Source organism: Lepeophtheirus salmonis, chromosome 5 (assembly GCF_016086655.4).
Source record: "Lepeophtheirus salmonis chromosome 5, UVic_Lsal_1.4, whole genome shotgun sequence".
Classification (NCBI taxonomy): domain Eukaryota; kingdom Metazoa; phylum Arthropoda; class Copepoda; order Siphonostomatoida; family Caligidae; genus Lepeophtheirus; species Lepeophtheirus salmonis.
Genome location: NC_052135.2, coordinates 70,669,206 through 70,741,294, shown reverse-complemented (window position 1 = coordinate 70,741,294; position 72,089 = coordinate 70,669,206). Strand labels below are relative to the sequence as shown.

At 32.3% G+C, this 72,089-nt stretch overlaps 2 protein-coding genes across 3 annotated transcripts; both read right to left on the bottom strand.

The window, feature by feature from the left end:
- Nucleotides 1–615: 615 nt before the first annotated feature.
- Nucleotides 616–2,123, bottom strand: LOC121118556 (alpha-2A adrenergic receptor). Its single transcript, XM_040713136.2, is given in 2 exon segments — nt 616–808; nt 810–2,123. Coding segments are annotated over 2 exon segments (1,092 nt in total). The 5' UTR covers nt 1,854–2,123; the 3' UTR covers nt 616–760.
- A 14,882-nt stretch (nt 2,124–17,005) lies between these two features.
- Nucleotides 17,006–62,880, bottom strand: LOC121118268 (ethanolamine kinase 2). 2 transcript variants are annotated; one of them, XM_040712829.2, is made up of 4 exons: nt 62,723–62,880; nt 22,338–22,591; nt 21,644–22,279; nt 17,006–18,139 (listed from the first exon to the last, which is right to left on the bottom strand). In XM_040712829.2, the coding sequence occupies exons 2-4, from the start codon at nt 22,560–22,562 to the stop codon at nt 17,942–17,944; spliced, it is 1,059 nt and encodes a 352-aa protein (XP_040568763.1). In that variant the 5' UTR covers nt 22,563–22,591; nt 62,723–62,880; the 3' UTR covers nt 17,006–17,941. The 2 variants fall into 2 exon arrangements, with proteins under 2 accessions (XP_040568763.1, XP_071745033.1); XM_071888932.1 differs by lacking the exons at nt 17,006–18,139; nt 62,723–62,880 and adding an exon at nt 19,799–21,556 and having other exon boundaries at nt 21,625–22,279; nt 22,338–22,636.
- Between the last annotated feature and the right edge of the window lie 9,209 nt (nt 62,881–72,089).

The following is a 72,089-nucleotide window of genomic DNA, read 5'->3' as shown; positions in this document are numbered from 1 at the left end:
AGTAAGTCATGAACGAGCTAATTTGTGGTGGAGCTGGGAGTTGTATGATTGTGAAATAGAGCACCCAACCCCTGAGATAAAAGTCTCCTTGTAACTCTTTTGACAAAAATATGAGACATCTGAAATGAAACCGATTGATTTTTTAGTATGTATTGAATGTTTTATTCAATTCTACTGATATTGTGAAATAATTAAATGCTGGATTTACTTAGAATTTTTTCGTTAGGTGTAAAATCTCGTTAAATCCAAGGAAAACTAAATCCCGGGAGATAAACCCAAGTATCTACGTTTAAAACTTTTCAAAATCAAGATATGTCTTAAACCATATGCAGTAAGTTATCTCCCAGGTCCATGTTACATTTATGCAACAAAGGTTTTACAAAAGACAATCACTATGTATTTGTCAAACATGCATACTAATTAATCTATATTATATCAATCTGAGCCAAAAATCTCCTTTTTGACAAAACGTTGTACACATTTGCTTTACTAGGTCCACAATGAGTATAATTTTATAATAATATATAACGTTGATAAATAAGTAGAGATGTGACGGATTTTTAAACTGATATTCCAAGTGCGTTTCGAGTATCAAGATTGTAGAGTGATGCAATATTGAAAATATTGTTGATTTTTGTAGATTGTTTATTTGAATGAGTTGTTGACGACGTTATAGGCGCTATAGGAGGAGATGTAGGGAACTGTGAGCATCCAACGGTGGGGTGATTTGATGTTTGATAATTTGTTATGAAACTGCCTTCTAGAACAACTGTAGTGAAGAAAAATCTTCGATTTCCGAGGTTTTTTTTGCTGGTTTTTGAGTTATGAGAGGATATTGAGGATAGTGGATCCATACTACAGCATGAGCAACAAAGCCTTTTCTTCATTTTCCTCATTAATCGTCGCATCAATTTCTTCAGTTCCAAATTATGATAAGCGTATACCCAAGGATTAAAGGCGGAGCATAGATAGAGAGGAACATCCAAGACGCGGATCAATACCCCAGTATAATTTCCTAATAAAAGAGTTCCAAGTGGACCTGGAAGACGAGATCCTAAAAGTAGGACAACAGTTAGGGAGAGATTAACTCCATAACGGGATGAGGGAGGCATTTTGGTTTTAAAGTAATTGCGTTTATTTTTCTTTTTTGACAGCTTCTTGGAGCTAAAAATACTGTGATGCTCTTCAATACTGGATTGGTAGCAATAATTGTTATTTGTACTTTTAAGAACTAAGCGATCCCTTCGCTCCTTTGACCGCACAGACACTTCAACTTGACGCATAGCTTGAATATGTTTACTAGCAACGCTATAAATATAGAAATAGGAGGCTGATACAAGGATAACGCATGGAATGAGAAGAATGCCCAAAATAAGTATTTGAAAGTCCTTTTCATCACTAGGAATAAAGCACATGAGGGAAACAGCAGTAGCAATTGCTATAAGTCCAAGAGTCACGGAATATATTTGAATATTAATTTTAGTCATAACACTAGTATATCGTAGAGGTTTAGCTATACTAAACGCTTTATCTAGCGCAATTGAAACCATAAATGAAAATGAAGCAATTGAAACCCCCAATTGAATCCCTTCAAATACTCTTTGAAACACTTCCTTATTATGTAAAAAGCATGAGAAGGGCATGATAATTCCAAAAGTAAGGTCTACAATGGCTAAGTATAAAATCAGATGATTACTCGGTGTTCTTACTCGATGACTTTGTATGAAGGGTATGATGACCAATAGGTTTCCTAGGAGTATTAAAGGACAAAGGCATCCAGTGGAGACGGAAAGTATTGTCTTGAGTACAAAATCATTTTCATCCCTAATGAGAGTTTCATTGAATTCAGCCATAATCTTAGAGTGTCATCTCGAATTCGAAAGATGAATAGCTGTATGGATGAGGAGTTGAATAGTATACTATATCCGCTCATGGAAGTTGTGATTGATGCACACTACTTATGACGATGATGTATTCAACAATGGAATATGAGTTATTAATAACATTATGAGTATGTTCTATTCTCTACGGGTCCAACATAGTCTTCAAACTGAAGTTTTGTTTATAAGATTTGTGTATATTTTCTAACATTCCCTCAAAGAAAAAATAAAAAATAAAATCAATAATGTATATACATAATTGTGTCTCTTTATTGAAGTACTTGATAAATGATAAACTATATATAAATTCAATTCTTCGTTTATTTGAAACAAAATGTTCTGATGTGATGATGAAGAATCGTCTTGATAAAACTGGAATGACTTATGTACTATGTAGTTTCTTCCATGTGGAGGCAAATTGACAAACATATAATGGAAATATAATTATATGAAATATAACTTTTAACGGATCAATGTGGTATGGTATATGTAAGTGAAACAATTGAGGAATAAACTAAATCCTAAATCTCTTCGTTTGCATTATTATAAATATCGTTCCAATAATAACATATAAATACGTATTCAAACGAAGGTCAACTTAACAGCTCAGTTTCATATTTCACCATGTATTTATGTATATTCCTACAACTCTCGTTATTAGATGTAACTTCATTTGGATACATACGCGTGCGTAGTAGTATCAAATTGAAGTCCGTTACATAAATATGATATAATACATTAAATGCTAAGCCTTGAAATGATCGATTATTTGTATGTAAATCAATTAAAACTCCTGTAGTTTCAAAAGCAGGAAGTAAATATGACCGAAAAAGGTTCATGGAAGGATATACATACATATCATCATCATTCAATCACCAGAGTCGTTTAATGACTCGCAGTCCTATAATGAATTAATTTTTATAATGAAAGTAAACTATGTACACTCTGATGTGTGTTTGAGTATCTATGGAATATTGAAATCAAAGTCTCGTCTAACACTTGCTCACATTGAGACAAAGGGCTTAAAAGCAAAAATACGATCTGGATATTTATATAAATAAATAAATACACGGGTTGAAATAACTGATTTGGATTATCATACATGGGATATCATATCTAGGTATGTTACAAAAGAGGGAGTGCTCCAATCTTTTTCCTCCACCGCGTATTAAGTTTCTCGAACATCTGATCGATAAGAAGTTTAATGACGCATAAAACGCCATTAATAAATACATCTTTTAAATAATACATTTGATGACTTTTTCTTAAAGACATTACAAAAAATTTACCCTAATAATGTTTAAGAGGGTTTAAACTATAAACTATTGTCATTGCAAAAAATTCTGGAAAAAGTCGCAATAAACTGATTAATTTAATAACTTAAAATGATTTCCAAATTGCCTTCAATGTTTTGGGCTAAAAATGACCCTTCTAATTAATAGAGATTTTTTTTTTCAACTAAGGAAGCTTGAACATTTTTCTATTCATTAGTGAAAAAAATATAAAAACTGATAGACGGAATCAGTTTTTATGAGATGAAACAGTTTGTAGTAGCTAATAAATAGAAGATGTAATTAACTACAGATTCTTGTCGCAGTTTCGGGCAAAAAATGACACCTTTAGTTGATAGAGAAATTTTTTATAAATACCTGAGGAAGCTTGAATATTTTTACATTCATTAGTGAAAAAAATATAAAAGTTGAATAAATTTTCCTATTATTTTTAGGGACTACAAACTTTTTCATATCATAAAAACTAATTCCGTTGAACAGTTTATATATTTTTTTCACTACTGAATAGAAAAATGTTCCGGATTCTTTAGACTAAAAAAAAAATGTTTGAGCTTCCTTAATAAAAAAATAAATAAAATATCTATTAATTAGAAGGATCATTTTTGGCCCAAAACGTTGAAGACAATTGAACCTAAAAAAATAGTTCTATTAATGATTAGAGATTGCAAACTTCTTCATCTCATAAAAACTGATTCCGTGAATAAACAGTACTAACCTTTTTTCACGCTCTAATCTTAAAAATATATTTTTTCTATACAAAAATCCCATGTGGCGTCATCCCACTGCTAATATAAAAAACTAATTTAGGGCGTTATCTTATTAATATTAATAAACAATACAATTTATATTCTATTGTTACCATTTGTCGATTTTTCTACATCTTTTGCCCTCATCTGGGTTCTAAACGTTAATAGGTTGAATTCAAATTAGTTCATGTTAAGTTAATCTGAAGAATTCCCTAAAATTATTGAATAATAATTCCATAGTTGGGAAGAATTGGTTAATGTTGGAATTGTTAATTTAAATGGCCTTCGATGTAAGGATTTAAAAACTTTTTTTTAATAGGTTCGCAGCACTGTCTTTCATTATTATGCCAAGTTTGAGCTCGATCTGTTGACAAGTTTTCTTGTAACAGCTGGATAAGTAAGTCTACCTCACTAGTACTTCACGATCTCGAGCCACTCTTGGGTTTTATTTGCAGTATGGACAGGTGGGTCATCTTTTAAGAAAACCGAAGGATGATTGCCAAGAGTGGATTTTATCCATGGGGGAACTTTGGTGTCCAGATTTTTTACGTAATCATCACCCTTCTGCCAGTATCCTAAAAGGAACCACATGGGGTTCATGACCTTCCCGTTGGATATAATTAATCTAACATCGTCACTGAAATATTGTTTTTGGCGGTGGAGAAATATCAGTGCTCCTCTGGTACATCCCCTAACGTGACTACTCGATCATTCTGCCTGCTGAAGACAGGGTCAACAGTAAAGGTCCTCTTATCAGAAAATAATCACAATGAGTCCACAGGTTCCTTTGAGGGGGTTCTGGACCTTATTTGCACACTCCACACAAACTTTTCTCTGCTGTTATATCAACATAGACGACGGGATACACCGGAGATACTTTCCTACTGCCTTTTGTAGAGCCCTGGATACTGCTGATGGATACTTTTTCATCATCCTGGCCATGTCAGCAATTGAGGAATTCGGTTTCTTCTCGATGGCTGACTTCACGGAGGGGTTCTTTTCTGATCTTGGAGAGTGTCTGAGGTCCTCTCCGACCTTCTACGGCATGGATACATTGTAAATCGTCTTCCTCCAGACTCTAGTCTGCTCCCAGATCTTGTGCGGAGGAGTGTTGTAATCTGAATCTTCTTCTCTTACTGTGTGCTCATGGTGGCGACTACGTCAATATTTTTCTTAGCAATCGACAGCTAATGAGGTGTTCTACAACATCGTTCATCAGAACAATGTAAAAAAATTAATCTGAACCTCTAAAAATTTGCATAAGAGAGATAAGTAAATAATAACGGTTTCCCCGGTAAAGTGTGTTTGCTCATGAACAAATGAGAGTAACACTGATAATTTGATGGACTAAGAGTAGAGTTGAGGATTGCAATCGTAGTAATTCCTATCATTATCCTTGCCAGAGAAATAATTGGATTTTTATTTATTTTCTTCTACCCAAAGCTGATCAAAACGTCATGACAGCATAAGTTGTTATTCTCCAAAAAATAGATCAAATTTTCGGTTTCTATTTTTTTTTTTTTTTTTTGCATATCGGCAAGTCATAGTTTTTGCAACTGTAATCATCATTCACTTCAACTGTTGGGCTGTTCTCCATTTCATAGTATAAACATGTTAACTGCTTAAAAAGTTATCGATTACAACCAATAATTAAAAGAAAGAATAACATTTTACATGATCAAAGTATATGACCTTGTTTTTAACAATATAATAAAAAAATAACATTTATTAGATTAGGCTGCTGTCAGCCGCCATCACAAGCTCGATCATGTACTTGAAGCTGACACAGGCGTTTCTGACGAAGGATCCAGCTTTCTGGTCTCACTACCGATATTGACCTTTAATGCCTTCTTGGAGAGGTGGTACTTGACACCGACCTTACTTTCTACCTCCTATTAGAAGTTGAAGGTCAAGGGATTTATGTCAAGGGAGCTGAGAGCCAGGTCTGGATGTCCAAGAAAGCTGGGGCATTGGCACAGAGCCAATAAGGGATAAATTTGTCGTCGTGTATATTATACTTCTAGCTAATACGAATCAAGCCAGCACATCACTTAATTAGAGTGTTGTTTTTTGTTTATATTGTTTTTGCTATTTCTTTTCCTTCTCCAGGGATTACTATAGTGTATAAAATATATTATCGGCTATCGATAAATCGTAGTCGATGGGCTTTAATTATTTAATGCAGAATAAACTAAATTATCCCAAATTTCGACAGTTGCGCATATTAAATTGTCAAAATTCTGGATTAGCGACCTACAAATGTGGTTCGGCCATGTCGAGGCAATATTAAAATCGAGGAAAATTACCCCTTTAGTGACTAAATTTAGTTATGTGATGGGTACTCACAATCAGAATGTGGCTACAGAGGCGCAGAATCTGATTATTAATACCCCAACTATAAATTTGTTCAAAGCCTAGAAAGACACTCTCATTGATCGTCTTTCAGGACCTTAGCAGCCACAACTATATCAACTCCTAGTAACGGAGGAATTAGGAGTCAAAAATCCTTCTCAACTACTGCTAGTAAGCATCAGCTGGTGGACAGGATCTCCATAGAGGACAATATTTTGAAAACTTTTAAAATTCCACGTTTACCTACGGCTGCCTTGACAGTTGTCTCCACGTCGACATTTAATTTGGAGGACCTAGCCACATTCGCAGAAAAGGTCACGTAGGTATCCACACCTAGCATTTCCACAGAAAGTAAATCTCAATCTATGGAGTTCTAATTACTTGAAAGGAGATGTCAGGTTTGGAGCAAGTTATCTGCTCACTCACATTGAACGAATGCAATGAGAGAAGTAGAAGTTGAAGCAAAAAATTTCAATGCAATGTCACATCTGGACATTGTTTTTATTACGAACGCTTTTGTTAAAATCTAAAAAATGAATAAGCCCGTGCTCTTGGTCGGAAAACGGTAACAGGGCGATGTTATGACGACAGAGATCCGCAGTTCAACCCAATGTCGACTTTTTGAGCAACATTTTATCCAAGTGACAATTTCTAATATATACTGGAGCTGAATGAAGGGTTATAAAAGCCACTTTAGCAGATCGGAAACAATTCCAAAGAGGAGCATCTTTGACGGCAGCAAACTCTTTACCTATAGCTACATATGGTCAACCTTCGCTGACACTCGATTTCGTCACAGATTTTGAGGGATGTTCACAATCGCTGATGTCTCACATTCCATCATTGGAGCCAATTTTCTGCGTTATTTTGACTTGTTGCAGGATGTACATTAATAATGTGATCTGTTTTTCTGCTAACGCTTCTTTGCAAGGATGCATCTCTAACTTGGTCATCTGAAGCTAATCCAGCATTTGCTAAGGCAAAAATTACAATTGCGAATGCTTCTTTACAGGTATATTCATACCCTTATGCTCCCATTAATATCATGGTCAACGCACCAAACATAGCATTTGGGCAGTACCACAAAATGGTCGTTTGCACTCATCATGTCAAACGAGCATTTATGCCAACGACCAATCCAAATACTCCGTACAAAACAAAATCATCTTTCGTTGAATAAAGTTCCCTCTAGACTTAAAGATTATCGTGGAGCACACACGGGTGTGTGGGGGGTTTAGGGATACTGTGTGCGAATAGAAATGAACCCGGCAGATCAATTAATTGGAGTGGTATTTTTGCTATTTCTTTTCCTTCTCTGGGCATAAATATAGTATGCCAAATGTCGTATTGATAAGACGATGTCGACGGTCTTTAATTATTTAATGAAGAATTAACAACATACATATCCAAGAGGCTGGGAACTGGTAAACTATCGCCTGGAGCTGTTAATCCCAAAGACATGGTAGAGAAATGAACTCTGCCGAGGTCATCCATGTTGACCTAGGGCTAGTAGATACAGCTGCAGGATAGTGCCAGTTTACAGGCTCTTTGACTAGTTCTTCTTGGTGATCTATTTATTTCCGCAAGAAGAAGGGTGGCAAGAAGTCACCCTCACTCGAGAAGAAGAAGTCGAGGACCATGATGGATACAGGGTGCTTATTGTTCTACTTCCGTATGACGTCGGATTTGCTCTCAGTGATCCATCTGTCGTTCCTCCTATTGCTGTGGGCGTCGATAGTGAACATTTTTTCGTTTGACTAAGTTGTGATTTTTCGTTAAAATCTTTTGTTTTTTCTAAAGTACATACATTAAGTTTTAAAAAGAAAATATTAGTGAATACAAAGATTTTTTTTTTTTGTAAGATTATATTTTTAAAATATTTTAATGTTTGTAACATGGATAAAGAGGTCATAAAAAGGGAAAATAATTTTAAACTAAAATGTTTATTTTTAACACAAATTCCTAGTATTTTATCTGTTTAATCATTTGTATTTTTAAAATATAAAATAGAATAAGATGCTTGGTAAATGAAAAAAGTCAAGTAGTCTAATAATATAGATTTATAATATTTGTTTGATGATGAACCTTCTACATGACACATGTTGGCGTGAATCTCTGTCTAGATAAATGATTTTTTTGACAAAAGCCGAATGCTTTTTGATGAATACTTTTGTATATAATTAGTTTTTACAGAAATCTATGTGTATATTTAAATGTAGAAAAACGTCCCAAAGAAGCCTTAGTGTTTAAAACCAGGGACAAAGTAGTCTATGAAGAGTGCAGTGACACAAAAATTTTGTAGTTTTGAAGATGGAGATAGACATTTGTTCTCAAATCTACAAAGTGACGTAAATAAAAACTGTCTCCTGGTGCGTGTAAAATAGTAATATCAGTTGAAAGCTTGCCCATTCTAGAGGAGAAATATTATTCACTATTCTTTTCATGTCATTGCTCAACTTAGAAACAATAACAGGGGGATCCGCAGGATTATATTTGGGGGCTTGGTTTTTTGGAGAAACAAGCTGAAAAACAAGCTGATTTTTTTTATTTTATGAATAAGAATTTCACAAATTTACAGTAATTTACAAAATATTACATTAATCTAGAGATGTTCACAATAAAATAAATTTTTTGGAAAAAAATTTCTAAAATTGAATTTCAAATATTAAATTTTTGAGAGAAAAATTTGAAAAATCCATAGTTATTCACAAAAAATTCTAAAATGAGGTTTGAAATATAAAATTTTTCGGAGAAATTTTTTAAAATCCATAGCTATTAAATTTTTTGGAAGAAAAATTGAAAAATTAAATTAAATTTCAAATGTTAAATTATCTAGAAAGATTAAAAAATTCCTTAATTTGGGGGGGGTACAGCTCCTCCAGCCCTCCCCCTGTGGAAAAGGAAAATATTTTTCAAACAAAGCAGGTACTGCTCTAAAAAACTCTCTGTTAGTCTTGTGAGTAGAAAAAATATACAATGTTTGTATGTAAGACAAAAAAGTTAGCAAAATCACGTCATAAATACAAACTCAATATATATCGATCATCGATAATTCTCAGAAAAATGATCCGCCTTCTATGTTTTGGTATAATAATTTTTTTTTTTAATACCTTTTACTTAAAATATATTCTTAATAAAAGGTACGCAGTAAGAGCATTGGCAAGATTTTAGTTTAGGGGTAATTTTCTTGGTAATTGGATTTAAAAAAAAAAAAAATTAAATTATTTGTAAAAAAAATTGAATTATTCAATTCAACTTAAAATATTAAAAGCAAACATTCTATTGTTATTTTTTTTTTTTTTGGGGGAGGGGAGGCTCCCTCCAGCCCACCCCTGCAGACGCCCTTGGTTAGAGTTTTGGTCTGAAAATCATAGACCAACCTGAGGTTTTTTTGATTTTTACTGGACCAAACTTATTTGGTCGTTTAAAGTCTTTCGATCTGGATCGGTCTAAATGAAAAACTGGGCCTAGATCGGCCCAATATTCAAATTCCGCCTGCATCATATGGAGTTTTATGTATTGCATAAATCATAATTGTACAGCCCATAAATCAGTATAGGAGTGACACTAATCCTTACAATTTTTTTAGCCTTATCCTTTAAGCTACGAAATAACTATAAACGTGTTATGATTAGGACCTTCGATTTATTATTAAATAAGTTTTGTATAAATTGAAGGGTTCACAGAGTGAATAAGTGAAGGAAAAGAAACGCAAATTTAACTGAACTATTAAACAGAAAAGAAAGATACAAGTCCATATAATATAACTAGATTGTCAGAAGCGTTAACAAGGGGAGAAAATCGGTCGATAGATAAAGACCAGAAAAATCGGTCCACGATTTGAAAACGATTATATTTTGGTCTAATCTCTAAGATCGCTGTCTGGACGGAAATATTCGTTTAGAAAAATCGTTTAAGACCGAACTGAATAAAATATAATTTACCCTGTGGAGTAAATTTTTATTCAGGTAAAATTCTCCTAGACATTGCCAACATTTGATTAACAAATTTAACATTTAAAACTATTTAATTTGTCATTGTTACAATTAGTGTGTTATTATGTTCATAGTAGATGCTATAATATGCTCAGTGAGAGAATGATCTAATATGTTTCTATGTTAAGATGAGTTGTCATAATAAACTCGGTAACATAATTATTTTTAATCTAAAAATACATTTTCCACTTAGTAATATTCATTGCATTTCTCAATCTTTTATACAAAAAGAGATATAAGAAAAGGACTCAAATTATCAATCATCGTTTACAGTCAATTTATTTCTAAGAACTTTTCCATACTATCATATTCAAACCTCAACAACTTTCCCTGTCAAAATAAAGAGGTTATGTGATTAAATCATTCTTCCCTACTGATGAAGTATTCTTTATTTTGCAGTAGAGTCGATAGATAATCAGCTGAACAAAAAAATATAGAGTTGTTCACTGCTCGCTTTTTGGTGTTTCACGAAAATACTACATCTTCTCTTCTGCTGTTATCTTTAGTTTTTCTCTTTCTGATATATAACAGTTGACTCTACGACTTATGAATGCAAAAGGGCATCAAAAGTACCTTAGGATGCAAAATTTTACATAGAAATTATCAAGGCGTAGCTCAATAGACAACGTACACGGTAGAAATTATTCCTTTAACTTAATGTGCTTCAGTTCGCGCCCCGGCCGTTCCTAGTGAAGAAAATATACTCAATGTATATTGACTTTAAGAAAGATTTCTAAGTCAAATAGAGTAAATTTAATACTTTAATGATTACTTATACTTAATCAATTTAATACCATCTAACAAATTAATTGAGAAACAGCAACATAGCATTCATACGTTTTTGTAATTTTCTTTTTTTAGAAAGTCGAGGTCTCGTAAAAGACTCGTCGTAAAGTAACACAAATATATAAATCAATGGTGGAATGGAAAGGTGGGGGAGGGGCATGGAGTTTATGCTCCCCCATGCAAGGGATTTTTTATAGGGCGGACAAAATGAAATTCAAAAGGGGATTCATATATCTACTCTTTCTTGAGAGTACCTTAGCATGTAAAATTTTACACAACAATAATAAAAATGTAACTCTATAGACAGCGTACTAAGGATAACTTACTCTTTGTACTCCTTGTGCTTCTGTTTGCGCCCCGGCCATTCCTAGAGAAGAAAATATGCTTAATGTATATGGACTTCAAAGAGGATTTTTAAGTGAAATAGAGTCTTTTTTTGTGTGCGGGGCGATCGAACGACAAACCAATCGAGCCCCTTTCAACAGCAAAGACAAACCTATCAGTAGGATCGAGAAATTAATTCCTGGATTTGCAAAGTGACCAAGTGGCAAAGGCCTGCTTGCGCATTCAGCCTCGCATATTGAGACTGTAGATCAAATACCAAGAAATCTCATATCGGGAATTCTTTAACATTTGTAGTAGAGATCACTTATCTATACTATTAAAAATTTTATTTAATATAAAATCGCTTTATTTATAAGGAACTTCTATTAATAAATTTGGAAAAAATATATTTTTCGTAAATTAATTATAAATTGGGGAAGCAATTGATCTTTATTTGCTGTTACCGCTACTCAGACAATGGAGGTGGGAGATTTAATAAATATCATATCAAAGAAGAAAGCAGATTTGTCATAGTTTCCGTTATATGGGAAATATCGTATCTGGGACAATGCTCTCTGTATTAATAAGAAATTTTGTTTCAGAAAAGAGGGATCATGTTCAGCAAAATATTATATGAAAAAACTTTGTTAAGAAAGATTGAACTAATGAACAAAGAAATATATTAAAATTGAATGATGCGTTGTGAATATGTTAAAGACAAGTTTAATATTATTTAATAAAGTCTTTTTTCTTAATGTTATTTCCCAGTTTTTTGTCAGGCATTTATATTTGTTACAATTCATTATCCACCGTATTATTGATTCATTTCTCGAAAAAGTTTCAAAATATCCAAATTTAGGAAAAAATAATATTATTTTTATGTGTACAAATCAATGTTTGTTATGAGTAAAGTTGATAATATTGTAGAGAAAAACGCGTGCAAGGAGAAGGGGGAAAAAATACATATGGTATCATTATTTAAAATACTGATGTGATTATCATCTGCCTGCTTTATTATGATTTTTGAGGGTACAACGAAAGTATTTATTAGAAAAATGTTTAATGAAGATATACTACGTATAATTGACTTAGACGTTTTTTATCCGTTAAAGTAGATTTTATAACGTCACATTCCATGAAATTGTAATTCATTATGAACCTTATTCTCAGAATAATAGCTAATGAAACGACAAAGTAGAGTATTTCGAAATATATTTGAAGTTTAAAGTTTAAAAAAGAAGGCTTTAATTAAATAAAATATACATAATAAAAAATATACCATCATACATTTCTGTTAAATATACAAAATTAAACAATTGGAATCATATAACTAATAACAATAAATTATATATACAAAATATTGAAATAATAGATTGATCCCAATAATATTTTCTTGTTCTGACACCAGAATCCAGTAAAATATGTCATACCTTTAGGTTGCAAAACACAAACGAGACGGGGAGTTTAATCAAAAAGATAATCACCCCTCTTCTTCATGTGGAAGTTGCTATATACAATCGTGCACAGGGTAGATATATCTCTACCGATGGAATCTAACTAATTATTATTAATAAAGTAAATGTCAAAATCATAAAATTAGACAATAAATATACTAATAAAAAAAGTGTTAGAAATAAATCCATCTTAAAGATTTAGAGCAAAAGCTAATTATGTAGTAATGTCCGGCGATATTACTCCTTATTAAGAGCATCAAAAAAGATATTTTCCCCGTTATTTATGCTCATATAACAACATACTATTATCATAAAGGATATACACAATTGCTAATTATAATGCTACACCCAATGTAACTACACCCGTTGTTGTGACCATTTAAGCAGTTGTTTTTGCATTTTATGAGTTTTCTGAACACCATTTCTTGGAGCCTATCAACCATAGCTAAGTGATAAAAAAGTAATATTTATTGACTATGTAATATTGGAAACATAATTATCATACCCAAGTCTTTAAGTGAAGAAACTAGTCTCAGACAAACTAGTTGCGAACCATCCAAAGCTACTACCCCCGTTGTTGTGACCATTTAAGCAGTTGTTTTTGCTATTTAATGAGTTGTGTATCATAATTCTTGATAATTTTGTCTAAAATACAATCATATTTTATGGTTAGATTTAAAAAAATTGAATACTTACTGTTAAATAGTACAAAATCCAGAGTTCCATTTCGGAATTAGTAAATATTTTATACTTTTTACTGATAACTTGATTGCCATTTGGTGTGGATGAATCAAAACATTTCTATATGTATTTCTATAAATGACATCAGTACCAACATCCTCCATTAATTTAATGATGGTTTCTCGGGAAGGGATAGGTTTACCCGTGTATTTCTCCATAAATTTTTTGAACGTAGATGAATAGCAATGGATAAGGTTATATTTCATGCAATAAGCATCTTTGTGAGATCAGAGTTAATGTTTCACTTGATGTATTCATCATTAACTTGATTTTTTAGGTGAATATCCATCCTCTTGATATGAGATGAGGATAATGAGTGGCGTGTAATTCTAGACAGGGGACTAAAGGCACATTTATATCGACAAATCCGACAAACCATCTGTTTCTCATCCGGTAAGTATTTTCCAAATTCCTGGGCCTCCATTTTCAGAAATCCAGACAGAAGTCGACGTTATTTTAGGCCTTTTATTCAGTTCTCTATCGACTATCACCATCTAATATTATATTAGTATTGAATAATAAAGGCGGGAATGATAACGTTCTTGATTGATAGAAGAAGATGTATATTATTTAATCAATGATGCCATAAGTATTTCTTCTCTTCTCCTCGCACGCTTTTCTATTCTTACCAAAATTATCACCCTTAGTTATGAGGACTAACGTATTGGTTTATTTTTGCAGTTCCCAACCTTGTTAGGTTGTATTATGCATTTAATCAACCAGTATCACAAGTAAATATTGGAAACAATACAAGGCGTTAAGATCAAATCGGTGCATGCGATCGTCGACGATTTTGTTATGATGTAACTTTCTGATGGTGTCACTTATTTTGCTGGTAGGAACGTTGTTGTATCAACAAGCTTTAGTGAAGTTTTGGGGATCTTGTGAACAGCCGTTGAACACATTTTAGTTTACCCTAAGGTTAAGGGGAGGTCTTATGTTATTGCTGGTGTTAGCACGTCTGCTCCAGATGTAAAGAAGATGGAAAGGAGTAACGTTCCCCGTAACGATGATTTTTGTCCACGAAAACATTGATATTTCAAGTTGGGAGATCTCAATAACAGTGCTAAAATATTTTTAAGTCTTTTCATATCACAGATAGGTCGGTGAAGTGGCAAAATGAACAATTCTATGTCTTCATTTGTAAGAAAATATGGCCCTAGTAGTCCAGATCTTAATCCAATCGATTATTTTGTCTTGGTTTACGTTGAATCTAAAACAAACAGAGCATGTCATGCCATCAAGGACTGTCTGATTGCCTTTATTAACATGCCAAAGAACTATCTGATCCATGTCTACTCCTCTTTCTGAGCCCAAATTCAGATCGTGATTGATACTGGAGGAGGACACATTAAATGAGCTCTTTTTCAAGATTCATATGTACAATTCAAGGAAATTGTCAATTAAATCCGCCAAAAAATAAGGTAGCATGGACAATTTAAAGATTTTTGAAAAACGTACCAATTTGATATAACATGATCCAAAAAAAAAAAAAAAAAAAGTTAACACTAATTAATAATGACATACTTTTCTCCGGAACTATTTCATGAATTAAAAATAAATTTTATTTAACTTTTTCCAAAATTCTTACTTTGGCCTTGGCACACCTTGATGATATATTCTTCCAGTATTACATTCTGACTGACATGATGGATGCCTCCAGGGATACTGTTGAGCTGTGTGATTTGTTGCAGGCCACTCCTTTACGATGAACTAAATGCTGTAGTCAATGGGTTCAGGTCTGGAAAGCTGGGAGGCCACCTGTCCTTTTACCAAAAGGAGGATACATATTTTTGGAGAGTCAATCCTGTTTTTTTTTGGCTGTGTGGCATGGAGTACCATTCTGTTGGAAGACATATGGCCCATCTTCAAACAATTCATCAATCCGGGGCTTGAGAATGACATTTTTTCTTCTAATTAACTACAAAAACCTATGATCCTTTTGAACCATATTAAACCATGTTTATAATTAGAGTATGACAGGGAAATTTTCCACGTCATCACAATTAATTTTATTTGCGCTAATTAAGGTTTCAGGTAACATCTCAAGTAGTATTCCGATACATATGTTGTTTTTCTTGCACATTGTTTTGATTTTATCAAAATCGGAGGACAAATGAGTGAACAGGAATAAAAAAAGGCAAAGGGTTTCGGATCTTCTCGACGCAGATGTTGATCTATAAAGAATTTCAGACATTGTCAGCGTGACCTTGAGGACAGTCCGGAACATCAGGGTGGCCAAGGAGAATGGGAAAGGAGTCAAAAGGAAGAAAGGAAGTGGAGGGGATGGTTTGAAGCGAGATGAAACATTTTTCAAGTCCCTGGAGGCCAAGATCAAGGAAGATCTAACAACATCAATGCAGTGATTGGATAAAGAGTTCAACGTGGACGAGATCACCATCAGGAGGGCAGTTCATTATGTCCTTGGCTTTAATAGATTTGTAAGGACTCCAAGATATCTCCTCACCGATAGGATGAAGGCTTTAAGGCTTGAGAGATGCTAAAAAGTCCTTAATTACTTAAAGAGACATCCGTCTACTGTAAAGATCTTCTCAGACAAATCTCGACCCGGATGAAGGCTATCTATCTTGAGAACAACTATGTGTGGCCCAAAGACGCTGCCCCCAGCCATACGGGCTTGGAGAGACATAACTTCTGCAAGGAACAATTTGCTTACTTCTGAGACAAGATATTCTGGTCCTATTCCAGTCCTGATCTCAATCCCCTCGACTTCAGTGTGTGGAGCTCCTTAGAGAACAAGATTGGGAAGAGATCTCACAGAAATCTCCTGGAGGTTAATGGGCCTATATGTTTCCTTCATTGCTTGTGTTTAAAGTGGCTTATCTAACAACACAAGGCTCTTTCTATTCACTTTTTGATAGCTTTATGGATAGTCTGGTGGGTTTCACACTTCAGGGGATTGGCCTGGGCTAGTATGTTTAACTCATCCAGGTCCAGTTTGGCCTTTTTGGCCGACTCTTCAACGTTTCAGACTTGCTGATGGCGTAGACAGTGGTCCTGGAGACGCCCAACTGCTTGGAGTGGGCGAATGGAAATTCATCGATCTCGTTCAAGTGTCCTTTTCTCGACTTGTACGTAAATTAGAGAGCTGCTCAAGTTTGTTTTCTTTTGTAATCTATTGTTTATACTTTAATATATATAAATATGAATTAATTTCAATCACTCAACCTTCATTAGTTATTGAATTAGTAAGTTTTCAGATTTATAAGGAACACACAGTAGTTACAAAAAACTATCAAAGGAAGGAAGTAAATATAAATCCTACTTTGTATTTAAAAGTATATTGACAAGAATTACTCCAATGTCGATCATCAATTCTACTCTAAGTCCAACAAGGATTTAGGACTCTTAGTCCTTCAGAAGGACATGGCCTAATGATTGCACTCCCCAAACAATGTTCAATAAAACTCTCCGTTTTTCATGAGGACAACCAATAGTTATTGCTATATATTTAGATGTTCTCATTTAAAGAATGAAAAAAATCATAATAACAGGTTTGGAAAATAAAGAACACTCTTTAGATTTCCAAGAAGAAGAAGAAAAAAAAAGTCGTTAAGGTTATATTTTATATAATTCTATATAAACCAGGGGCGTCAGCAGAGAATGGGCTGGAGGGGCTGTAGCCCCCATCGCTAATTAAGGATTTAGACCTTTTATTAGAAAATGTAATATTTGATAATTAATTTATGAAACTTAAAAAAAAAGAATTTTTTTTTTTAAATAGCTGTAAATTTTTTAAATTTTTGTGCAAAAAATTTAATTTTCTCTAGACAACTATACATTTTTTAAATTTTTCTCCAAAAACTTTAATATTTGAAAATTAATTAAAGAAACTTTAAAAAAAAAAAAAAATTGTAAATAACTGCAAATTTTTTTACAAAAAATTTAATTATCTGTAAACAACTATGGATTTTTTAAATTTTTCTGCAAAAAATTTAATAGTTGAAAATTAATTTTTGAAATTTTTTGGAAAGAAATTAAATATTTTGTGAACAACTATGGATTTTTCTCAAAAAATTAATTTTTTGAGAACAACTATTTATTTTAAGAATTTTTTCCCAAAAAATTTAATATTTAATTTTTTTTTTGTGAATAACTGTAGATTTTTGAAATGGTTTGCCAAAAATTTAATTTTCTGTTAATATTTGAATTTTTTTTCCAAAAAATTTACTTTGTCAATTTTGTTTTCAAAATAATATAATTCATAATTTTTTTCCAAAAAATGTTAATTTCAAGCCCCAAGATCCAAGCCCCCACTATTATTCTGCTGTGACCCCTCATGATTTTGAAAACTTAAACAGAAAGGAGATCAAATAACAAATACATAATGATAATATAATTATTAATATTTCAAATAATTAATGAGGCTATATTGTATTTATTCCGAATATATTGCTGATATCTTTGTATTCCGTACTGAAGCGTATCAAAATGATTCCGTTTGAGTGATTGATGTTGCGTAAGAGACCAAATAACTTCTTGAAGACAAAATAATAAACTGAATTCCTGGACTTCCCTCATTAACTCCTCCATATCAAGCGACGATACCTAGGCACATAGAGCATAAAATATATAGTCATTAATAAAGAACATGTGTAATGGAGGTATATAATCATAAAATAATAAAATAATGTCTTTGTTAATGCCTGTCCGTTCCGATGATAGGGAACACTTTTTCAAATTACATTCTATAATATACACCACACAAACATTATGTCTTTAATTTATGGTTCCTTTGTCACAAATTAATTACGTAAGTGAACACATTATAGCGGCATAGTTAGGCTCTTAGACCCAATGGGATAGATAAATGCTTGTGTTGGGTTTAGTGGAGGGAACTAATTCGGTCCTTTAAAGAAGTTTGATCCGAATGTTGTGCACGGTGTTAGTTCGCAACCACAAAAATACCCCATGTATTTTGTTGTCAGCTGTCGATTCCCTCTTCTCCCTTGATACGTCATGGCTATTTCATAATGTATTCTTTTTGATAAATACACAAAGTAACGAGTTATTCTATAGTTATGTTCCGTTTCCAAAAGAACAGGAATACAATTTCTTGTAAATCCCTCCTCCTTTATAGGATATATATATATATTGGCAATGATTATATTATATTATTATTGATATATTGGCAATTTTAATATTTCTATGAAGAAATTTTTGCTATTTCTTCATAGAAATAGCAAAATAACTACTCATAACTACTCTGTTAATAATATATTACTAAGCAATATCATAATCTAGTATCGAATAAAATACTATGTATATTTTAATAATATATAATTCATTTTAGAAATGGTGAAGAAATATTATGGCAGTGATAGTCTGGGAGGATATAAGAGATAAAATGCACTTGGTATTATTGACTTGTTCGGTTAACTACCAGATGATTTCGGGCCTTTTTTCTGTAGAGCATAGGCGCATGAAAAAATCAAATGAAGTTAAATTTGATGCATTAAGTACATTTGGAGGGGTCAGACATCATGATAGTGCAAAAATTGGTCTAAACATTGAGACAGATAGAAAACCATTTAATTTTGGTATACGATATGGACAGAGATATCGGTTCTCATCGGTCTATAAAAAATTCTTATATATATATATTTTTTTTTTTTTTTTTTTTTTTGGGGGAGGGAAGACGCTTTGTTTTTGTATTTCTTTGAAAAAAATTTCCTAATCCACAGTTATTCACAAAAAATTTCAAAAATTAAGTTTCATATACAAATAAAAAAAAAAAAAAGAATTAAAATACTAAATTTTTTCGAAGAAAATTTGAAAATCCACAGCTATTCACAAAAATTTTAAAAATCTACAGCTATTCACAAAAAATTTCAAAAATCTACAGCTATTCACAAAAAATTAAATTTTTTGAAAAAAAATATTAAATATTTTTTTTTTCAAAAATCCACTTCTATTTACAAAAAATTAAATTTTTTGGAAAAAAATTTAAATAATATATTTCAAATGTTTAATTTTCTAGTAAAAAGCAAAATTCCTTAATTGGGGGGGCTACAGCCGCTTCAGCCCCTGCGGACGCCCCTGATGATTATTACCTATTTAAAGCCTATAAATTCAGGTCTCAAAATTGTTTAAGGGTTAAATACAGTGGTTTACAACCTCGGCTGGTTTTTAGCGTGATTGTGATCTGGGACAAAGATATATTTCTCTGACCGTTTTCTTTATTTCCTTTCTAAAATTTCTCTGGCATTTTTAATAATTTATTTTCAAAATTCATTTCTTGATTTTTTTTGGAAAATAATATTTTCTTTTTCTAATTTTATGATCTCTTTATTAACCTTTTTTTTCTGTCTGTATATATTTACAAATTATAACTAGCGCGGGATCCCTCTAAATAGGGTCCCCTACGATAAGTGCCACCTAAAACTGACCCTCGTACCAACTGTTACATTGTCCAGGGTTCCGAGAGAGACTACACAAATAATAAACAGTTTATATGCTCTAATATATAAAAAAATATGAAATGCAGTGAAGAAAAGATTTGGAATCAGAGCTTTAATATATACAAATAAATACATGATAACAGTTTTTTCAAAACTATGATTTCGTAAAACGTAGTGGCTTTAATTATATCAATAATTTTCAAGATAAAAATAATCCTAAGTGTTATTTTAGTTTAAAATTTAATCAAAAACAATTCAATATTGACGGAATCGTAGTAATTTGTCTATATTTCTTGAATTTTTATTCCGATAAGGACTGTTTAATGTAAAAGAGTAGCCATTAAGGCATCCTCTATTCAGTCAAAACCTGACAGGATATCAAATTTTAAACACTAAGGAGAAGTTGAATTTCTGTCAAAAAAATATAAACTACTCAGTGGCAATATTTTCTATGCTTTGAGTTTGGATTTTTCACACTTAATAATGTTTTCAGTCATAATTATCGTTATAAATCCTATTGAGTTTTGCCCTGATACTTTCACCGCGACCCTTCAGACAGGTTGTGCCGGACGTTAAACACTCCCTTTTAGGTTGTTCTTTTTAACTCTGAAGCCTGGGGCGAGAAATGACTCTCCATATCACATCCTCCCTTTTAAAACCCTAGAGATGGTTAAAATATTAATAAAAAATCTTTTTAAACATATAATTATATGTTTGTCAATCCCCCTGCCCCCACTTCCGGTGGACCTCAGAAGGAATGCATACTCCAACTATCTACGCTCCTACGAAAAACAAAATTATGTTGCTTCGATATGAAGTTTTAGTAGTTATTTAGCACGCTAATTACGATACTATAGTCGCTTTTTTCATCAAATCTGGTTATTGAGGATTTTAGATTTAAACTTTTTAAGTATTTTAACAATTTTAATGAGTTAGGCAACTTTTGAGTAAGAATAAAATCACTACCCCACAAGAAAATATACATTATTCTGCGATATTGTTTACTAAGGATTTATATTTCATGTAGAATCGTCCAATTTTAAAAATAGAATATTTTGTATGGGATTTTGTACTGAGAGAACTAAAAGCTTGGTTTTTCATTTGATGATTAAAAAAAATAATTTGTTTATAGAGTGCACAGTATGAACGCAATATTGATTTGATTTCAATTTTATTGCAACAAAGATTACAGGAGGTTGGGTGTTATATTTTTTTGAAATGACGTAATAATGAGATATTGTATAAGAAACATAAATAAATAAATTCAAATATAAATAATTAAACTACTTTATTTTTACGTCGAGTGTTTTCTATCTTACTAAAACGAAAGAGGCTCCAAGACAAACATCAATGTAAAAAGAAATATATCCCCCTGAATTCTTATGGATCTACAAAAGTCCCATCCATAGTCCTTTTTTGTTTGAAAGTCTGTAAATAAGTGAACATATTTAAGGAATATATTTTATTTTTTCAACCGTTTCGTCTGAGCCTTTTTCCTTAGAGTATCTCTAAACTGTAAAATTAATTACAGGTTGTAATATATTTCATTTGCCCTTCTTGTTGACTAATATATTTCATTAATATATTTCATTAGGTGTGAACCCCCCTAATTCTTGTTGACTTGTATGTAACATAATTCAAAGACTCATACCTTTTCAATGGGGACACCCATATAACCACTCAGATAATGTGAGCACCATCTAAATTGAAAGTCCCTGGCCGGAACATACTCATCCCTTCCCACAAGTTTCAAATCGTTTCCAATGAGTGATAAAAAATGTTGTGCAATTTCCAGTCCTCGATAATTTTTCCCTGCAAACTCAAGCTCCGCAAAATATACCTCCGACTCCTCAAAATTCACATAAATATTCTCAGGTCTCAAATTTCCATGACAATAGACTTCTCTACTCGTACCACTGAGTCGCATCTCCAGCTCTAGTATTTCTTTTCTCAAGACTTTGATACTCGGTAATGCTCGATGTCGTCTTAAATTATCTTCCGGATGGGTGAGGTTTTCAGGTATGCTGGATATAGCAGCACTTAAAACCACAAAAATATCATCCTTTTTCCTCGTGGGCCTTTTCGACAAAGATAGATATTCCATCATACGATGCATTTCTCCGACTTTCTTTGCAACCAAGGGGTAGATATCAATGTCCACTCCAAACTTGTAATTAAGAGATAGTCCTGGAAGGCTTTTCATACAGAATCCATTCTCAAATGTGGCAAAGACTTTTGTGCAAAGCCCATGATAAAAGAAAAGCTCAACATTGTTCAACTCAACCCTCTACAAAAGTGTAGCATTTTGAATAAATAAATCATTGGATACTGAATTATCTTCTTACCTTGCTCAGATCTGATTTGAAAACCTTGATGAGTATTGCGTCATCTGAATCATCCGTGTAACCTTGAAAATGTGCCACTTCTCCATAGTGTCCTGTGCGAATAAGTAGGATATCTCTTTTGTGCCATTGTGGCCGTAGTCTTGTTAGAAGTTCCAACACGGTTTTCTCTGCTAATAAGTAGTCGTCCGAGTCCACGTAAACATCGTCGAAGTTGAGCATTGGCATAGCTAGTTAGTGTCTCCTTTGTATGTAATCTATAAAAGGTAGGGGAAAAAAGGTTATTTTTGGACTCTATAATAGATTAACTTTAAACATCGAAACTGATAAGGCTTCACCTTATCGCCGTCGTTCTATCCTAATGTTGATTTAAGGTCTTATCTGTATAATTTATACTTGAAAGCATTGCGTATTCATGTTATTATATTATTACATATAATAATGTTTCTACCTACAACATACATATATAAAAAGTTAAAGAAGGCCGGGTGTGGATATCGTATTCTACATAATATGTAACTATACAATAAATCAAATCATTTGTAAAAGAATGTGAAATAAATGTCTTATGTCGTGAAGTAAACTATTTGTTACTTATAGCATGTACAAAAACGAATAGGAATTCGTAGCCATGTATTTAAATAAGAACAGCCTGTGCGATAGAGAGTCAAGGCGCGAAACACAGCAATATAATTGCTCAAGAACCACATGTATACTACATTGTAGAGAGTAAATACTTTTCAAATGGAATATAAATCTTAAAAATTGCATTAAATCAAATCCTATGAATATATCATTGCTTCCTTTGAAATAAACAATCTTATTATGATCCGTGAAAGGAAAGGAATTATATATATGTCTATTAATATTTATTTATTTTTTATTATGTGTAAGTATGTGAGGCACGTTGAGTTATTACTTAAATCAGCAGATAAAAGAGAAGAAATAGTTTCATTGTGCAATTCATTCACGGTATTACCTTATTAATTGTAAAACGTGTCCTAGGACATTTGCATTTTCCTCTCCCCTTTTCAGTCTTTTTGTCTTTTTTCTAATCGATCCGGTCTTTCTCACCATTTGGTTTTTAATCCCTAGGGTCCTAGCTATCTTTTTATTTTCTTTACTTGTAGTTAGATTGAAGAAAATAACAACGAAGAAAAGAATGATTTATAGCTAAAATGTATAATACTTAGAGATGGGATTTGTCTAAGAGTGCACGGAGAAGGCGGGAGCGAGGCATATGCTATTACTGATATAAGACCCTTGTTAATGCCAGCTGCCTGTTATGTGATTTTGGGGAGAAAATTAAAGAGCAGAGCCTTCTACATTTAAATGGAAAATAATATGACTATATTTAAATTCATATAAATATTTATTTTATGATGCATTTTAAAATCAATTTACACCAAAGATGGTCGATAATTCTTCTTTTAGATGGAGATGTTGACACACCTACCACTTAATAGCTAATAAACAAAAAAGAAAAAGAGCACACGCATTCAACGTTTTTCCTTTTCTAATCTCTAAACTTAGTTTTTTCTTTACACAGATCCCTTTTTTTAATAATCATACTTGGTTATTAGACGTTCTAGCTACAAATATCCTAATTTAAACTTTAGGTTATGATCAAACTTCCATAGCAGAAATGACGTAGTTAATCACTATGTCATTAAAGCTGTTGTAGCCACCATAAAAGACCGACAAGGACCGGTTCTAAAAGTGGCACACTTTATTAGGACCGAACTTATAGGACCGCAGTCTTTTGAGACCAATCCAATACTAAATATAAAGCAATTATTTCCGTTGTATTTTGTTTTCAACTGTCAATGTTTCTCTTTCTTTTTCCTAAACAGTGTTCTCAACATTGATTGGATGAATTAAAACTATCTCTTGTTTAGCTGCTCTGAACAATTATTGAATAATGATTCCGTAATGGGAAGATAGGGGTAATTGCTACCAAGAGATTTTGGGCCTTATTTTCTGGTTTTTTTTTTTGACGAGTGTTATATGAAATATAAAGACGTGCATTCCACACAAAATGTCGCAGATATCGTTACTTTCATTTCCCACTCATGACGTATGCAATTTTTTTCCCTTCTCATTGCAGAGTTCACTTTGTTAATAATTTAATTAGAGGGGGGTGAAATGGCATACAAATTGGCTGATGTTATGTTTAGAACATTTCCATAGAATTAATTATAGAATAGTCCCACAGATGGGAGGAATAATTGGCTAACTACCCCATAATTTCAAACCTCCTTTCCTTGTCTTTTTTGAGAAAATGCTTAGAGATATAATGAAGATTGCTATATATTAGATTATTAAGTCCTTTTTTTATGGACAATATACATATAAGCAGGGCTCTCGACGGTCGTTAAAATTAGCCACTAGCCAACAGGTTGCTCAATTTCTTTTTACTAGCCCTGTGAAAAAACTTACTAGCCAAGAATATCACACATATTGGATCATTTTTTATACTAGTGTAGAGTATATATTTTGTTTAAAAATAAGGTAACTTTTCTTCATACAAAAAGGAAGCAATACAGGGTGGCGTTTTGAAATCCGGAACAAGTTTAAAACTCATCATCTTGCAAACACTTGGAGTTATTTTTGTTTGTAAGAGATCGAAAAAAATGGAAGATTTTTTATCCTTTCCTGCAATATAACAGAAATTGATGATGATCGATTGGCATCTTATACAACCCTAAAGAAACCTCTTTGAAGAAAGAAAAACCCTCAAAGTAATCAGATATTGGATTATACATTATGTAGAAAAATAAAATATATCCTTTTACGTTTTCAATCCTTTTTTTAAATTCAACAAAGACATAATGCTTCCAATGTCTTTTTATTATCTTTTATTCCATCTTGTTTTTAGAAAAAGGTTAATTGACTTATCCATTACCGAGTGTAGAATCATTCTTTTTCATTTTTTGAGTAGTTTTGATGTAGTGTTTTTCAGCTTCTATGGTTCTTTTACAATGTACTAGTATTGATATTGAGTTTTGGAAAAAAAATATTTTTTGGAGAATTTGACTTTATTTGAACTTCAATGAGAATAAAAATTTGAAATATTCGTGTAATAATTACTACAATTTTTAGTCTTACTCGCTGTGACAGTAAGGAATCAAATACTCCTTTGTTAACTCATAACGGGCGGGGCAAAATACCCGCCACTATAAATATGAAAACAAAATTCAATTAGTTCATAAATTGCTACCAGGAGTTGAGTACAGTAAGGCAATCTTAAGGCTGTCGGGTTAAATATAAAATTTTTCTTCTATTTTCGAATCACGGTCACCATTTAGCCGATATAATTTTCCAATCATAATGAAAAAAAAAAGAAGAAATGTGATGACCAAATAAACTTTTTATGAAAACCAAACTTACTTATCTTTTCTTTGAATAAAGTTATAAGGAATCAAATGGTAACGATACTTTTGCCCCAACCGTTATATATACAGGGAGCGGGGATAAAATTGTCGCCAAAATATTTTTCTACAAAAAACAACACAAAATATACATTTTTTAACTTTTTTATTAAAAAAAACAAATCTATGACGAGCATATGGGTATAGAGTAGTCATTCATTCGATATAATCACCGTTGGCTTCAATAACGGTCTCAATACGGCCTCTGAACCGGCCGCAGGCTCGTCTGACCATCTTATTGTCCATGTTGCCGAAAACCTCCTTGATGGAGTCCATCAGGCTGGCCTTGGTGCTATGGGGATGTCTGTTGGTATGTCTCTCGACATAGCCCCAGACAAAATAGTCCAAAGGATTAAGGTCGGGAGAGTTAGGAGGCCACAAATCCTTGGTTACGACGTCATAACAGTTCTCGGTTAACCACTGCATGGAGATTTTGGACACATGGCAGGGTGCTGAGTCCTGTTGCCACACCCAGGGCCTGTCTCCAGCCACCCCTTGGATCCAGACAGAACCACCTTCTCCATTACATCCAGGTAGACCTCTGTATTGACCTTTAGACCCGTTTCAAACATGTGGGGAGGCATAACATGACCTTCACTGCTGACCACCCCGAACACCATGACCATTGCAGGGAACTTGGTCTTCATTACCTTCCTCACATGGCTGGTGCAGGTGGCTATCCACCTGTTGTTCTGCTTGTTGACCTTCTGATCTTGACAGAAATTCTTTTCATCAGAGAAAAACCACAGCATCCCAGGCTGCTTTGGGTGCTCGAGCTTGTTAAGCAATTTTGTTGACTTCATCAGCCTGTTGTCCTTTGCCTTCTGGGTCAAGATCTGGCCCACCTGCATCTTGTAGCTCCTCCAACTTAAATCCTCAGATACACAGTCCCTTATTGTTTTCTCATGGCAGCCCAGATCCCTCGCCATGGCCTTCATGGACCTGGTAGGGTCATCCTCAACCATCTTCTTCACCTTGTCGACAAAGTCGGTGTCCCTGACCTTCCTGTCGGCGCCCTCCTCCTTGGGTGCCCTCTTTATGGTGGCATCAACATCCCAGGTATCCTCTAGCTTCTTACAGAAACGCTGAACAGTCTCTAAATATACTCTTAAGGTTGAAGCAATCTTTGAATTGGAGATTTCACCTCCATTATTAACCAATGTCATGACTACGGCGGACCTCGAAAGCTCCTCGTTCCACTTATAGCTCTTTATCTCCTCATATGATGACGGCATGATGCTAACTGTGTCTAACTAAACCAAACACAAAAGTTGATATATTGCCCTACCATAAACATGATTCGACGCAGAGCTTGACCACTCCAATTTATTAAAAAAAACTCAAATTTAAAGCTACTATGTATTACTACAAATAGTATACAGTCGAACCTGTATTGAGTGTACAGGCAAGGAGAAAATGAAAAAACGATCGCTTAGAGCAGGTTACTATTTTGTAACGATTATAATTTTGACAACTGGATATGACCACTTTGTTCGGTGATACGTTTCAAATATGTTTTAATTACGCAAGCAAAATTCCTCAGTTTGGTGATGTTGGACATGTCTCCTAACATTATCTTAAGGTATGTAAGATTGTCAGTAGTAGTAGGTGAGAGTCAAGATACTTGTTACGGAGGAGACATGGGGCTACACTCCCAATAACTTTAAAATGTAAAGTTATCGAAGAACTCTGTTCTTATACAATTGAATGTCTTCCTTTGTTTATCAAATCAACATAAACCCGGGTTGCCTAATGCTTACAATTATATAGCAAATTTTGAATTAAATGTCATAGTCGAGCATGTTGCTCAATTAATTAAAATGCTTGTAATATTATATTATTAGTTTCAATATTCAGTTCGGATCATTTATTCTAATTCCAATACTATTTATATTTTTATTATATATACTCGTATATATGTTTTTTGTTTTTGTGTAATTTCTTGTTATACTTTAATTATCCATCACAGTGAATAGTCAAAAAAAATATTTCTTTAATTTTATTATTAACTATACTCCATTTCTGTAAATGTTTTATTTCTTTATCTGTAATTATAAGTATTTACTTTATGCTGACAAACTGTAATAAAAAGGAAAATAAATGCTTGAATATAACATGGCAGTTTCCTCCTCTTTTAATTTGTCTTCTCCTGGTGTATCAAGTATCCTACTTTTGGTTAGTTTAAAAAAACCCCAATAAATAAACATTAATTATTGTACTGCATAAAAATACTTGAGAATTATTTTTCTTATTTCATGTTGCCCGGGCGTTCCTGTAAAATTTTAGGTATCTCATAATGCAAATAAAAAAGTTACATACAATGATTGCTTTTACTGTATTTTGGGTCCACCCTGAATAGTTTTTGGGAAATATGAAAAAAAGCACATATTTTATTATAAAACAAAGAGGTTTTTATAATATTAAAATTGGGCATTGAACTTTTGATATATTAATATGAAAAAAATATGGTTTTTTTAATGCGTAGATGCTTATTATATTACTTGGACGTACTTACACGTTTTATATATTTTATTTCGAATTATTTTGTTAATATATACTAAGACAAACTCGCTAATCCTCTTATTAATTCCTTTTTTAATTCGTATTTAAAATATTATGTACGTTCTTCCATTTTTTTGGGTGAATTTTCGAATCTACAATCCACACCTCTAAAAACTTTGAGACACGGGGAATCGATCTTGTTTTATGACGAAAATCAACTTATTATCGAAAAAACAAAACTTACTCTCCAGAGCCCAGGTATCTGGTCTGATCAGAATGAAACATAGTCTTAGGTACGTATCTCAGAATTCTGAACAACTATTTTTGTATGTGTAAAGTCTATATCTGTCTTTCTTTGTGAAATAAATACCCTGGTTATGCATTTTTATAAGCGGACATACATACACCAACCATAATATTATACTATAGTTGATATATAAATTATATACATTTTTTTATTAAAAAAAAAAATGATAACTTCATATGTATAAATATTATTGTTGGGTTTTGATCTGGAAATCCTATACCAGTCTGAGACCGTTATATTTTTTGTTGGTCCAAATTAGTTCGGTCCAACAAAAAGCTCACTCTGGACCGGTCTCATAAAAATTCGGTCTACAGGGTCTCCACGATAAATTGGAACTATCTTAAAATTCAGCCTGCTTGATAAAAATGGAATTTGGAGTGTATTTGTTAATATGAAAAAGTTAGACATGATATTAAACAATAAATTTATTCAACATGACCTCCCTCAGAGGCCACCATCTTCTCCATCCTGCCCTTAAAGGATTTGCATGCCCTGATGACTTCCGCGGAATCGACAGCATTCCACTCCCTCGTAATGGAGCCCTTCAGGGCCGCAATGCTCTTGTGGCTGACCTTGCACACCTCCTTTCCAACTTCCCCTACCAGTAGTAATCACACGGATTGAGGTCGGGTGAGTTGGAGGGCCAGGTGTTGCAATCCCAGAAAGGGATGTCGTGGGAGTTGAAGAGGTTAGTGGTCCTCATGGCGATGTGTGCGGGCGCTGAGTCTTGTTGGAATATGAACTCCCTCCCAGTGGCCGTATCCTTCATCCAGGGGATGACAAACTCCTCCATGATTTCCCAGTACCTTATTGCGTTAACCCTTTCCTTGGGATTGAAGAAGAAAGGAGGCATCACCTCACCGGTGCTGCAGATGACACCCAGGGTCATCACGGAGGCCGGGAACTTTGTGGTGAAGACTGCAGGGACCTCTTCTCTCTCCTTGGCAAGCCACCTGTCATTCTAGACGTTGTAGCTTCTGTCGACAGTCCAGTTCTTCTCGTCGGAGAAGAAGATGATTCTTCCTCCATGGCTCTTCAGGTCATTGAGGAGACACTTACCGTTGGTGAGCCTGGTGGCCTTCATGGATGCCGTGAGGATGTGTTGTTTGGCCATTCGGTATGACCTGTACCCGATTCACAGCCTTGGAGACCAGCTGCTTGCTCACTCCACGGTTCTTGGCCAACCTGGACAAGGAAGTCCCCGGTGAAGCCTTGATGGACTTCCAGAGGCCTTCAAGGAAGCGGGGAGTGCGGATTCGGTCACTTCTCATGTTGTGGGCCTTGCAGCAGACCTTCCCCTCAACCTCCCAGGCATTGAAAATCCGGTACAACGTGGTCTTAGGGTAGTTAAGAAGCTTGTAGATAGCAGAGGGCTTGTGTCTTGCGAGCCAATTCGAGGATGGCGTTTCTCCTTGCTTGTTCCATGATGACTATTGTTTGTTGTCAAAACAATTGTGGTGGAAGTTATAGTGTATTGCTCACGCAACCTTTTATACTAGTAGGATTTAACCCTGAATATCCACATTATGGATGCGGAAGAGGTTTAAAGTAGTTCCAATTTATCGTGGACACCCTGTAGTTAGGGTGTCCCACAAAATTGTTATAGACCGATTTTATAGATAAATTGTTTATAACATGACATCTTATGTTTTATCAATTACAATGACGTTATACGAAGTTTAAAGAGAGATAACTTGGATTAATTATCATGTACTTTTGAGATTTTAATGAAAAAAATGAAAGACAGTTGATCTGGAAATAAAGAAAAAGGTCTCTCATAATATATGAGACCGAATCAAAATCGGTCTACAAAGTGAGACCAAAAAAAATAAATCGGTCGACGGTCTGAGACCGCTGTAAGGACCGAAAAAATCGGTAAAGAACGAATCACTTAAGACCGAAAAGAAAACTCGATGCTGGACCGAGTCTCAACACTAATGAATATGTTATACATATAAATATATAATTTTTTTTTTGTTGATGTTAAGGCTCTTGGATGTGAAATATGAATATAGAGTAAATGCTTCTTTTTTTTTTGTGCCTCCATATCAGACATAAAATTGATGAAATAAATAGCAGGAGAAAATATATGGCCGAACCTTATACATAGAAATGGGAGTATAAAAGTATTTCCAATTTGAAAACGTACATTATTTCTTAGAAAAAAAAAACCCTTTTCCATTCAGATTACTATCAAAAAACTTTTGTATATATATAATATATTATATCATTTTATACCTACCTACATAAAAGGAATTTAAACACTGAACAAAGTCAGTGAAACTAAAAAAAAAATAAAAAAAATGAGGAAACTTTTTTTACTTAGTAGGAAATTAGATTTATTCAAACGTAAAATCCTCAAAGTTTCAGGGATAAGAGATAGTACCTATTAGTGTTGGACCTCGGTTTGAAACTCCTAAACCGATCCAAGAGTGTTATTATATTATTTTTAGTAGACCGAGCTATTAAATATCTTTTGGAATCTACATGTTTTTTTTATTAATTATGTTTTATTACTATACTAAAATTTCACTTTTTTGATCAAACATATGAAAATTTTTCTTTTGTTGTGAACAACACTATAATATTGAATTTTTTGAGAATAACTGTGGATTTTTTGAAATTTTTTTCCAGAAAAATTTTAATTTTTCAAAAAAAATTTTTTCAAAAAATTGTCTTTTTCAAAAAAAATTTCAAAAAAAAATTTTTTTTTTGCAAAAATCCCCCCTCAAAAAAAAAAAAAAAATATTCTAGATATAATTTTGCGGAAGCGCCTCCTGCCATTGCAATTTTTTAAGGTTTAAACTAGCCAATTATAAAAATAACTTGGACCTTGGACCTTGATATGCCTGCCTCGAAGATTCTATTAGGACAAATCAGATGCCATTCAACAAGATCGCTGGATGGCCAGGAACATTTACTGTATTAAGATGCTCATGTTTTCCAAGGAAACAAACTACAGCAAGGGCACTATATTCAAGTTGGAGAGGATGAACAAGTTTTTACCTTATTCTAGACCAATCACTTGATGAACGCTACATCTGAAGCTATTGCTCCTATCCATGACTTCCAGCCTATCAATTACATGCTACAATACAATTGAAAATGACAATTTATGTTCTCAAGAAAATGAACAACCACCACTGATATCTGACCAATAAACTGATGCCATTCATCGTGTTCAGTTCACATGACAGCATCAAAAAATTTGCAAAGCTCCATGTACATCTATCAGAAGTTGAGTGACGTGAGAATTACAGAAAATGCAAGCCAGGGGTTCCTGTTACGAAGACCACTAAGCTGCTTTTCAACATGACTCTTTCAGAGAGACAAGATACCTGAAGTTTAAAGTAAAAAATGTGGCTAGAACTTAATATTTTACGTTCTTGCTATCATTCATTATTTTTTTCGTTATAATATTCAATGCCAGAAAGGAGTGGAGGAAATACAAAATATAGCTAGGACCGTAGGTCTGAAAGATCGACGTATCAGTCTTGAAGACCCTTGAATGGTAAAAAAAAGATTGACCGATAAAATAAAAAAAAAATACTGAAAGGGGAAAAGACTGATTAGAAAATCAGTTCTAAGACCGATCCAACACTAAATTCAAGAAACAGAAAAAAATGCCCGTAATCATCTGGTAGTTTACCGAACAAGTCAATAATACCAAGTGCATGTTATCTCTTATATCCTCCCAGACTATCACTGCCACAATATTTCTTCACCATTTCTAAAATGAATTATATATTATTAAAATCTACATAGTATTTTATTCGATACTAGATTATGATATTGCTTAGTAATATTTTAATAAAAGAGTAGTTATGAGTAGTTTTTTGCTATTTCTATGTAGAAATAGCAAAAATTTCTTCATAGAAATATTAAAATTGCCAATATATCAATAATAATATAATATTATCATTGCCAATATATATGTATCCTATAAAAGGAGGAGGGATTTACAAGAAATTGTATTCCTGTTCTTTTGGAAACGGAGCATAACTATTGAATAACTTATTACTTTGTGTATTTATCAAAAAGAATACATTATGAAATAGCCATGACGTATCAAGGGAGAAGAGGGAATCGACAGCTGACAACAAAATACATGGGGTATTTTTGTGTTTGCGAACTAACGCCGTGCACAACATTCGAACCAAACTTCTTTAAAGGACCGAATTAGTTCGCTCCACTCAACCCAACACAAGCATTTATCTATCCCCTTGGGTCTAAGATCCTAACTGTGCCGCTATAATGTGTTCACTTACGTAATTAATTTGTGACAAAGGAACCATAAATTAAAGACATAATGTTTGTATGATGTATATTATAGAATGTAACTAGGAAATGTGATGATTGAAAGGGTCAATTTTAAGAAAAAATCATTCTAGCTTACTTTAGAATTGAAGAGGGACATTTTTTAAAATAGCTTACATTTACGTCTTTATAAGACATAATTCGTAATTCACATTTTTCATTTTGCAAAAATATAATGCATAAAGGGTCGATTTTTGATGGAGTATGAGGCAGAGTAGAACTAAACTTCATTGCCCTATGGAGCCTTCTAAATGGTCGGTATCGTTTACTGTTGAGTCTTTAGGTTGATTTTTGGTGGAGTAAGGACCATAGAGATCAAGTAGAACTATTAAAACATACTCCACAAAATCCATGCACAACGGTACAGACAATAGGGAAATAAGGCATAGTTCTAATTTGCCCTTTCCTTAACCAAAAATCGACCTATTGAATTTCCTCTATATAGAAGGAAAAGTAGGAATGCATTAAAAAGCCTTCTTTTTAGAGAAAGGAACAAAAAAAAAAAAAAAAAAATACTCACCATATAAATGAAGGTATTTGCTCTCTTTCAACATCTTGATATGCAATGTATATCAAGATGATACTGGGGCGTCCGCAGGATTATATATATATATTTTTTTTTTTTCGGGGGAGGGGGGTGGAATTTTGTAATAATAATGACAAATAAAAAATAATAAGAGGAAAACGGACAAAAAAAATAAAAATAACTTTTTTCATTTATTATTATAAAAGTACCTAAAAGTCTGAATTAACGACTATTGTAGGAATGATGAGTTCTTTCTCGATTACACCTTCCAAATTTGTTGCCCTTGGTTTCTTGTTACATCTCCAAGCATATATTATAATTTACACTTGAAAACTTAAAAGCCCTGGGAAAATTCGGATCGGTGGCTCAAGGTTGAGCAAAAACTGCACCGTGTTGAGGACTCGGAGAGTTTTTTGGAGATGTTTTCCTGCAATAAACCAGAGTTGGTATGTCACAATGGACGAAACATTTTATCTAAAAAAACAAAATTGTAGCATGCTTGAAGGAGACTATGTTGATGAATAAAGTTGAATTTTTTTAGTTTGCCTGGGGACTAATTGAACGTGTTGTCATTTACTAGGGGTTCTCCTTTTCCAGGCAATTGTCACGTAGTAGTATCCCCAGAAATATATTTTAAACTAGTCCTATCTAAAGCTATACACCAATTGCTGAAAAGTAGATCATTTGAGCTTTATTTGTACAAAGTAGCACAGGATGTTTATTTCTCTTTTCTCTTAATCTCCGGGGTTCTGAAGGTTGATTGATTGAACAGCTATTGAAAAATCACTCTTTAGTTGGGAATAATTGCTCGACTACCAACTGATTTATGGACACTTTCTGTTTCTTTTAAGATGAAAGGTTGCGTGATAAAATAAAAATTTATACACCTTCTTAAAAGTCCATAGCTATTCACAAAAAAAATAATTTTTTTGAAAAAAATTTCAAAAATCCTCATCTATTCAAAATCAAAATTCAAAAATTAAATTTTTCTCTACAAAATTTTCTAAATCCACAGATATTTACTAAAAATTATTAGTTTGGATAAATAATTCAAAAATCCATCGCTATTTACAAAAAAAAAGAAGACAATTTTAGAGCAAAAATGGTTCCGCTACAGAATTGCTACCTCATCAACTTACACGAATAAGTCGAAGAATGATGATGAGAGTATGAATTGCACATTCTGTAGCGAGAAAATAGAAACGTCAGCACATATTGTCTACGATCTCAGTAGGCTGAGTCCTTTTGACTTATAAAGCCAAACTTATGCCTGTATGACATTTTTTCCCAATAAGAAGCAGTGATATATAAAACACGAAAATGGTTAGAGTCAATTTCTTTACAAACAACAAAAGTAGCGTCACTTCAAACAAATGTAACTTGTAAAGAAATAATTGGATTGTCATACAAAATTGATATGTTGATATGTGGCGCCATCTGTGAGAAAGCCTCGGGACTATAATAATAAAGATGGATAGATGAAATGTTTTACACATTTATATATTAGGTACAATATATCATATATATGAAAAATGAAAATGAGTAAAGAAGGAAAATGAAAATTTATACAAGAAAAGGAAATAAAGAAATGACTTGGAAGAAAAAAATAATATATAATATATTACTATGAAAGCATTGAAAACACTTATTTTGAAATGGGGGAGTAAGGAAGAGGATGTCTTTAGGATACCACAAAAGACGTTCTTCTTACTTTTTAAATACAACCGGGTATGTATGTGTGTGTTGAGCTTCTGTCTAAAAAATGCTAGACCGGTCTGACACCAACTTTATTGTTAGTGGGCCCAACTAATTCGCACCTTTAAAGAAGTTTGGTTTGGAGCTATTTTTAAATTTGGTCTGTAGGGATTCTAAGGTCATATGTGGCTTAAAATGGTGAGATCAAAAGGTCAAATGGAGTTAAATGTGTTGTATAAATTATATTGGTCAACTATAAGGAGTGTTTGCAGTAGGGGGGTTGAGGGGCTGTAGCCCCTCACAAATGGAGAAATTAGAAAAAATGGTCATTCGATTAAATTATGATATGGAAAAAAAACCAAGCCCCCCTCTCCTAAAATCCTATTGACGCCCTGATTATTAAATCAGGTTGAATGAGGAGAAAATCAGTCAGTCCGCAAATTGAAAACGATTACATTTCGCTCAGGGTATGAGATTGCAGTCTGGATCTAAATATATTTCCAACTCGCTCTAGGAAAATCACTTAAGATCGAACCGAAAAAACCAGGTCTTGGAAATAGTTTTAACACTAATATGCAAGGTTGTTTACTTATCGGTCCAGCAGTTCCTGTTCTTGAACCGCTAGAACCGGAACCGACAAATTCGAACCATGACCGTAACCGATACAGCAATATTTTCCTTATCCGTCTCGGGCAATGAGTTTTTTTCCTATATAGAATGTGTAAATAAAATACAATTTATATAATAAAAAATAAATTAGCTTTAGCACTAAATGAACGGAGAGGTCATTTTCACACATTTACAGTTTAGATTTTTGAATAAAGTCTACAAAAATGGTTGAAATTCATTGAGACTTCTTGACTTTTATTTTCAAATGCTTAAAATTAGAGGAATTTTTTTGGGGAAAGCAATAACCTCATTAACTAATTAAATATTCACTGTTCTACCTCAAAAGACTAAAAGGTCAAATTGACCCATAGTGAAGGAAACGTATTTCATGCTTGAATATATCTCACAATTAAAAGAAGATTAGCTATTGTTCTCAACAAGTTAATACTGAGAAAATAATCATGTGTTTACTTAAATAAATTAGTATGTAAAATGTTTCCATATTATTCAAAATAATCTTTTGACAAACTGTTATCAAGGAAAATTAAAACCTTTTTTCTTTCTTCTACACCAAATGATGATTGTGTTGGGGATCTTTTCGACATGGAGTCCTTCAATGTCCAGCACTGAAGATGAATATAACAACGATTATAAAGAGGGTAAGGCAGCTTGTAAAAATTAAGTGCACCCACGTTACATTTATTCCTTAAAAGATGCCGCTTTTGAATCAACCTTCTATGAAACTATGAGTAAAAATATTAGTTACCTTGAAGACAAAAGTATTTCCAATTTTTTTTTTTTTCAATTCTGATTAGATCAATAATTAAAATTAAAAATTCAAAGAGTTGAAGTTTTACTAATGAATCTTATCAAAGACACATTAAGACTACTAACAGCTTCTGGTAAATCGAGTAATGAGTTATTTAGAGAATACTTAATACGGAAGTGAAGCGGAAGTGATTTAAGCGGAAGTGTCCACAGTTTGATGGAAACAAGTTGTAACATATTAATATACACCAAACTCTTATGACAGAACAAACCACGGTCCAATAATAAGTGATGTACTTAATAATGTGTTTAATAATTCTAAAAACCATTGAAAATGAAGAAAATAATTGTCAAAGAAAGATAAACTCTTTAGATGAACAGTTGAACAATACCTATTACAGAGGTGAAGGTGTACGACATGGGAAAACTAAAGTCCTTATATATATATATAGAAGAATTGTATATGATACTTGTTTTTTATGTTAAGCTTTTTATACCTGAGAAAATTGTCTATGGAGTTTTAAATTTAAATATAGGTATAACCTCATTTACAAGAACATATCTCAAATCTCGGATACAGTCGATTCCTTCAGAACATCGAGTAGTAACAATAATATATTTGATGAAGCATGTTCTTTTAGACGCATCGAGTTGGTTGGTTGAATGTTTTATGGAGCAGAAGCTAATGAGACTCCTATAAGGACAATCATAATTATAAAGACACGAAGCCCAGGCTCCATTTAAATTTCTAAATTTCTGCGGAAAATATTTAACCAATGAAGCCAACTGCATCATTTACCTATATGAAAAAAGAAAGATTACTCTCGCATGGTTCAATTAAATTAAATTAAATTCAGAGTCCTAAATTTGTTGCCGGTTCTATTTCAATAAAGTATTAGTATTAAGATACTTGAGTTTAATTAAATCATTACATAGCAATACATATAATGAAAGATTTAAAATACATTCAATCCTAAAAGTTGTTTGCTTCAAGTAATCTTTGTACATGGTCCGTATTTAAATTTATTTATGTCTCCCAATCACATTAAAGGCTCACTATATGTTAAGAGTGGAATGAAACTGAAGGAATATTTACAATTAATTATTGATGATCACTATATACAATTATGTTACACTTTATCCCAATGATGGAAGTGGCAATGTAACACGATCTTTTCTTAGATTCCATTCTACATGCTCAATAAGGAGTCTCTATCTAGTATCTTCCATTTGATGAATAAGGCTTATGACAATTGATACCCATTTATATCATATCATATAACAGTCAATGCAAATTAGTAGTTACAATACATATGGATTGACTATATTTGGTCTTGGATTGAATGATAGAATTGATGATTAACACAGAATAAGCCTTCCATTTGAGTTTTGAGGTTTTACTGAAAGCCACAGTCTTTTTCGTTCCTTGCTGCAGTCCACGATGATCACGATGAGTAACTAAGACTTACTTCATATGCTTCACTACGACGTGGAAGATCCTCAATGGGTTTGGATGTCTTTAATAGAATCAAAAATTTGTCAAATTGTAGAACCAATTATTACTTTTCGAAATCAAATATTTTTTAGCTGTAAAGATATGAACGGCTCTAGCGGATAAAAAGTGAAACTGGAGTCACTTTTAATCAAAAAAACTATAATCAGTTATCTTTGATGCTCCCCTTTCTTTTCATGCTTTAAGTTAAAATAAATCACTCTTGAGAAACTGCGGCCACTCAGTAGAACACTTCTCATTGCTGATTGGCATAAAATTGTCAGCCGTCATAAGATCTATTTGAAAGGTCTTAGTTTTATTTATTATTTTCTTGGGTTAATTTAATTATTCGTTATAATTAGTCAATTATTGCCTTATATGTGTATTAAAAAATAAATCAGCTAGAGATAAAACGTTTATAAGCTTCTCACACGTTCATTTGCCAATAATTATTGACCTATTTATCTATTACCTAAGTCTTCATGTTTCTACGAAAAGAGCTCCTAGATCAGTTTCAACAGGATAGAAGTTCAATCTTCAATAAGAATCTGTCTCTTTTGTGACTAAGGACGGACTCACGACGATAAAAAAGTGCTCACATGGTTTTTGATAAGGATGTTTCAAAAGACTATTATTTAATATAATCAATTCATGAAATACTCCTTGACACGTACCGGATGTAGAAAAAGTAATGTTAAAAAATCAGTTTTGAATAGGTGTTGTTGATTAAATCTTAAAGTTCCGATTATTTTTGAATAGCTTAGACTCTAACCCTTTGATTGATGCACATGTTGTAAACAAAAATTATGTATATGTTGCGATGTAGGAAAGATGAGCCATCTTAGGCAATTTAATCCGCACCGGGAGAACCACCTTGGACATAATTAAGGCCTTAAACGTCAGTTATTGATTAAGCAGATATTTTTTTCTGTAAGTAAAAATTGCTTATTTCAAATTTATTCGATATATGTTTAAATATTATGATATTAGCAGGGCATAGCGAGAAGGATATCGACTTTATTTTTGATTTCCACATAATTTTATGATTTAGTGCATTAGAAAAGTGATGATGAGGATTCCAAGAGTTCTTCAAATATTTGAATGATAATTATTTAAAGATAATTTTCCTTTGTCAAAAAGGTAAGTTATTGTTCGTTTTTATTATATATTTCTGAAAATTGCACTCCCTTGATGTGTAATACACATTAAGTGAGTACGATTTGTGGATATTATAATTTTTAGTATTCCCTCAATGCGTAGATGAAAAGCTTATTCCTTCCCTATATATATATGTCGTTGTTGTTTATTTTTTGTCTGTCTACTCATTCCCTAGGGTCCTTTAAGTTCAACGAATGAAAGGGTAGAGAGTTTTTGATATACATGCATATAGCTAGAGGAGAAGAAGAAAGATCTGGGCAATAAATACATTTTACATGAGAATAATAATAAATATTACATTCGTATCTCTTTAGAATTACTTTGAGTAAAGGATTGAGAAGATGAGAGAAGCAGAATTAATACCCTAAGTAATTATTTTTCCGTAAAACTGTAAAAACGGATACAAACAAACTAGTGTTGTGTCGAATCGAGCAATTATGGAACACGTTCGATACAATTAGCTTATGATTGCTTAGAAAGCCTCCGTCTGCAAGGATCATATATATATTTTTAGGTGGTAAGGGGCTTGGTTTTTTGAATTTTTTGGAAAAAAATAATTCAAATATTAATTTTGAAAGAAAAAAAAAATAATCAAAAATCCAAAGCTATTCACAAAAAATTCATTTTTTGTTGGAAAATAATTTCAAAAATTGATAGCTTTTTGGAAAAAAGCAAAATCAGAAATTCACACCTCTTCGGAAAATATTTTTGTAAAAAAATTCAAATGTTAATTTTTTGGAATATATTCAAAAAATCCAAAGGTATTCAGAAATTTTTTCAAAAATCAACAGTTATTTTCAAAAATTAAATGTCAATTATAAATTTTTTGAAATTTAAATCTCAAAAATAAAATTTCAATCATATAATTTAAAAAAAAATTCAATTATTTTTATAATAAATCTAAAAAAATCAAATATTAAATTGTCTAGTAAAAAGCAAAAAATCTTTTTTTTTTGGGGGTCTGAACTAGATGTTTTTTGATGAATATCTCAACACAAGTCAACAAATGAATACTCTTAGAACGTGAAGGGGTTCCCTTTATTGCTTTTATCTCAAGAAACATGACATATGTCTAGATAATCCAAAAAATTTACTGATTTTTGTGGTCTAATGAGTGCAAAATTTTATATACTATCAACAAAGCTCGATAGTTTGATCGAATATTTTTTCAACTAACACATCCAAAGTAACTTTTAATTTCATGAAAGGTTATAATATGTCTTCACTTTAAATAAAAACAATGATATTTATCATTGTGATCAAAAAGAGGTCAATTTTTTGTCATTCCCTTTACATGCACATGTACTTTGTAACATTATTTGAGTTCCAAGAGAAATGATATAAACATTTTTTTATAGCTCATTTGTAATGCCAAAACATATTTATTTAATAGATGCGTCCTCTACAAAAATTGGAAGGGGAGGAGGATAGCTTTAAAGGAAAGCAAGAAATAAAGCTTGCCAACTAACCTGGTTTGTGAGGGATCACTGCTTGTTAGAAAGAGTTCTTTTCTAACACCTCTTTCTTTTATTTATACACTATAAATGATATCATATCTAGGAATGGGATTTGAAGAATGAGGGGAGAAAGCGGGTATACTTCACTGAAATAAGACTCCTGTTAATATCAGCTGCTACAAATTGAAGATCATTCTACATTTAAAATGAAATTCGTGCAGGGAAAAGAAAATAATTATATTAAAATTTCTATATAGAATTATTTAGTATGCATTTGTAAATAAATACACCATATATAAGTGGGAGTTCTTCTTTCAAAGATGGACGTTAACACCCTGACGATCTACTTAAGAATGACCAAAAAAAAAAAAAAAAGAGCACACGTATCTTTGCCACTCCTCATTTTTAGTGTGCGCTTAATATCTTAAAACAGCGTGATCATCGAGGATGTGTTTTAGCTCTGCACGTCATATTATAAAAATTAGAAGAAAAGATTTCTTTACATTTTACGAATGTGAAAATAAAATTGTGTTGTGAAAAAAGTGTTTTTCTGCAGTAGGACTTCAAGAGACTTTTTCTCCTTACTTTTTGTTCAGAGTTGCAAATAAATTAGATGGTTACAAGAAAGAAGAACTCCAGCACCAAGGAATCAAGAAGTTGATAAAATCAATGCATATCTTATATTTTATACAGGTCTAAATATAACTTTCTCCTATTGAATTTTTCTAAATATCCTACTTACATTCCCCTTATATTTAATAAATCCCATCTGGTCATCAATTATAATTAATTTATCTTCATTCATTTAATTATATACGAGTATATATGTATATATATATAACGAGATAGAGGCAGTTATTATTGTATGACTTGACTTTCTCGATATTACATGTGTACAAGACAAATCATTTCATTATCTTTGAATGGAAAAAAAAAAGATTTCAATAATAGAATGAGTTGAAGTAAAAAAAGTTGAGTTGAAGCTCTCATTGCTCAAACATAAAATTTGTATAAGTCTACCCAGGATCGATTTTTTCATGAGGTTTAATAAAAAAAAAAAAAATTACAATACGGGGCTTACAGACTGATGATTAGGATATATTTATTTATATATATATTTTTTTTGTGAGGTGACATTTTCTTTTTAGGATAAAATTTAAATGGCTTTGTTACTTTTTGATGCATAATTTTGCTTTTTTTTACAAATATTTTCTTACAAGTTTTAAATAGACAAAAAATGATAGTAATTCGTTAAATCTTTAAAATCAAAGAATTCTCATTGATGAAGGTATTGGACCCATGTTATTTTTTGATGTTTTTTATGTATTTAAAAAATATTTTTAACAAATCTAACATAATTTGTACTAAAATGCGATGTTTTTGAAGGAATGTTTTATAAAAATCAAAATACAAAAAAAAAAAAAATTTTTTTTTTTGACAAGTTTATTTAAATTTTGACAACAGGCAAGTTGTTTTTAAAAAAAAAAAGATAATAATAATATGAGATATTCCATAGTTGGTTGATTTTAGTCCCAATACTTGCAATGAGTAGGATTGGGGTTTTCTTCGATGATTTCTTAGGGCTTGACACCTATTAGAAATTCCCAGGAAATCTTGTATTTAATTATGTCATGTAATTATGTATATAGTTAATTTTGGGTTTGTTTTTTGTGGAGTCATCCTAACAATTTGAAGAATGTTATTGAGAAAAGCGGCATAGCTGTATTGACGTTTCATTAGAATACTAAAAGTACTTAAACATAATTTTTTTTAAAAACAAAATCAAGAAACAGATCAAATCCCAATTCATTTTTTGACTTCATATTCGAGTATACATACAGCCCAATAATTCATAGACATATTTGTATACATAATAGGCTTATTATTCAAATTTGTTGGATAAATTTAAATACCTAAGAATTTTAGCTAGGGTTTAATACCTCTATTTGATTTAAGAGACTTATATTGTCCTCAATATGGCCTTTCAAATAAAATATATATTAAGTTCTTATTCTTTAAATGCGAAGATCAGTTTTTGGCTACTTTAAGTACAATTTGTAGCACGCACAAAAAGTTAAGGGGCGTGGACGGACAAAATATCAAAAGAGAGTACGTCGACCGTCAAAACTTCGAATGGACAAAACGTCGACCAGACAAAAAGTCGACCGTAGAATATAAAATAAGGGGCTTGCGATATATGCCATTCAGACATTTCCCATATGAAACATACCCCACTACCACCACTCCATTATAAACTACCAGTAAGGTCCCCTCCCAACCCCATAATAAAACCCCAATGTTGGGTTGTTTTTGGATACCGCCGTGTCCGAAAATGGGATGAAACCCCCGGCACTATTTAAGCAACTATTAAGAGGCAACCCTATTAAGAGGGCATCACATCATTTACCCCCCATGTTGGGGGATACAGGCTGGTCCCAAAATGGGATGAAACCCAAGGCGACTATTTAAGCACAACTAAGAGCCACTCACAACCCTTCATTCACACCTCAAATGTTGAGGCTAATTTGGGGTGACGCCCCGCCACTGCATAATAACCCCATAATAAACCCCAATGTTGGGTTGTTTTTGGATACCGCCGTGTCCCAAAATGGGATGAAACCCACCGCCACTATTTAAGCAACTACTAAGAGGCCCTCTCCATCCCTATTTACCCCCCCCATGTTGGGGGATACAAGCTGGTCCCAAAATGGGATGAAACCCAACGTGACTATTTAAGCAACAACAACTAAGAGCCACTAACAACCCTTCATTCACACCTCAAATGTTGAGGCTAATTTGGGGTGACGCTGGGACCAAAATGGGATGAAACCCACCGCCACTACTTACATTTACTTCCAAAGGGCCCCCGAAATTTGATACTGCTTTGGGTTTCATCTCGTTTTGGGAACTGATGGTACCCGAAAGCACCCTCAAATTCCTGGATAGAAATTGAGGTGTAAATAGTGGTCTTTGACGGTAACTTATCTGACGGTGGTGGGTTTAATCCCTTTTTTGGACCCGGCAATACATGAAACCATCCCAACTTTTGGGGTATAAATGGAGGCCCGAGGGGCCATTATTGTTGTTTACATTGGTAGGGAGATGTCTTCGTCGGGAAATGCTTGCAGAGTAAATGTTGCAACAATCTAGTTTGTTTTTGTGTTGATGGGCGACATATGCACTTTTAAAGACGAGACTTTGCACACCAATGAGATTGCAAATGATTTACTAAGTATGACAGTTTAAAGTAGTAAATAGTGACTAGACTTTTACGTATATTGTACAGATTTATAATTTAAATGCAATACCATAGACACAAAAAAAAATGCAGGAAAAAAAAATGAATTGAATTTAAATCATAAATAAATTATGTAAATATGTATAAAGATATATATTATGATATTATTTTAAATGTTTGCATCATTTGCTAGACGACTTTTGAAGGTCACATATGAGAGTACAGAACGATATAAAAAAGATTTTGCTTTCTAAATTTTATTCAGACACACTTCTCGTATGTCAACATTTGAGTGTAAGTACGGATGATTGAATGTACAAAATATATCTAGATTTTGATTTATTAACACACAAAAACTTTCCACAAAAGATAAGAAAAAGAAAATTTCTCATCTTTTTTTACATCATATATACAAACATTTAATAATCATATTTTGACCAATTATATACTTTGTTTGAAAATTTCTAGAATGACTCGATATACCCAAGAATGTAGGCTTTAGTTTAATATTTTCATTTCATTTATGAAATATAATTTGGTTCCGCTCGTTTAAATAAAATATAATAATTTATCATTTTTTCAGAATATTTTTTTTGAAAGAAATTGACAATTTATATGGTTTTTTAGGTGGAGAAATGAAGAATCAGACAATACAAAGGCGTCCGTAGGACGCCATTGAAAAAAAACTCGAAATTAAAATTTTTTGTAAAAAAATTTAAAAATTAAATTATTTAGTATAAAAATTCAAAATCCACTGCTTTTTCAAAAAAAACTTTAAAAATCCAATTTAAAAATTTAGTTATTCGGACAAAATTTCCAAAATTAAATATCAAATATTTAATTTTTTCGAGAAACATTTCAAAAATTCACAATTATTCATAAAAACTTAAAACATTTGAAAAACAGAAATTTTTTTTGTAAGAAATTTGAAAAATTAAATTATTTAGAATAAAAAGTTCAAAATCCACTGCTTTTCCAAAAAAAAATCAAAAATTCAATTTAAAAATTTAGTTATTCGAGAAAAATTTCCAAAATTAAATATCAAAAATTTAATTTTTTCGAGTATTTTGCCTTCCCTCAATAAGAGTAAACAAGGCCAAAAATCAGTTTTAGTTTTTACAATTTTTTTCAAATATGGTATAATTCTTCATAAAGGATTTTATAGCTCTTAGAAAACATGATTATCCTTTAACCAATTAATGTTTATAATATTAATAATTGGTTGTTGAACAATCATTAGCTGAAAAACTAATTTACATAGTGTGAGTTTAATTTATTTTTCTCAAATTAATATTATAATTCTTTCATTTTTGAGGGGGAAACACGTCATATGAATTGATAAAAGTATTGAGTAGCATTGTGTAAGTGTGATTATAATTTCAAAAAAAAAAAAAAAAAATCGTACCTTAAAATTAACCTTGTGGCCGTTTTATGTGAGCAACTTTAAACTACACTTTTCTGTACATTGATACAATCAAATGTTCATCTTTCATACTTCGAGATTAGTGTTGTTTGGTATACAAGTACTTTACCTCGGTACTGAATTATATAAAACGGTGTTAAACTGAATTGATATTTGAACCGGTTCATTGGACGCCATTGCGTCACAAACAATTTATCCCATAAATTTCCTAGCTAATAAATTGTACTTTATAAAAAAACAAGAATGAAAATTATCTTTAATAACGTAATCAAATTTCTGAGTTAGTCCCAATATAATTTAAACAAAAAAACCTATTAAGGCTCCTGTAAGGGGCAATGTACAAAGTATGCAAGCAAGTTTTTGGCCTTTTTTTAACACCATCCCCACCCCTTCCAATGTTTGCATTTGAAATATCATAATTTGATTACTTTTTTATAGCTTATATTTGCAATTTACCCCCCTTCTGCAACTGTGCGTAATCTGTAAAAAACCACTAAGCGCATGTGAGTTGCCCTTAACAACTTTTCAATAATATTATGAGTAGAATAAGAATTGAAGTCCTATAGATCCTAATTTTACAACAATATTGGTGTCGTGACAACACTATTGGAGATCAACGATTATTTGTGAAAACCTAGTTTCTTTTCACTTTGTTCGATCAATGATTGAATGCTTTCATATTTGCATTGCGTTCGAAAGAGTAGAGTTGAGTATGTTTTTTGGTTGAATATTATTTTAATCGGTATGTCGCCCCTTTCCTTGGAGTATCTTAAGTCTCACTTAAAGGTTTCAACCATGTAGCAAAATGCGACTGTTAGCTTAAATAAATACAATGGTTACTTTAAAAAAAAAAAAAATTTCGCAAGTTGTAGCTTTTTCTATGACCCCACTCAGTTATCGTCATATTCAACATTTTGAATAATAAATCTGAAATGTTTTTTTTCCAAGAACATGACCAAAGGCCAAAACGTATCTAAATCCCCATCCTTTTCCAACAATAACCTCTTGGTTTAAATAGGTACCTGACTATACCTATGGTATGAAAGCAGAGACCAATGTATACTTGAGAGGAGCATGGCATATTGTTGAATCAAAGAGAAGGATGCAGTCCATGGTTAAGAATAGGCAGTAAGAGAGGAGCCCTGACACTGACAGAAAAGGTAAACAAGGTCTGCAAGGCCGCCGTCACCTCGTAACGAGATACTTTAGATCCAAGTAGGAAGTTACTTTATACCCCAATAACATCTAAAGGCATAATGGACTTGTTAAAGAATAAGTTAAACCAAAGAAGAAACAGAGAGGAAAGATTGAAATCGAACCCTCCTAGGGACCATGGGTATGAAAGTGGTTCCCTGGCCCCTGGGAGAGTTCCAAGTCATCTCAGAGTCTGAGTGACTTAAAATGGCTGTCATGTTTAAGAAACTCGAGCTCTCCTATCCTCCGGGAATTCAATCCTGATTTAGAAATTCATGTTGATGCTTCAACGTCAAGGTTTGGTATCTTTTTTTTTTGCATGGAAAGTTCGAGTAAGAAGAATGTTTTCCAATAGGCTAGAAAAGTACACATAAATATCCCTCAAGGCAAGACTTTTGCTCAAATTATTTTCAAATTTGCCTGTACTATCTCTGAAAAGAACAATTTTATTTCACGGAGATGAAATCACGAGAGCTAAAACCACCGATTCAGCATCGTTATTCAGAATAAGTAGTTTAATTGTAGTTCAAAATATCATTGATGTTATTAAGGCTCATTCTTTTATATCTCCTTAGATAAGTCCATTTGACCTCAGATGCTCCCTTGAAGTGAACCACTCACTTCCAAATTCTCCCAATGTATCTTTTGGATCTTCGTATTTGGTACCCATTTTTCTTATGGAATTTGATTAGTGGTGTTCACGAAGTTTTCCTTCAGGCTACATATTTAGAATTTTCCCTGGAAAAATTGACCTTAAATGCACTCTTATGCCAGAAGCTTCCAATACATGATGTGACCGTATAATGATTTTTTTTTTTAAATAGATACACACTTCTCTTAGAAATTATCCCATCTCGGTCCCATCCTGTCTCGTCAGTAACTTCCCTGGGAGATGTGTATAGAGATAATAGGAGACTATGTTGGAAAAAAAATAAATTAATCAGAATTATTTTTCGACAAAAACCACAACAACTCACTCAAACGACTCTTAGATAACAACTGCATCTCCAAAATGGCTCAAGCTTTATAGAGTAACTATCAAGAGATGCAAGATAAATTTGACTAATTTTTACGTACAAAATGTTGTCATCTTTTCCTTGAGGTTGGACAATTTTTAGAGCACCTTCGTAGTCTCCGTGTTGTTTTTTAGAGCCATGGATTCTGCTTTTTTGAATTTTGAACCCCTATCCGATCCACAACAAAAAATAATTTAATAGCAAGTGAGGAGCAACATAGCTTTTGGCGGTTTATTATATATATTTAAATAAAACTCATTTTATGATATAATTAAATGGAGGATTTCTCAGGAATATCCTCTAGGTGTATAACCCCGATATCCCAAGAGAGGAATCCTAGCAGAGAGTATTTCCTATGAGTAAGGAAAAGCAAAAAGTCCAATCAATGAGAAAGCCTCTTTATTTTGATTAAGTATTTAGAATTCTGGACCCTTCCGATTGGTAGGTTGGTAGGTTGGTTGGTTGGTAGGTAGGGATAGGTACTCTGATGAAAAAGGGGAAATAAATTGTAAAAATATTAATAACTCATATTTTCTACGTACTTTATTAGGATTTCGTTTAGTGTAATATATCATCTCATATGTATATCATTTATAACGGCCATTTTCTCTAGTTTCCTTATTCTTTTTCTCCTTGTTATTACATGTTTAGTAACTGCTGCTTTAAGATATTAAGAGTAGATTATGCCATGTATATAGTTATATATATGTACGTATTGTATAGAATGCTATTAATCGTTGTAAGATTCTCCTCACCTCTAACGACTTTGTGTATGTACATTCTATATAGACCATATTTACTGGGTGTGACATATAAAACGCTCTACTTTGAAAATTAAACATCTTTTGAAAGTCATTTGATAAAATTGATAAAAGAGTGGGTTGCTCATTTCCCGGGAAACAAATTTTCCAAATACGGGATGCCGTAAGTAAGTAATAAACATTGTAACAATAAAAGTGTTACTTTATACATTTGAAGAATAAATAATTAATTTCAATCTAGTCTAACCCATAATAGATTAGCAATTCTCCTATTCTTCATTTCATTGTGATCTTTATTAGTACTCAGGTTGTTTTATAGAGCCCACAGATTCCGTTTGTTGGAATTCCGTAACCCAATTCGAAACCATAACAAAAAAAAAAAAAAAAACGAAAAGTAAAAGTTGATGAAAGAGTTAAATTTTTGGTTTGAAGTACACAACCCGACTCGTGGGCGAAAGGTCTACTAGCGCATCATTATATACAACTTTTTATATAAAAATATTAGACATCTGAAATCTCATACTGCTTCAAAAACATATACAGGGAGCGGGGATCAAATTGTCGCCAAAATATTTTTCTACAAAAAACAACACAAAATATACATTTTTTAACTTTTTTATTGAAAATCAAAACCGTGACGAGGATATAGGTATAGAGTAGCCATTCATTTGATATAATCACCGTTGGCATCAATAACGGCCCTCTGAACCGGCCGCAGGCTCTTCTGACCATCTCATTGTCCATGTTGCCGAATACCTCCTTGATGGAGTCCATCAGGCTGGCCTTGGTGCTATGGGGATGTCTGTTGGTATGTCTCTCAACATAGCCCCAGACAAAATAGTCCAAAGGATTAAGGTTGTGAGAGTTAGGAGGCCACAAATCCTTGGTTACGACGTCATAACAGTTCTCGGTTAACTACTGCATGGAGATTTTGGACACATGGCAGGGTGCTGAGTCCTGTTGCCACACCCAGGGCAACCCAGATCCCTTGTCATGGCCTTCATGGACCTGGTAGGGTCATCCTCAACCATCTTCTTCGCCTTGTCGACAAAGTCGGTGTCCCTGACCTTCCTGTCGGCGCCCTCCTCCATGGGTGCCCTCTTTATGGTGGCATCAACATCCCAGGTGTCCTCTAGCTTCTTACGGATACGCTGAACAGTCCTTAAATTCACTTCTAAGGTTGAAGCAATCGATGAATTGGAGATTTCACCTCCATTATTAACCAATGCCATGACTACGGCGGACCTCGAAAGCTCCTCGTTCCACTTATAGCTCTTTTTCTCCTCATATGATGACGGCATGATGCTAACTGAACTACGTATCGTCAGCTGACAAGAATAATTTTCCTATTTGGTAACCGGTTTTTTATTTGATAATGTCGTCTTCAAGTTATCAAGGTTTAAAGTAGGCGATAATTTGATCCCCGCTCCCTGTATTATATTAAAAATAATGAATTTATGAGCAAATATGTAATGGTTTATATTTTATTTACCTGACAAATATGGGATATGTAATTTTTTTAAATTGATTTGTAGGCTTTATTTTTAATTTTGGTATATTATGAATTATCGTCGCATGCATTGCATCAATTAAAAAGTATAAATCATAAAAAATATTCTTCAATATGTATTTAAAGTTTAGTTTAATGAATTATATAATTATATGTAGCTTATATTATGTGATAATTCAATGCAGAATTGACCGGGATTTTCCACTTTTTCTAATACTCTTATAAATCTTGGGAAAACGGTATTTCGAGTGAGAAACCCTTATACTTATTCTATGTCTGTACCCCCTAATCGTAATTAGCACATTAAAGGAGCCGTGGTTCCAAGCCTTGATGGAGTTGCACTGATTAAGTATAAGTAAACATTATAGTATTACAATTACTCCATTTAACCACCTAGGAATCTTTTGGTGAAATCCATATACATAAAGTATATTTATTTCTCTAGGAATCACCGGGGCGCGGCGAACGTACACACATCAAGTTCAAGAGAATAACTCCCGAGCGTGCAGTCTTTGAGCTATGGCGAAAGCCTTTTGGAATCTGTGACCCGTTTTCGACAAATTTGAAACCCAAGGGCCCACATCCTACTATGGGTCAGAAGTGGGGACTTGAGCCTTCTGACTCGAATTGGAATTGAGTCCATATTTTGAAGGCTTGAAATAGGACAGATTTTGTACGCGTATCCGATGTACCTAGTTACGGTTTAAGTAAACTTGTATTATTCGAAACGTTCCGAAATTCGAATCCGCTTCGGGTACTTGAATTTATTACAGATCTGAACAAAGATTCGAGGCATTTTTCGACTATTAAAAAGCTTTATAATCGCTAAATACTTAATTATAGAAAAGAAAAAAAAAGTAATGTATTGTTTATATCAAAGGAAGCATCTCTTATTATTTTGATTAGTGCTTGACGTGACAAAAACATCAGCAGTTGAATCAGGGGTTATTCTAATATAATTATATTTAATATTTCGAAGAAGGCATTTAACAAAATAAAAAAGATATTCCAATTTTGTTGCGTTTTGTCTGAAACAACATAATTTTTTAATAGCGACATTATTTTTCAACTCATTGCATATATACATCCTGCTCCAATAATCCAGGTGATGCTTCCTCCATGGCACAGATCCTGGATAAATATATATATGAATTGAATAATTATTAATTCATAACTAAAACCCCATTATTCCAGCAAGACACCACAAAGTTAAGGCTACAGTCTATCGTTCGTGAGGCACAAAAATAGCTGATGTCCGTGCACTGTATCATGAATGAATCAAAAACTAAGTATGCAACCTTCATAAATACAAGGGATTACCTAGTTGCTTACTTGACGATGAAAAAGATTAAAGCAATGTCATATGTAGTATTTCATAAGACAAATATATTTGAGCTAAAGTGATCCCATGATCGTCGTTTCCTTATTTATAACGAAAAGAGGTGATGAAATGAATGATCGAATAAGGACATGAAATGAATCTTTTGATAAAGGAAAGAATGAACAAAGAAAGTCTGAACGCGTTGTCTAAGAGAAACTGATGGAAGTCTAGAAAAACATATTAGGTATGTATATAGATGTAGGAACTATAGTTTCTCATTTTCCGGAAACATTTTTTAAATATCCCTTTACTAAAAAATAAATACTTAAAATTTTAGTATTCCTTTTTATCTTTTAAAAGGACATAATCCATTTTAAATACTAATCTTACAAATACATTATCAATTTCTTCATTTGTATTTTGTATCATTATCAGTTTAGTGCTGCATTGCTTCATATTTATTCGATCCAGTGCAGTTCAGTCTTAAAAGCGGTCCTATCGGCCCATAGGACCAGCCCTTTGGACTCTCAGACCTTGGAACCGGTTCTTAACTGTCGGTCCTTGAAATATTTCATAAAAATGTCCATGGGTTATTAAGGCAAATAAGATATGTATTAAGAGCATTGCACATATCTTGCAAAAAATATTCATATTTTTATTATAATGTAATATAAAACGAATATATTATACTTTCACTTAGTTAAATAGTTTATTTTATTATATATTGGTATAATTAAAAAAAGGGGATACCTCTTAATGACGTCACGAGAGGTCAATTTTACCTACTTTAAGGACCGACAAGTGGGGCTGGACTGGATTGGATCGCTGTCCTAAAAAAGGATTAAAAGAACAGCTAATATCACTAATAATACCTGGGTTGTTTTAAAAAGTCGATGGAATCTTTTTTGTAATTCCATAGGCCGATTCGATTCACCAGGAAAAAGAACTATATAGTAAGCGATAAACAGGCTCATTTTTGGTGGATTATTTATAATAAATTAAACTTATATTATGTAATAATTAAATCTGGGATACCCAGGGAATTTCCCGTAGTTGTCAAACTATGAGAAATACCGGATTACCAATCGAAAACCCATAGTAGGTAAAAAGTCAATTATAATTTATTTTTGTATTGGCCTATATTTTTATGTTATATATATTATTGACTCTTCAATTTTGAGTGCACGCTTCCTCTTAGAACTGTCTGACTACTTGATCAAAGGAATAATAATGTAGCAACGAGCGTGTGTACCTAAAGATCTGCGCCGTCAGATTTAAAAAAATGATACATTGAAAACTCTTCTTATCGAGTGTCATTATTTTTTTCATTTAACTTCAAATTGATGTATTTGGTATTAGATTCATTTTTCAAAAAAAAAAAGAAGTTTATAACACATGTTATGGTACTCTTAAATTGTAAATATTTTCTTATATTTAAAATTTTGAATATAATTTGAATTAAACCGTCTACTTCAATGTTGAAAATTATCGTGGTTATCTAATCACTCATTTCTGCTAATTAAAGGTATACACTACAAAATTTAAGTAAATTTCAATTTAAAAAGAATATATTTTGATATCATATCTTACAATTTATAGAAAATACATAAAATATTAACGGAGTTGTATTATTTTAAAGTATATTATAAAAACCATCCCGGATGAGTAAAGTACTACGTAATAAAACTAAGGTTTTTAACAATGTACTCTTTAATACAATTATTTTTCAATCAAAGAAGACATAATTATTAATAATTATTTACCATTTTGTTTAAAAACAACTTATTAAAAATTATTTATTGAATGTGGCATTTTCTATGCTACACCCAGTACATTTATAACAAAAATATCGCATTTCCTCAGAAGAAAGAAAATAAAGAAACAAAGAGCGAAAATGTTCCTATTCTTATAGGGAGCCATATGTCAGTAGTACATTGTGTAGTATCCATTTGCCCCTCTGTCAGTAAAAGCTGACAGGACATCAAGTAAAAAGCAGAGTAGGAAAATGAAAAAAAAAAAAATGAAAAAAATCATTCATTGGAAATTTCATAATGCTGCCTTGCTTTTTTTACTTTTTATTATTATAATTTGTGAGGCCATTCATCAAGGCTTTAGTATGTGCATAAATAATGAAGTGGGAAAATGTATTACTCAAAAAGTATACCAATAATATTTGTTATACAAATCATTCAACTTTTAATAGGGTTCCCATATTTCGATATATAAATCTAAGAAGACTCTTTGCTCAACCAATATATCTTGAGACAATCTACATATAACTGAGACACTGTTAGCTTGAAAAAAAGATTCAAAAGCAGATCCAATTTTGTTATATAATGATTATAAATCTAAGAAATATAATTCTAGTACCCGGCATTACGGATAAACGCTTGAGAAAATTTCAAAAAAAAACAAAAAACCTTGTTCAGGTTGCAAACAAACAACAAAAATCACACGCTAAAAAATGCTTAATATTTACAACACTAAATATAGGTACTCTCCTTTTCTTTGTTAATAGGACTCCCTGATCTATAGCAACCCACTCTCTTTGTTAAAAATGAGTGTTCCCCAGACAAACTTTGCGGTATTAACATATATTACCAACCAATGCACACTCAATAAATTAAATTAAATTGATCTTACATACGTCAAATCTGCCTGGCGTCAAAGAAAAAATTGATAACTGATATACCTTGTCTCTAAGGCCCCACCCACGCGGCAACGTTTTTAAAATGATAATTCATTTATTTTCTTAGGATTCAGAAAGTTTTACGCTCGCACGAGGAAGAAATATGTTTAATCCGAGCTGGTAAGAATTTTGATGGGAATCTTATTCTTAGAGAAGGGAAAATGAGCGCATTGGGCGTGTAAAAATTAACTCTTCTTTTTATTTTTTTAAAATTTGCTTATACAAGTTACTGCTTGTACAAGTTAATTACGCGTAAACGGCGTTGTCTGATTCTTCTATTCTAGAAAACGGTTCAAAGAATATTGTATTAGGTAAAACGGATTTGGATGCAAGTTCAAAACGGATAAATATTTTGTGTTTTCCTCAGAAAACATTACCTCCAGGACGCATCCAAATGAAACACAAAAGTTGTTCCATAAAACACACTTTGTTCAATGCAATCATCAATCATCATAAATAATAGCCAGTGTATTCATCATCAATCTGTCTCGGTATTCTTGAAGGTATATACATCTAACAATTTGTTAATATTATTGTATCTTACAAACTTTCCTCCGAAATGAGTAAGAAAAAAGACTCCAAATCAGCCTGTAGTTAGTTAGTCCATTCAACTAAATATTCTTCATTTATTACAGCGGTTCCCAAACTTTTTGAACTCTACCCTTAAAATATGTGGCTAGCATTATGCAACCCTTACACCTCTTAGCGAGAGATGAATATATAATTTGGAGTGCATTTTATGCAAATAGACGACTTAAAGGCCATAGTAAACCTATAAAGTTCAACCCATAGGCAAATAATATAAATTATTTGCCTATATTGATAGAAAATGAAGATTTTAATTCCACATACCTTGAAAAATATAAGAAAAAAAAAGAAACACCAAGAAATATATATTGTAAATATAAAATCAGCGATACTTGAAATCATTTCTATACCATCCATTCTCTTTTTTGCAGTAAATAAAGTCAAGATTTAGACACAAACTGTGTATGTACAAATAGGTTAATAAACGAATCAAGGTATTAATGTGCTAGATGTGCACTATGTATTGAGCAAAGCAAGTATATTCTAGGCTTAATTTTAGACATAGAAACTTGCAGATTATCCTTCACGTTAAGCCATGATCTTTATTTATACGTTAAATGCCTTATCACATAAATAAGACGAGCCAAATGATATTTGTAAATATTAAGCTGGCTTTAGCCAGCAGTGGGTCATCATTCATCACGACAGATGATTAGCTGTGACGATGAAATGGGCGTATCTAACTATGTTTTTGTGGAGCACTATCTTCTGGAAATACTTTCTAAAATGATCCAGAACAGACTTATAAAAAACATCAACATTCATCATTATATAAGTTTTAGTACCCCTCAAAGTAATGTCAATTTAAATTATATTCTTCTTTTATACTTCCTCTCGCGAACCGCTATATTGTGTCCTGCGAACCCTAGAGGGAGAACATCCCTCACAGTGGGAACCACGGATTTATTTGTAATTCTTCACAACTGAAAAATAGCTAATTCAAGTAATAATCAGTGTTCAAAACACTGATAAAGGGGGGGAAAATAGAAAAAACAACAGGGGACATAGAATACACTTTTTTGTTAGTGATTGTCGTGATAATGCTCATAATATTAAACTAATTAATATTAATTAAATAATATTGATTGGTACACTGATTTACTTTCATGTAATCTATGTCAAAATAATGTACTGTAGTCTTTATAAATTTGATACGATGGTCATTAAAAAAATAAATACATGATGTTTTATAATATGGGGAGTTCAGACAAATTATTGTATTTTTATTTAATCTATATTTACTAAGCCAAGTTTCTATGTCTTTTGTCTGTTTGTTTACGCCTAATAACTCCGAGGAGGTCCTTCATTTTGTCAATTCAATTATATGTAGCAAGTATGACTTCCCTGAGTGAATAGTAAAAAAAAAAAGATAGATAATATATATGTTAGATCTTTATAATATTAATAAAGGAAGAAAATAGGATTATGAGAGGTCATCATCAGACTTTATAATGTCTAAAAAAATACTGTAAAAATAACAAAGAATGTAATTAATCCGCCTTGGACCTACGCACTATCATAGGTGGATGTCACTTTATGTGACATATTCAATGACAGTATACTCTTTTTCACTTTGAAGAACGCTTAAAAAAGATTAGATCTTTTCTTATACATAGAGAGCATAAACTGTGAATACCTGGTACAGTAATATGTTTTTTGTTAAAAATGATAATTGAAGAGGAAAAGTGTATTGTAATTTGTTAATGATTGTTTATTAATCTAAATTAGTTATTTTATTTAAAGGCCTCAATTTGACTTATTTTTCATAAAATTGATCAATATGGCTACAACTTTATACTCCTTTATCTTTTATTAAATCGTGTTTTCCCAACATTTTCAATCAGTCTATTATATATAAGGACATCTCTGGAATGAAATATTGAACCACCTATTCTAATTGTATTAGTACTTATTTTTAAAACAAACTTATACCCCTATTTCATGTAGAAAGAAAAACGACAAGATATGCGAATAATTGAGTAAAGATATCAGCTGACAAAAATGTATATTATGACGTAATATTTGTTCGCTTTCATACATTAATATACTCAGCAATTCTAACAAGATAAATGATATGAAACTCTGATTGACACTATTTGTGTACTTTAAAGTTAAGGATTCAAACTTTTACTTCAGCTGATGTAGAAATAATGATAATTCCGGATATCAAATTATACAGTAATACCTTAAATACGAGTATAATTTATTCCTGCACGGAGCTTGTAACTCCAAGAAATTTCTCACAAAATGAATCACGTCAATAAGATTAAGCATGATGTCGCTCTCAAATTCCTTCCCCAACTCTCGACTAGCTCGTATCTTAATAAAAATTCATATGTTGGGGGTTAATTTTTCCTACCATTTCATTGCTGCATGTAGTAGATTTTCATCTATTACTGCCTTAATATGCTGAACATGCCTATCAAAATCCATAATTATCTTTACTCTTTTTTTTTAAAATTCTTTCTTTTTAAGTAATAAAGAATTAAAACCGGTCATTTCATGGAATGATAAAAAAGTAACGGATGGATCATTAATTGGCTTTCAGATAGATGCCAAATGAAACCCATGTATAACTACTCGTATGTTGGCACATGTAAGCCCTATTTAAGTATACTTAAATAAAGGAAATTTGAATGCAATTAATCAATTATTGTTATTATTAAAAAAAATATATTTGATATTGACTTTCCATCACAAATCATACCAGGGGCGGCTCTAACCAATTTGGTGCCATATGCAATATTTTGGGTTACGTTTCTCCTTCTTGCATTACGATAAATTCCTCTATAAGTGTATAGTGTACTCACAAGAAACTGAATAACATTGTTACAGACTTTTTTTTCCATTTAAATAAAGTAACTGGACATTCCAAATATTTATAATCAAATAAATAAAACAATTGGACATTCAAAATACTTATAAATAATCAAATAAAATCATATTTAAAACAGTTAGGATAAAGAACGCCTCACATCAAAGGGATGATTAATAATAGGATTTCACAATAAGATCAAAAGTATCAGCATTCGCTCATTGAAATGACTGAAATGAAGGAACTCAAAAGTCAATTTGTGGACATACCATCTATTTTCTTCCTCTCCGTATTTTTACGGATTTTTTCCGACCTTAATGTTGGCAGTTATTTGCAATTCATATTGCACAGGAGTGAAAAGAAAGAAAGAAAATAATCCTTCCGTCAAAAATAAAAATCTAATGATCCAAAGTTGAGGACTTCAAGGAAATTATGAATGCAAAAATATCCTCTCGGCATGCTTAGCTTGGGAAACGAGGAACGAAATCAGTCAAGACTTTTGATTTATTATTTGTATTTCAAGTTGTGAGTGGAAGTAGACAATAGTCAAAAGTGCTTATCACTCTTTTATATCGATTGCAACCTCTAACGATATATAGAAGATGAGTTCCTTTAATAAATATATCCAAATTAGGTGTTTTATTGAAGATTAGCGGCTCAAACGCTCTCTTCATTATTAAATCCTAGCATTGACTCGTGAAGATAGTATAATGAGGTTATCAAGAATTAAAGTAAATTAAAGTAAAAATAAATTATGATTTTGGCAAAAGAAAATGAAATGTGTATGTTTTTCTTAATTTTATTGTGACCTTGAATTTTTACTATCTTTAAGTAGGAATAACGGGGCTTCTATAGGCCTAATCAAAATAATTCACTAAAATAAATGGAGGATAATTAGTTGAAGAATATAAACCAATACCACACTTTTTTTGAGAAAAAGTACTTCAAGCGTCATTTTTAGTTGACTCGCCAGATATATCTTATTATTCAGGGGAAGGGGGGGGGGAGTTAAAATCAAATTCAATTTTAGCCCTACTTTTCGAATGAAAAAAAAAACATCTTTTAAGCACTCTGAACAAAAAAAAAAAAAAAAAAAAAAAAAAATTGGCCATCGCCCTTCCCCCCCCCCAATCTACTTTTTCACCCATGAATACGTATTTTTTTAATCAATTTTCCAACTAATATGAAGAAACTCGCGCATATCGTGATCATTAAAGTTTTTTTATGCTTAAAGCAATAGTTATATAATATTTTCAGCTAATAAAGTACCGTTTGTAAGGTCAATAAACAGGTCAAAGGTTACAAAATAAGGTCAAAGGTCACAAAATAAAGTCAAAGGTCACACAAAAGTTCAATTTATTCCAATTCTTTATTTAAGCGTGTGTAGTAGAGTCTTCAATTTTTAGCCTGAGCTGTCAATTCTATCTTCTGTTGCAATTTGATGAAAGGGTTATGTTTGTAAAGGTTCAGTCTTCAAATGGCGTTTTTGAATCCTATAGCCATTTAAAAATTCTTTTTTTTTTATTGTTTTGGCCGTTGTTTTTTTTTCTAGAGTGCAGCTAAAATGTTTTTGCACCTGAAAGCTTGAGCTAAAATTTAATTTTGTCATTTTCATAAATTAACTCCTCATCACTAATCTTATACAAGTCTAGTTTATTTTTATTTACCTACCAGTATCGCTAATGATTTAATCTATGGACTGGGAAAGTGATGCTGATAATTAATGCATTGTTTGAAAGATAAATCTTGAAACCTTCCTTCTTACGTCACACAATTAAAAAAAAATCAGTTTCGTGTCTCCTCGAAGAAACGTGGAGTGCTTGATTTGCTCCACGCGGGTGTTCCTCTTTGAGAGGTAGTCAAGATTGTGGAAGTGAACAGGTCCACTGTTTTGAGAATCAAGACGGCGTTTGAGGGTGATGGAGCTATGAGTTGGGAGTGGGGACCTCAGCATAAAGCGATCAGAGAAGTTCATGAGTGTCTTGGGAAATAGTATTGAGGCAAATCCTCAATAAAAAAACCGTCAAGGGACGATCAAGAATGCCCTGAAAGACATGAACCTCAAGAGCTACGTCCACCGAAAAACCCAGCTCATAAAAGTAACGGTAAAGGCCACCAGATTGACCAAGGCCAAAAACTCCTAAATGTGACAAATTGGGCCTGGACATTGTGGCCTCCTTCCTCACTAGATCTGAACTCACTTGACTATGGGATTTGTGGCGCCATTGAGGACAACACCTAAGTTGTCCCCACAGAAATACTGTTGAGCTGAAAGTCTCCATTGAATGGGAGTGCATGCCTATGTCTAATGAGTATGTTATTAGAGTATGAAAGGTCTTCCTACAACTTGTAAAGGCTCCAATTGAGGCTAAAGGTGGACATTTTGATTTCTTAGGAACAAAATATGTTTTTTCACTAGTTAATTAATTTCAAGATGCTATCAACCTTCATCATGTTTGAGCCCTTGATGCTTTTGTTAATGCTGTCCGCTAAGATGCATTTTTGCTTACGTACGCTGTAGATATTTTTGGAATGGACTAGCATTGGTATTTTAGTTGCTACTTTCTCGGATAATTTATATAAATGTTGCTCTTATACAAAGTCGTAAGTATGATTTAAAGAGAAATTAAAAAGTTATGCAGACACATGTATGACGTCATTCCAATCCAACATGACGTATCTTTCTAACTATGACATTTACTTTAAACATGAAAGAAAAGTACAAATAAATAAATATATACACAAAGTATTAAATGTTTATATATTTGGATTCTCAAAGCATTGATATAAGGATGTATAAACAAAATTGATTTCAAATGTCAGACGACGTCTGAAGCTGCCACAGACTTGCTGGATGTAATCGGCGTCCATGGAGGCCTAGGCCTTATTGACAGCAACCTTTAAGGCATTTATGTTCTTGTGTCGTTTTTTGCAGGCCTTGGTCTCCACGTGTGCCTAGATAGGGAAGTCTAGTGGGTTCAGATCTGGGCTCTGAGGGGGCCAGTAGTGCTTGGCCAAAAGTTCATGTTGTCCTTGAGCCACTCCTGAGATTTTTTGGAAGCGTGGGCGGGTGCTCCATCTGGTTGAAAACCCATGGAGAGTTGTCGACTATGGTTTTGATTCACGGAAGGACCTTGGACGCCAGAATCTTCACATAATCCTCCGCTGTTAATCTGTAGCCAGTGGGGAATCATACCGGCTTCATGGCCTTCCCGTTGGAGGCCACGAGACCCAACATCATCACTGAAGCAGGGTGCTTTGTTGTTGCCACATAGCGGTGCTTATCTTGCACATCTCCAAAGCCCACAACACGGTCATTTCGCCTGTTGAAAACAGGATCGACCGTAAAAGTTTTCTCATCTGAAAAAATGATGTTGCGTCCAGATGAGCTCTTGATATCATTCAAGATTTCTAGGCACGCTCAAGTCAGACTTCTTGCTGACGTTCAGTTAGCAGAGGTCGTTCAGTACGCCTCAGGGACTTTCCTCCAGCCCTTTTCAATACCCTTGAAACAGTTGATCTCGACGTTCCCATCTTTCTGGCCATGTCGGCAATGGACCTGTTGGTCCTGCTTGAGATCACCCCAAGCCTCCAAGCGCTTGGAAACGTTGTAAATTGTCTTCAACAAGGCCCAAACCTGTTCCTTAATGTTGTTATGAGGCACTCCCGCTCGGAGGAGGGCTGCAATTTCGATCCTCTTTGTTTCCTAATTGGACATGGTCTCACGTGTGGAAGTTGTTACGCTCTCACAGGAAGGATTTTTGTTTATTTTAACAGTAAAAATACGAAACAATCAGATTGGTTGCCACAAAACCTCTTAAAAAGTATATTTACATCATCGGTAAATAATTTTGCACGGCCCGGTATATATATATATATTTTTTTTTTGAGGTTTGGAAAAATTTATAATTTTTTTTTCGAAAATTCACAGCTCCTCACAAAATACTATTATTTTTCAAAAAAAATATACCAGGACCACAGCTGTTAACAAAGTTTTTTATTTTTTGGAAAAAAATTACAAAAATCCGTAGTTCTTTACAAAAAAAAATTAGCTGTTAATTCGTGATTATACACAGCTCTGACCAATAAAATAGTTTGTTGGAGTCCATATATCAAACTTGGGTAGCTGTCCAACGAATTATATGGCAGAGGAATCCTGTCTTGGATTCCATGTCAACAGTGGATATTGTAAGACAAAATCCATGCAAAATATATTTCTTCAGGAGTATAGAAAATCTTAGGTACTTGGAAATGAAAACAAGAACTGATAATATAATTACTGTTCATGACTTTAACCCCACCACAAACTCTCTGTTAAATGATGAAAAATATCGGGTTCCCTTACAAAATCTGTAAGACATCACTTACATCCAAGTGCCTGGTACTTAAAGATGAGGATTTCACCTTCATGCTCTGATATATCGTACAAAATATGTCAAATTTTCATCAGAAAATTGAAACTGTAAAAGTCTTGGGCTATCACGATCGGGAATTTATTGTGTGGAGATGTTGAAGCAAAAAAAAAACACGTCTCAATTCCAGATTTTCCCAGACTGTATTGTTTACTACGATCCTGTAAAGACTGGAAAGTTTTTAGTATTACTTTGCATGCGTTTGTCAAGTGCCCTTTAGTATCTTTTTTAATTCAATTTATTTCTGTTAAAATGGAAGGGAAAAAAGTTAATAGCATAAAGGCTATAATTTTGTTCGGCTTGTCTGTCTACAAGGCAAAGACGAAAAAGTGCAAAAAATTGGGCAATGCATTTAAGTGGAGAATCAATTCTTCGAGAAAACATTTAAGAGCAATATTTTTGTCCTCTGCAGCAAGATATGGGGCTTTTGTATTGAAAATACCAAGAATGGGTTGTGATTCCTGGGGCCATACTTTTGATATTGTCAAATATAAACGAAATATAGAACCACTTTATAAACAATTGTCCGGAGGTATAAACGCTTTCATCCATTGATTTTTACGTTTTATAAATTTAGTGTGTGATTATTTTTTATGACTTTTTGATTGTCAGAATGGTGAACTGTTTTTAGGTGTAGAACTTGTCTAGGAGGTCTAATTTTAGGCTAATATGCTTATTTATGTTAATACAACGCAATTCCTCCTAGCAATTTCATATTATAATATTGTATGTTTTGTACATATCTGTACATATAAGATATGAATAAAGAAAGAAAAAATCCATAGCTATTCACAGAAAATTTAATTTTTTGGATAAAAAATTAAAAAATCATTTAAATCTCATTTAATACCCCTTTATGCTGATTATAAAGATGAATTGTTGCTGACGTCATGTGTTTTTCAAAACTGTAAGAGTATGTAGAATGCCACCATAGGTAGTTAAATCATTTGTACAACTATTGAAAAAGGTATGGGGGAAAATTGGTCCAAAGATTATAGATCGAACTTAGACCGAGTCTCAACGTGAGTGGTAACTCACCCTAAGTGAAGTAACACAAAACGTTCTTGGGGGGTCTAGAATTTCCGGACCGAATTACTACATTTAAATAAATACATCTATATGTACATAAAAAAATATATGTTTGTTCATGTTGACTTACTTAGCAAGAGAGAGAGAGAGAAAAAGTATTGCTTTGTTGAAGACCTTGAAAAGCTTACCTTTAACTACACTAAACACTTTTATTTTCAACTGAACTACATAGAGTTCAAAAATATAGTATTACGTATACTTTAGTTATAGGAAAATGTGTTGATTAATAAAAATAGTAACAACAAATAAATAATAATAATAATTAACAGGTGTAGTTCTATAATTATTCACTATACAACTTTACATCATCCACTTTTTTTATGCGCCGTCCATCTGTAGTTCATATATACATTAATTATACTGTCCCCATCATGCGTCAATATTTTTCCCCAACGTATCCCTTCTCCTAATGGTTATCACAAATTGACTTTAACTATGTTGAAGGCATCTAAGGACATTTTTGGTGCAGTCTATTCCATTTTGATGGGGTTTTTGGGTCCAAATTGTAGTTATTTCATTGTTAAATATATATGTGTTTTTTTTTCTTGGCTCCTCAATGAGCAATTTATTTCAATTCATTACGAATACCAAAAGGCACATCATACCGATATGTATTTTAAATGATTAAAAGCAAAAATCTCAATCTAATAAAGTAAATCTATAATAATAAAGCAAAGTTTGTCTCTAACTTTGTACGTAGAGTCATTTTTGATTGTGTCGTAGGACTCTGTAGATACTTGATTGAAGAAATAACAAGGCAATCCAGCGTGTACGTCATATTAAAAAAGAAAAATAAATCAATATGTATAGAGCTGTAAAAAACAGAAAGGTGCACGTAGGGGGCTAAGTGTCTATAGACAGTGAAAAATCATGTGTATTTTGGGCATATTAAGAAAAAATACCGGAGAAATCGAGATGGTAACCCTGTTTATTTGAAGAATGTTTTGAAGGAGATTAGTTTGGGTTTCATGACGTTTCATTAGATCAACTACAAACAGCTGTGACAAGGGACGAGAAGGGGGAGGATGAAATACATAAGGTCATTGGAAAGAATTATTCCAATGTCGATCCTCAATTTTAATTCAAGTGTAACAAGAACTTACAATTTTAACTCCACAACAAATCCTCAAGGTTACTCATACATGAATGTTTATTTAGGTTTTGAATAAATTAGGAATGTAGTGGGAAAAAAAAGTTCACTATTTAGGAGTTAAATAATAATTACAGCAGCTGACAAAATTCATTCTTCAGATTACAAATTCCAAAAGAGCGTGCAAACTAAAAAATATACACAATTTACATCATTAGCTATAGAACCCTCAAAAGTAAAAAAATAACATTTGGTGAATAAATTTGAAACGGCAAAATTGAAAGGAATTTTATTTAATCGGTAAGTAAGAATAAGTGAAATCTTGCAGTCGTTTAGGTCAAGTCATATTTTACACAACGCTATAAAGTATAAATTTCAATGCAAGGCTTATAAATATACATATGTACATACTTTGAACATTTGAAGCCAGTACTTCTCAATTCTTGTTATCTTCTACCACTTTTTATGCCTTTGATTTGTCCCAGGCCTGGTGAGGTGATTCAATGAATTATTTCCTTAATGTTTTTCTTTGAAATGTCTACAAATAATCCTGGACCAACATATACATCGATGGGTACAAAAGCTTATCGAAGTCCTTAGGATCCAACCAATTTGTGATGTCGTATTTCTTTAACAGAACTTCATCTGGCATGATTTTTTTCGTTCATCACTACTTTAAAACTTTTGAAAGATTGAACTGGGATTGCTTTTAAGTAAATTAGATTGCAGATTGATTAAGGAGTGAAAAAATTATCTCCATGAAACGTTAAAACATATGAATAACCCTGTCGATGGGAGGCTAAGTTTTCTAATGGTCTATATTTTTATGACGTAATGGTGCTGCAAATACCGGTTTCAATATCAATTAAGTATCTATAATACTGTTTTCAGTGTGTCAGTACTCTGGTATTACCCTAGTACCGGTATACTAAACATGACTGTGCATAATATTCTTTGCTGATAAACCTAATACTAATAAATATAAAAATAACGATTTTTAACTCGTATTATAATCATATTTGAGGCTGTAACCGAAGTTTGTAGGAATGCCCCCTGGTCCTTGCCTTAGAAGAAATCCCAGTTCAATCTGGTTAAAAGTTGAGTTGTAAGAGTTATTGAAGAATTTAAATTATGTTACGGTTAGAAACTCAAAGAGGACATACGAGGGAAAAAAAATAGAGAGATGAAAAAGCGATCCCATGTAGAGTCCATAGAAGATCCGTGGTGGTCTTGACATAAGTTTGGATTTCCAATGGCAAGCCTTCTCTGTTTTGTTTTTTGTACATAATTGCCTTTGGATGATGCATAAATACATTCTTAAGAAAGTTTTTGAGCTTTTAAATCTTCCTAGCTTTGAGTAACAGTCTTCCAAAAAACCAGAAAACTCGAAAATCAATTAAATGTTTCACTTTTGGGACAAATCATCATTTGAAAACTTAGGACTTGACTTGATCTCATAATCAAAGACTTTACTTGGACTCGCAACTCAAAAGCTTCTTCCTACTGAATTCAAGAAGGGCCTTTCACTATGGGACCTATATTTTAATTTGAACTAGAAAATAATTCAAAAATAGGCTGAGTACTATGTAAAAATATTCAAGGACTTGGATTTGCAGCATCAAGACTTTTTTTTACTCCTAAAATCTAATTTTTCAAATTAAAACTGTCAAATTATCAGGTCACAAATGACCTTGTAGGCCTGTACTTTGTCAAAGCCAGTTTTTTATTCTTCCGAGTAGAAAAATAAGACCTATTTGTTCGAACACGGGACAGTCTAATAAACATACATACTTATTTCTTATATGACAGCTGGCTCTCCTGAAAAGGAGTGCATGTACATATTATGTACCAATAGTTGATGCTAATAATTTAATATTTCTTTCAGCTATTGATTATCTTTCTCTTTCATGCGTTATTTTGATCGTTCTGAAGAGAAAGTCACTGTTTTTTGTGAATGTATAAATATGATATAAAATAAAATATTTTGTATAGTCTGCATTATGAATAAGTAGTAATTGACTTAAGGAAGTGGAAACTTGATCCCGAACGGGCCTCTTAACGAGAAATGAATAAAAAGTAAATTAAAGTTAGGGGAGACCGAAAAGAGTTGGTAAAGGATATTTTTCTAAAACTTTTAAAAACTAGTGGCAAAAAATTGATTATTATTATTGTACATAATATAATATGGGGGTGCACGCAGGATTATATATATTTTTTTAATGGGAGGCTTGGTTTTGAGAATTTTTTTTTGAAAAAAAAATCAAAAAATTATTGTTTTTTGAAAAACATTTCATAAATCCATAGCTTTTCACAAAAAAAATTCAAAAATGAAAATTCGAAAATTAAATTTTTGGAAAAAATTTCAAAAATGGAACTTGGAAAATTAAATATTTTGAATTTTTTTTTTGCAAAATCCCTAGCTATTTACAAAGCATTTGTTTTTTGGAAAAAAGTTTTGTATTATTTTTTTCGAAGAAAACAAACAAAAATTCCCAATTGTTCAAAAAGATAAATTTTTTTTGGAAAAAAATTGAAAAATCTATAGTTATTGACAAAAAATAAAAAAATTCAAAAATTTATAGCGGGTCACCCAAAATTATTTTTTTTTTGGGAAAAAATCCATATATTAAATATTTTGCTCTGAAGCATAATTAGCCCGAATGACGTTTTTTTGTAAGAAAATGAATCCGTCAAAAAAAATTTACGACGATTTTCCCGAAATTTTATTTTTTCCTTACTAAAAAATATCAAATCAAAAGCGATAATTCCTTATTATAATTTTTTTTTCTGTGTGGGTACATCCCCTCCAGCCCCCTGCAAACGCCCTGTAATGTAAATTGTTGTAGAAAAAAAAGTGATTTTTGTCAATTGTTCTTCAAGATACTAAATAAAAACTGATTTTGAAGAGCAAAATTTAATTTTTATAAAGAGGAACTCAGAGTATCAGTGTTTTTTGCCGAAATTATATCATTCAAACTATTGATTAAGCTAGTCAATAAGCAAAAAAAAGAAGTTTTGTGATTAAAATGATGTTGTTCGGATTGAGTTTACCCAAGAAAAGTGACCTCTATATCATAAAATTTTTTGTTTTGTGGCCTACAGTGTGTTTTTTGAAAAATGTTTTCTTCGACGTCTAAATAATTTAACGTTATTTTTTTTCTTGAAATATCTAAGTCAAAGAAAAAAAAGTATAAAGTATAGTTTTATGATTGAAATGTTTATTTACTCAAAAAATGTTTTAATTATCTCTGTATCTTTTTTTGAATAGGAGAAAACGTAATTTAAATACAAAAATTGACTAAAGTAGGACTTCCCCTTTGAAAATCTGATAAATTCTTCATTTTTCATAACAAAAATAAATTTTGTCGTAAATTTTTAAGTCTATTTTTTGAATGAATAATAATAAAAAAAGCAAATAAAAAATAATAATTTTACGTTATTAAAGATTTGTTGCTTGAAGAAATATTTTTTTATATTTATTAAGCTATCAAATGTTTATTGATAGAATATAAAATGAAACTCTCTGAAGACAACCCAAACAAACAAATTGGGGTAGAAAGGTGATTAACATGTGTCTCGAAGTAAAACCAATCAGGAGCACAATGTCTTTATTTTACTTTGTTGACTATTGTTATTTTGCTAATTTTATCAACCTTAAAAATTTACATAAGGAGAATAAATTTGTGATATTGTAAGGCTCCACTGTGTCATAGCAACGCAAAAACTCTGGTATATTGCGGCGAAACAGCTCCAAACAACACTACGAGTCCTCGAGACGTTGCAGTTTTTGGTCGACTGCGAGCCAACGCGGCACCATCTTTGAGAATACCTTCTTCAAACACAATTTTTATTGGCAAATAGTAAACACACCGCCATTTGATATGTTTAGAATGTCAGCTATCTTATGCACCTTCATTTTACGATCTGACAAAACCATTTTGTGGACTTTTTGTATATTTTATGGAGCAACTGATGAAATTGGACCAAAGTGTCCAGCATCATCGGTGTCTGTATGCCCGCATTTAAAATCAGCAAGCCAACGTTCCGCAGTCAATTTCGATGGAGTAGAGTGTGAATAACACTTATCAAGTCAAACTTTTGCTATAACGGTATTTTTTAGCGTCACTTCAACCACTGTAACTTCTAAAAAAATGGTCCGATTGTGATACAAATTTGATGTGTTTTGTTTGAAGGATAGTACCACGTAAAAACATATAGATTTGGTAATAGTGGCGCCATCTGTTAGAAATTTGGAGGGCTTTAAATACTTATTACACTTTGAAACTCTTTAATTGTGACCGGAAATTATTGTTGCTATAAGATCAGTTTTCAACATTTTCTAAGAATAAATCAAAATAAATTATTAACAGGGGTAGAATAGAATTGTACTAGTTGAAAAATACAAGTAATTACTCATTTTTGTGCAAAACCATTATTGTATAATATTTTGTTAAAAGGCCAATGGTTATCTACTTTAGAGTAGATAACATTTCTATAAAGTTTTGAGAAACTTTCTTTGGAATAAATCAAAACTTTTTGTTGGAGGATTACTTTAATCACCTATTCACTTTATCTGTAATAGTTTTTAGTACAATAATCGGATCCAAATTTTTTGTGAAGAATTCTAATTGTAACAGACCGATGTTTTTTCCTGTTTTTTTCTGTTTTTTTTGAAGTAGTATGGTAGTGTTGCACTAAAAACCAACTTCTACAACATCAGATCAAGAGAGTTTTAAACAAATTAATTTTTTGAGTTCAGTGTGAAGTGATACCTTTGAAAAATTGGCTCAAGACTTGGGACTAAAATTTAACAGCTTACAAACGATAGACTACTGGTAATTTCATCGCTTTCACATCAAAATGAGTCACTGTACTAGGTATGCGCCTATGAAATGAGTCTTTCAACTATTGGTCCCTAGGTGTCGCCAGTTAGACATTATAAACCGGTCCAAAAATCTAAATGCCTATTTCGACGTGTGTCAACAATATTTAATTCATTGTTTGTATAGTTTCAATTTTTTATGAGGCTTTGCACTAGTTGTACCTTAATACTTACTTAGATGTTCTCTCTTCCATAGTTCCAAGAATTAAAACAACCGCTTTTCAGTTTGAAACAATAGAAAGAGTCACACCCGTCTATGGTAATATATTTTACAACTCTAAAGATTAAATTATTTTTCCTTCATCCATTTTAAAGTGACAGTTTTACGGATTAATAATGGGATTTACATGGTTTGATAAAATACGGAGATTAATTGATTAATAATTTTAGTTTAATCTCTCAGCGACGTACATGGATATGCAAATATCTTTTTTACTGGATGTGTTATTATATTCCGTTTGAAAGATAAACAAAAACTTATTATCCTCAAAACAAGAGCAATAATTATGAAAAGTCATAGCCCATTGTTTGTTTTTGATGTAATGAGATATGATATATATATATATTTTTTTTTTTTTGCTCATTAGTCAAGATTTTGTATTTTGTTTGTACATATTATATAATACTACAAGGTTTTTAGACAAAGAATCCTATGTTTGTTTATTTAGCAAAGAGATTTGTGAGACTCGACCAAGTGTTACATGCAAATAATAAATATAAAAGATTGGAAGAAAACATTTTCTTTGTCTTAAAATAAATGCTCATTTCTAAGTACAAACATAAATGAGTAAATTGAAGTCTTTGTTTACGAACGACTCAAGAGTACATCAAAAGGATAATTTCATGTTATTATGACTAATTAAAAGTGATTATATTTTATTCTTTGCATGTCAACTAGTAATAATATTCTATATCATTGTATTTCACAAACTTCCCTTCTCCAAAAGAAACAATAAAGTTAGGACTAATATTTCCTCGTAGTTGGTCCATTACCTTTTATAATGCCCAAACCTCACTATTTAATTGTAAAGACAACATAAAATTGTTGTTGTACAATCTAAATTTTGTCAGCTATCGATTTTTCTACTACTCATCCAAATTGTGACTTTTATATAATATCGCAACCTCTCCTCTTCGAGAAAAAAGGCTACAAATCAGTTTGTAGTTAACTGATTCTTCCCCTCAACTTTGGAATAATTCAATAACTGATAATTTTTCAGCAACAAAAACTAATGCAAATTCCCCCTATGAACGTTCAAAACACTAATGAGGTAAAATAAGTATAAAAATAAACAGCTGATATGACAATAAATTGGAAGTTTTGGTGTAATTCATGTAACGCCATGCATTCTCTCCGATATTTTCTATTTAATAGTAAGGATTCCGGTGTTATCTAATAAATATATACATTTAAGAAAGTCAGCTGTCAATTTTTTTACCATTCATGTCCTTTATTCATACTTTAAACGTGGATTGGTTGAGCTCTAATGAGTTATTGTTAAGACGAATGTTGGAGGCATAAGGTGGCAATTCGTAGAGCGCAAGGAGAAGGCGGGAGCGATTCTTATGGTTCTTTCGAACTAAGACCCCTTTAAAGATGAGCATCGTGGTCAATCCCCTCAAGTCCATACGGCCCATGAAAGAGATCTCGGGTTTCACACCAGACTGTCAAGAAAGCTCTAAAAAAGTTGGACCGAAAGGGCCATATGAGGGTGGAGAGGCCACTTTTGACACCAAAAATGAAAATAAACCTGTTTCTTGCGTTGCAAGACTTTTTTTTTGAATGAGTTTCTCTAGTTTTTTGTTTTGTTTTACTGTTGACTTTATAATTACTATTAATATTATTTTAAGCATATTTAGCAATCTGCATCCACCGATCCTTTTCTTTATTTGGATTTCATATTTTTGCCATTTAGAGGATATCCGATCCACATGACTTCTGTTCCTCTCTCCACCTTCAAGTTCGAGATATTTTGATCCCTTAGTAGATCTTAACTCCTTTAATTGTACAGATCCCGCTTCACATCAAGATCTAGAACCCTGTCAATCATTGTCAACTTAGTCCTTAGTTTTTATTAAGGAATATTCGATTATTCCGTAGAAGATCTGGAGGAATTGATTTATATTTGAGCATAGAGAATTACTAAACACTTTATGCTCAGTTCAACATTAATGTTTGTGTAAAAATTATTAATTGAAAAGTAGTTTTGTAATAATATTAATGGCTATTATAAAAAGTCAGAAGTAGTACAACTTATTCTTAACCAAACTCAAACATGAACCTATTGACATGGTACATTTACTTTTCTAAATAATCAAAGGTGTGCTATATGTACTCAACTGATTGATTTTTTCTTGGATTTCCATCTTTGTTCGTCAATAGTTATCATCTATGTTATGAAAGGAAATTTTGTACGTTGATCGACGCCTAATAACTCTGGGCTATGCCGGGTAATCCCACCAGTATATTAATAAAGGTTCATCAATTATACGTCATTAAAGTTGTTGATTATCTCCTCAACGTAACCTTTATTGTATCACGCAACCTTTCATCCAAAACGAAACAGAAAAAATGCTCAAAATTATTTGATAGTCAGCTAAATAAGTAAGTCATAACAGCTGCTATTTATTTCTTATGTACTCCCAGACTATCACGATCATATTATTTCTTCACCATTTTGAAAATAATTTATATATATATTTATATTTCGTAATATAAAAATCTACATAGTATTTTATTCGATACTTTTTTATAAATTTGCTTAGTAATATTTTATTGTAGGCGTAGCTATACATTTTTATTTCCCAAAATAGATTCATAGAAATAATAGAAAGGAAAATATACATAAATATACAACGACTCCGTGGATCTACAAGAAATTGTATTCCTGTACTTTTGGAAACGGATCATATGGATTGAAAATCTTATTACTTCCTTTATTTATCAAAAAGAATGAATTATGAAGTAGCCATGACGTATCAAGGGAGAAGAGGGAATCGACAGGTGACATAAAAATACATGAGGTATTTTGGTTTTAGTGAGGTAACGCCGTGTTTTGGGAGGGTAGCATTGTGTTCAAGGGCGTACATAGGAGGTTTGCTGGTGGGGTTGGAGCCTGGAGCCCTAAAAAAAAAAAGAATTTTTGATTTTTACTAGACAATTTAATATTTGAAATTTTTTCCCAAAAAATTTTACTTTTTCTGAACAGCTGATAATTTTTGATTTTTTTTTTTCAAAAATGTATTTTTTTTGAAAGAATAGCTATTGATTTTTGAATTTTTTTTTCAGGAAAATTTAATGTTTTATACTTAATTTTTGAAATTTTTTTTGTGAACAGATGTGGATTTTTGAATTTAAAAAAAACAAACCCAAAAAACCAAGCCCTTCCCAAAATATAATTCTGAAAACGTCCCTGGCCTTGTGTGTACAATGTACTTTTAGGAAGAAATAATAATTAATTATAT

Bases quoted from the DNA above. Each gene is read 5' to 3' on its own strand.
- LOC121118268 (XM_040712829.2), bottom strand. From the start codon at position 22,562: ATGCCAATGCTCAACTTCGACGATGTTTACGTGGACTCGGACGACTAC. The intron at 22,280-22,337 runs GTAAGAAGATAA...ACACTTTTGTAG, and splicing joins TCAAATCAGATCTGAGCAAG to AGGGTTGAGTTGAACAATGT. The intron at 18,140-21,643 runs GTATGAGTCTTT...CTATGTGCCTAG, and splicing joins TGGGTGTCCCCATTGAAAAG to GTATCGTCGCTTGATATGGA.